The sequence below is a fragment of the Benincasa hispida genome, chromosome 10 (assembly GCF_027475165.1).
Source record: "Benincasa hispida cultivar pf3 chromosome 10, pf3_genome.v1.1, whole genome shotgun sequence".
Taxonomy (NCBI): Eukaryota; Viridiplantae; Streptophyta; class Magnoliopsida; order Cucurbitales; family Cucurbitaceae; genus Benincasa; species Benincasa hispida.
Window position 1 is genome coordinate 20622168 of NC_143487.1, and position 71245 is coordinate 20693412.

Sequence of the window (71245 nt, forward strand, 5' to 3'; positions counted from 1 at the left end):
ATATTTAAACTCAAAAACTCATGATAAAAGTATAACATTTAAATCTATGGAGCAAATAAAAACTAAACTAAAAACTTAAAGATAAAAAATATATATTTTTGGCTAGTTAAATTACGCTTTAGTTACAATTTGTCTAATTAAACCATATTTCATAAGATCGAGCTAACTTAAACCTATCTAGATAAAGTAAAATCATATATTTTGATCAAAATGTTATAAATTCGAGTGCTTGATTCACACATCTTGTTAAACTAAAAAAAAAATAGTCATCCTTTTAGGATAAAAAAATTTAATCACTTATTCTGCCTTCATTGATGTAATTAGAGTCTTTAAAATGGTTGAATTCAAACTTTGTCCAATAAATTTTTTTCTAATTTAGTTCATATAATTTACAATGAAATGTTAGGTAATCAAACTTTATTAAATTAAACATTTATGAAATATGGACAATAGACACAAATTAAACGGTCCCTAATACAATATAAAGAAATTAAGGACTTATTTTAATTTTTTTTAATGTACCATGACTAATTAAATATAATTTTAGAAATTAGCCAATTTTATTACTTAACTATTATTAGAATTCAAACAACATATGTTTTGGGTTCAAACTTAGAAATTATCAATGTTTGGAATATTAATTTTAATTGGTAATTTTTTAAATGCAATTAATAGTTTTTTAATATGGTAAAACCACATGATGTTACCTATGTACTAAAAATAAATAAATTACATTACGTAAACAAGCTTGTGAAAATTAATTAATTTTATAGTTATAAAAAGTAATAATTAATTATAAAGAGATTTTCAAAAATAGAAAAATAAATAAGATTATTTATACAAAATAATAAAATTTTAATCTTCTTTCTAGAATTTGATAGAAATTTATTTATATGATAATAGAAATAATAAAATTTTAACCTCCTTTATAGAATTTGATAGAAATTTATTTATATCATAACAGAAGTTTACTACTAATAGTCGCTAATAAAAATCTATCGACCATATCTTTTTGATATTTCACATTTTGAAAATTTTCATATTTTTTCAACTTCCCAAGTTTCATAGGGAATTTAAATATTAATTATGCAAAGTATTTTCAAGGTTTAAAAGTATTAGAAAAATTCTGCAACCACCTAGAAGGCTAGAAAGATCCAAGGAAATTTGAAATTACTTAACCACCCTTTGGTTGCTTTTGCACGCTAAGCCTATTTTCTTTTTCATTAATTTAATAAATAAGACAAAAACTTTTTTCTTTTTCGACCTTTTTTACAATATTATTGAAACCTTGATTCGAAAGACTCTTGCCTCAAAAGAAATAAATAAAAATAAAAAAGCAATTTCTTTTAATATAATAATAATAATAAATAATGGATAAGGAGAGATGCGCACCAAAATTTGAATTGAAATGATAGGTCCCACTGCCGCCAGAAAAACCAATCATCATGAAGGACCCACTGGTAAAGACAATAATGACGTGGCTTTAATGACCGGATCCACGTGGAAGTTAATTGATGACGTGTAATGTGTCGGGTTTTGTTAATATGCGACACATGTAGCGAATCTCGGTGCATGTGCGCCCATATTCGGCTGCTCTTTTATTAATTAAAAACAAATTAAATGTGTTTTTTTTGGTCTCCAATCATGCGGAATTGAATGTGTTTTATTCTCATAAGAAATAAATAATTAGTGTTTTAATGTTATTTAATACAAAATAACTTCGGAATTTGGATGTAATAATATTCGATTTCTTTTGGAAAATAAGACAAGACAGAAATATATGTCCCACAAAGTATAAAGCGAATTCACTGGAAAGCACTTCATTATTAAATGTTGTAAATGCAATTGAAGAGTTATTAAAAATTCCAAATCACTGACTTGTTATTTTGTTTATTCTATTCCTCTTTTTCATACGTCTAAATAATGGGAATCGAATTACATGCTCTATAAGTTATTTGATAAAGTATCTAAGCTATGAGATTAATTTAAAGGGCATCTATCGCTTTATATCATCCAATTTTATTTCGTGTCAATTAAAATACTAAATAACTAATTGTATCAATTTAAATTTACACCTTCCAAATTTCGTTTGACCGATATCGTAACATTCTTCGAACGACAATTTTCTAAAATAGACTATTAGAGTAAATGTATAGATAATTTCTAAAGAAAATTTTATCAAATGAGCTAAATTGATTCACTTTTTAGAACAAATTCAATTATAAATTTCACGTAAAGTTTTTCCAAATGAAACCTAATGAAATGTATAAATTAATACACCTACAAAAAGCTCAATATTAAAATTGATACAATCATTAATTCAGGATTTAAATCGATACAATTCTTAAAGGTTTAAAGGTATAAATTAATATTTTTTGTAATTTAAACCATAGATTAAAAGGATTGTTATAACAATTTAACAAATCTCGATTAAACCAATGTTGTTGAAATGATGCTTGTTTACAGTACTAACTATTAATACTAGTCGAGTGACTGGAATCAATCTAATCAGGCTTTTACATGTACATAAAATGATAATGTTTGAATCAACTAGAGAACTATTATATCAAAACTGCAACATCAAAGCCAATCAAAGTTAAGTGGATAAAGACACTAATTATCATCTCAAAGCACGATGGTACGACTACACCCAACAATCAAATGCCACTCTTTTTAATGGATGGGGGCCATGACAATCTTCGATGGCTTGAGCCATTGACCTGATTCGAGTCATAGTCATCTTGTTCACTGTGTTCATCCCCAGCTTGTGGCTGCCCATTTTCTTGCCTATGCACGGTTCTGATGGCCAAGTCATCAAAGCTTGATTCGGATCGCCATGGAGGCGGTGTGATGCAGTCGGATTCACCTGCTAGTCGAAGCGATGAATCGATAGGTGGGGTTGTAGGCAAAGATGGATTGGGATTACCTACTCTGAGATTTTGTAGGGTTGCAAACGATTCCCTCATAGCACTCATGGCTTCAAAGAATCTAGTGCAAGAAGCTAAAGCTACAGGGATGGGCCTAAGCATTTCCTACATCAATGAAACGGACTCAAGATTATTTCCAATTCTTTGCATCTAAATGAGCTGTTAAACACACAATGAACTTTGATGATTTGATTTCATCTACTTGAATTCATGGTTTTAGTATTTGTCCATATCAAATTAAACAAGAAAGAGATCGTTGAGGTTTACCCCCCAAACTGAAGGTGACTCCTTGAAGTTTTGACTCCATTGGAAATCTGCAACTGAAGCTGTCAAAGCTCCATAATCACTAGCAGCCTTCATCAATAACTCAGAAAATTGTTTCTGCAAAACATTGCCATCAAGCATTGTCGTCTGTCAGTCAGTCACATGATTGGCCAACTCTAGCAGAATCTAAATCTTATCAGAATCAGAAAATACAAAACAATGCCACGCAGTTTTCATACTTCTTCACTACTTGTTCACATGATCATGAATTCATGATGAAGAATTTTGTCCCAGAAACAGACAAAAGTTTATGGAATGCTGAGGTGTTCTAGTTTTGGCTGTTTAGATGATCAATCAAATCCTTTTTTGGGAAAGAAAGGAGTAGCATTAGACTTCGTTTTCTAACTGCATTTTATATGCCATTTTCTCATAATCCTAGGGAGTCGATGGATGTTACTAAAATCCAGTCCCCCTAAACATAGTTTTACAATATAAATTATCATGGAATAGTGAGCATTTCATTGATAGACAAACCTGAAATTCTGCTTCCACTGGAATGCAATCGAGTGAATATGGTTGCTGAAGACGAGCAATTATACGATCCTGCAATTTGGGAATGAGGAAATGAGGATATAAGAGATATAACGGCATTTGACTCATGTATGCTCAAAGCTCAAGGCATTGCTGTTAAACGCAAGTTGAAACATAGAAGAAACCTAATGTTCAGATTTTTTTATTTGTTAATTATAGACGTTAAGACATGGCCAAACAATGCTGGAAACTAATTGGGATATGTACGAAGCAGGAGACTTTATGAGCTAAAATTTGCTCGGTAGTATTCGAGGGAAATATTTGAGAACTTCTACAATAAAAGAATGTTGATTATTTTTTGGTTTTGATTTTTAACTTGATTAGCTTGATTTCCATTTCTTTTCTTTTTTTTTTTTTTTGTAAAAGAAACTTTATAAATATGAATAAGGGGAAGACCCCGAAGAATTACAATAGAGATTGCCAATTATTGACTAAGAAAGATAAACTGAAACGAGTGAAATGGTGCTGTAATTTACACCAAGAAAAAGCAGTAGATAAAACTAACTCAAAAAACCGAACAAAAGAAGAACATGTATCATGAAAAAGTCGTATGTTTCTTTTACCCCATAAGCACCAAAGGAAAGCTCGGATAAAAGCCAACCAAATGACCTTTTTGGTTCCACCAAAAGGATGTCCCATTAACACCGAGGCCAAAGCATCAGAAATATCATGAGGGCAAATGAAATGCCAACCAAAATGAGGCAAGAGAAGGTTCCAAATGGTAGTAGCAAAAGAACAGTGAAAAAATAGATGAACTGACGATTCAACATGTTCATGGCACATATGACACCAAGATGGAGAAAGAGACATGTAAGGCATATGACGCTGCAAACGATCAGTAGTATTAATGGCACCCCGGCTGATTTCCCAAAGAAAGATTTTAATTTTCTTAGGATATCTATCCTTCCAAATCACCGAATAAAGATCAGTCAAGTTTGAATCCAGATCACCCTCCAAATCAGCCATAAGAGGCTTCACAGTAAAGCCCAAAGATAGATCAAGAGGCCACAACCAAGTATCAAGGGCATCACGCAATCGGATTGGTGTCAAGTGAAGGGATAATGAGGCCCACTTAGCAATCTCTAACTCAGTAAGATTACGATGTAAGTCCAAATTTCATGCAGCCATAGATGAGTTCCAAACACTAGCAACTGTAACCTCAGGATGTTGTACAAGACGAAAAAGTCGCGGATAGGTGCTAGAAAGGACTCCACAACTAAGCCAAGAGTCATTCCAAAAGGAAGTAGATGAACCATCCCCAATGCGGCGACTAACCCGATTAGCAATCAACTCAGAAGACAGACAAATATACCTCCATGGTGATTTGGAAGAAGCTCCATTGACAGGGGAGGGCCAAACACAATCAGTAGAATAATACTTGGCAACAATAAGCTTCCTCCATAAAGCATCATGTTCAGTTAAAAACCGCCAAGTCCATTTTGCAAGAAAGCCAAATTCTGATGCTTAAAATTGCCAATGCCAAGACCTCCCAATAATTTGGACGCTAAGCAACCATCCAATTTACATTATGAACACCACCATCACCACGAGAGCCTTCCCAAAAGAAATCCCGAACTAATCTATCCAGGCAGTCAATAACAGAGGAAGGAGCCTTAAACAAAGACAGATAATATGTAGGGAGGCTAGAAAGAGTAGCTTGAATAAGCGTGTGACGATCCCTTTTCGAAATATAAGAATACTTCCAATTACGGAGTTTATGTTGAAACCTCTCAATCACAGGCTGCCAAAACAAACCAGATTTTGAACTACCACCCAAAGAAAGCCCTAAATAAGAAGTTGGCCAAAAGCCCCTTTGACAACCAAAAGAACGCAACAACCAGTCAAAATCAAAGTCAAGAGACATGAATCCCAAGAAGCTCACTCTTAGCAAGATTGATTTTTAAGGCCAGAAGCACACTAAAAAATATGGACAATTTCAAACAGGTTCCGTATGGCAGTTCTTTCAGCAATAGAGAACAACAAAGTGTCATTAGCAAACTATAAATGAGTCAGAGTAAAATCAGAATGGCCAATAGGATGTGCACTAATATGACCCAATGCAGAGCTATGATCAATAAGACGACTCAGACAATCAACCACTAAGATAAATAAGAAAAGGGAGAGAGGATCTCCCTATCTTATACCTCGTGAGGGAAGAATCTTGCCACGAGGGTGGTCATTAATAATGATCGAGGAATTCGCACTAGAAATGCATCCTCAAATCCAGTTACGCCAGCGGCAACCAAAACTTTTAACCTGGAGTATATAATCAAGGAAGTCCCAATCAATTGTGTCAAAAGCTTTCTCAAGATGGTTTTAAGACAACCCCTGGTTTTTTCCGAGAGGTCCAATCATCAATAAGCTCATTCGCCATCAGGGAAGCATCAAGAATCTGTCTATTAGCTACAAAAGCAAGCTGATTGGGTGAAATGGTAGAAGGAATAAGCTTTTTCAAGCGATTTGACAAAACACGAGCAATAATTTTATAAGCACAGGGAATGAGACTAGAGTCAACTTTCTTAGGTATCAGGCAGATATAAGTCTCATTCATTTTCACATTAATAATCCCAAAATTGTAAAAATCATTAATGACTAACATCATATCAGATTTTAGAGTAGGCCAAAAAATTTTAAAAAATTCAGCCGTAAAACCATCTGGACTAGGAGATTTACTAACACCAAGAGAGGAGACAGCAGCAAATACCTCATCATCAAGAAGCCATTTCAGCTTACAACGTTGCTGCCAATGGATATGATCTTGAATAGTCATATTTTCAATTTGTTCACAAAGAATACAATGTCTATGAATTTATTCCTCATTAAGGGCCAAATTGTCTTTCAGGGCATCTAAATTGGTTAATTGTGAGACAAGGGAATGAAGGTTAGTAACCTCACTGCGACGATTGGTATTCCAATCCCGGATAATAGCTTTCAAACCCTGAAGTTTCATCATAAAACCATGCCCATGCCAATTGGTTAGCGGGTGGCAATTCCACCTATTCTCCACCAAGGAACGGAAAGAAGGCACTTGAAGCCAGGAATTTTCAAATCTGAAAGGGAATGGACCCCAATCAATACTTCTGAAAGATAAAGCCAAAGGAAAATGATCCGATGTAATACGATCCAGGCGTTTAAGAATGATAGACCCAAACCTGCGAAGACAATTTTCTGTAAGCAAAAACCAATCAAGTAGAGATAAATATTGAGTAGGACCGGAACTCGACCAAGTAAAACAGCCGTTTGATAACGGAATATTCCATAAATGATAATCCATGATCCATTGATTGAAGGCACGCATACTAGAGGAAATTGTTCTATCATGTGACTTTTCCCAAGACCATCGAGTGACATTGAAGTCACCACCAATGACCCAATTTTCACCTCCCAAACCAGCTAAATCATCAAGCTCTTGCTAAAAGCCAGATTTGAAAATATCATCTGAAGGGCCATAAACTGCCGAAAGCCAGAAAGAAAAACCATCAGATAAGGAAACATGAATCGAAGTAGAAAAATGTCCCTCAACCACCTCAAGGATAGTAAAGTCGGGCTCACCTCAAGGTATCTAGTCTCTAAAGATCTTTCTTCATAGTCAATTCCATATAAAAGATTTGGGCATGTTAAAATACTTCTTAGGAATTGAAGTAATAAGAAGCAAGAAAGGAATTCTATTATCACAGAGAAAATGTGTACTTGACTTGTTGACTGAAACAGGAAATCTAGGGGCTAAGCCATGTAAGCAAGAAAGGAATTCTATTATCACAGAGAAAATATGTACTTGACTTGTTGACTGAAACAGGAAAGTTAGGGTCTAAGCCATGTAGTACCCCATTGATGCCAAACTTACAACTCACAAAAGATGGAGAATTGCTAAAAGATCCTGAAAGATATAGGAGGTTAGTGGGAAAACTTAATTACCTTACAGTGACTAGACCCGACATAGCCTATTCAGTAAGTATTGTGAGTCAGTACATGTCATGCCCCACAGTTGATTGTTGGGCTGCATTGGAACAGATTCTTTGTTATTTGAAGGCTGCTCCCGGGCGTGGTTTATTATATAAGGATTATAGTCATACTAATATTGAATGTTTCTCAGACGCTGATTGGGCAGGATCTAAAGAAGACAGAAGATCAACCTCAGGGTATTGTGTTTTTGTTGGTGGTAATTTGATTTCTTGGAAGAGTAAGAAGCAAAATGTGGTGTCACGTTCAAGTGCAAAATCAGAATATAGAGTAATGGCACAATCTGTGTGTGAATTGATTTGGATATATGAACTTCTTGTTGAGTTGGGATTTGAAATCACCACACCGACAAAGTTGTGGTCAAGCAGCACTTCATATTGCGTCTAATCCAGTATTTCATGAAAGGACTAAACATATTGAAGTTGATTGCCATTTTGTACGTGAGAAAATTCAACAAGGGTTGGCATCTACAGGATATGTGAAGACTGGAAAACAATTAGGAGATATCTTCACGAAAGCATTGGATGGAAGATGTATAGATTATCTATGTAACAAGTTGGGCATGATTAACATATATGCTCCAACTTGAGGGGGAGTGTTATAATTCTATAGTTAAGGTTTTCCATTCTTATAAATATTTTGTGATATTTTCCTTTTCTATGCTTTGTATACTTGTATATATTCATATCTTTAGGGAATGAATAGAGTATTCTAATTCTTTCTCAAACCTAAGAGTTTTACGATAGTTATACCAAGTACATACTTTGCAGGATTGAATGATTGCCAATTTTTAAATGAAAAGTAGGAGAACTGATGAATTGGAGCAAAAGCGTTCAAGAAATATCATGAAAAAATCTGACTCGATTAGAGTCTTCCAAGATTTTTTTCAGAACGGTATCATCATCCCAACTGTTAGCGAGACCTACAATTGCCTTATTCATCAGAAGATTGATGCAAAGAAAGTGGGGGATTGTATACCTATCAGCCTCATGACTTGCCTCTATAAGATTATTGCACTTGTGTTATCAAATCATCTTAAACAAGTTCTCCCATCAACCATCTTGCGCTTTCAGACGGCTTTTGTAGAAGGAAGGCAAACTTGGATGCATCTCTTATCGCCATAATCCTTGTTGATTGGCATTCCAAGAAAGTACAAGGGGTTGCCATTAAACTTGACATTAAGAAAGCTTTTGATTTTGACAAAGTTGATTGAGATTTTCTCGAGGAATTATTCAAAGTAAAAAGCTTTGACACAAAATGGAGACAATGGATTAGCGGTTGCATATCCTCAACCAACTTCTTCATCATTATTAATGGCAAGCCTAAAGGGAATTTCAAAGTTTCAAGAGACCCAAGACAAAGTGATCTGCTAGCCCTCTTCCTATTTATCATCATCATCATCATGGGTCTTAGTAGAATTCCCTCTTTGGCGGCAGATAGGGAATTCATTTGCGGTTACAAAGTGCCTCAATCATCCATCAACATTAATCATCTACTTTTTGCTGATGATACCCTACTGTTCTCTACCAACAATGAAGAGAAAATTGAAAACCTCATCAACTTGGTTAGTTTTCTTGAAGCAGCCTCCGGTCTCAACATAAATAGACAAAAATCAGAATCTTTGGGTATCAATTGTGAAGATTCTTGGGTGGAGAACATTGCTTTGAAGTTTGATTGTCAGAGAGAGATGGCCGACCACTTACTTGGGACTCCCGCTATATGGCAAACCTTCCTCATTGTCTTTTTGGCAACCTATTTTGGACAAGATAGACAAAAGACTACAGTCTTGGCAGCGCAACCATCACTCTAAAGGCGGTAGACAGACGCTCTTGAAAGCTACACTAACCAATCAGCCTATCTATTTTTTCTCTCTCTTTAAAGTACCATCTAAAGTAGTCAAAAGCATTGAAAAGTGTTTTAGATGCTTTTTGCGGGCTGGATACAGAGACAACAAGTTATATCACCTGATGAGATGGGATAATCTTAAGAAACCTATGGAAGGAAGGGGGCTTGGGAATCATTGAAATTAAACAGCAAAACATGGTCCTCCTTGCAAAATGGATTTGACGCTTTCATTATGAAAAAAGATGCACCATGGAGAATTCTGATTAAAGCTAAATATGGGTCCTGCCATTTTGATTTTATGGCTTCTGATTTGCATTGTTCCTCCTTGAGAAGTCCATGGAGTCACATATTGAAACAGAAAGATCTCACCTATGGTAATATACATTGCACCATTGACAATGGCGCTGCTACTGAATTTTGGCATGCTTTATGGACTGGTAATGATGCCCTTAAGCAGAAATATCCCAGACTTTTTCAACTTGCTAGTAAGGGGCATCCGTGCGTGGTTGAGGTTTGGGATTCTTATCTCTGTTCTTGGAACCTAACTTTCAGAAGACTTTTCAAGGAGGAAGAAATTATTGAGTGGGCTGATTTCACTCCTTGCATCCCCAACATTGAACTATCAGGCAGTGGCGTGGCGACTTCTGGACTTGGAAGCTAGAGAAAGTTGATTTCTCCACCAAATCCTTATACAAAAGCATTATTCCTTATGGGCAATCTAATGATAAGGACTTGTACAAGAAGCTTTGGAGGTGTCCTTGCCCAAACCATATTAATATCCTTTTGGGGGAAATAGCTAATTCATGCCTCAATACCATGGACTGTATTCAAAAGTGCTGCCCGGCTCCAAATTTCTCCTTCCTGCTGCTGCCTTTCTCAATCCAACAATGAGTCCATCTTACATTTGCAGGAAATTTTTACAGCTTTTGATTGGACTGTGGTTTTCCCAAATGACACACAAAGTTGGCTCTGATTAATGCTCATTGATCTGCCTTTCAAAACTTTTAAAGAACACTTATGGACTTGCAATGTTTCTGCAGTTTTGTGGAAGATATGGGACGAATGAAATGCTTGTATCTTCTGGGAGAAATACAGGAGAGTCAATTGATCAAGACTACCGCAAGAGCATATATAGTTCTTAATACAAAAGACATCTTAGACTCCACCATCTTTAATGTTTTTTTTTTTTTTTTTGTGTGTGTGTATGTGTGTGTGTAAAGAAAGATATATCAGCTTTAAAATACCATAGTTTTTATTTTCTTATTGCAGATTGGAAACAACTTTTGTATACCATACGATCGGTTCCTTGGTACCCTTGGATACCTTTGGATATTTCATTTAATCAATGAAATTATCTATTATCTTAAAAGAAAGAAAAATATATATATATATATATATCATGAGATTAAAACTGAAGGCATCTTACAACCAAAGAAATAACCCATACAGTTAGTGATGCCATTTAGTGGAAGTGCTACTCTCAATTTTTGAGGTCATTGTTTTGCAGGCCTTTGGTTGGTCCTTCACTTGCCCAAATAACATTTATGATATTCTGGCTTCTTTACTGGTGGGTCATCCTCTTGGTGGTTCTAAGAAAACAATTTGGTTGGCTCTGCTGCGTACTTTTTTTTTGGAGTTTGTGGGGTGAGAAATCGAAGGCTTTTCCAGGAAACTTCTTCCTCCTTTAATAGTTTTTTGGAGTTGGTTCTGTCTACTACTTTTTCCTGGTGCAAAATTAAGCACCCTTTCATTCATTATAGCTTATCTTTCTTAGTCCATAATTGGCGCTCTCTATTGTAATCACCTTTTGGTGCTTGGATTCTCCCTTGATTTCATTTATCATTGAAATGTTTTTTTTACAAAAAAAAAATTTGAGGTCATTTATATAAAAAAGAGGTTAAAAGCACAAGGTACCATGATACAAATCCAAGACAAGATGGCAAAATATACAAGGTTGAGCGTCATAGTCCAAGAAAGCACCTTATTCTGGATGACATCTTTCAATATGGTAGTAATCCTTGATAAAGTTTCAATCTTCTTTTCCATTTCACTCACATGTGTCAAATGAGCTACATTCTTGTCATCCTAAGGACAAATATTTCAATTCTGTCAGTAACAATAAACTCCAAACGGATATAGAAAACATATAAATTAACAAGAAGCAAGAATAATTTTACCTTATTTTGACATTGAAAACTTCGTACACATTAAAAGTTGAAACTGACAAAAGCAAAAACCAGGATACTCACCTTACGGCCTTGGAGTTCCACTTGAAGATCTGCTATTTTCCTTTGAACAGCAGTAAGTTCTCGTAAAACTCTGATTAGATCATCACCCTTCTCACCAGTAGCCGAAGATATGTTTTGTAGTTCTTCCTAAAGAAGACAAATTATCCCATTTGAAATTTCAAATTAAAGTTTCAAATTCTAAAAGTAATAATGTACTACTAAATCAGCGATCCCAAATAATGCACTACAACAAGCCATGAGTAAAGTTAAAAGAGAAAACTTTCCATGAGCAGAAACTTTCAGGGAGAAAGGGGAGGAGATGCAAAATAATTCACATGATCTCAAACAATCAGAAAATTTCCCGTGATCTCATATCTTGTATTGGTAATTATTAACATAGCCCTTAGAATTACTTGGATAAAGACAAGACACCTGTTCAAGATAAAAGGTACACAATAGATTACAAAAGAAGCTGTCGCGCCCAAGAAATTAAGTAAACAGAAGCAACCATAATACCTTGGTAATGGACACCAACAGATACAAAATAATTCACATGATCTCAAATAACTCCCTTGTCTCTCTTTTCTTCCCAAAAAATCTCCCTATTCCTGTCCTTAATCATCCACAAGATAGTTATGTAAGACCCTGACCAATTGATTGTATTTGTAGATTTTCCCTTAAACCATGAGCCACAGACCAACAACAGCAAAAACTCACCCGAGGGACAATCCAAGCAATATCAACTGTCATTCCAAATTATAATCTTTTTCCATAGTCAACGCTTGATATAAGGCTTGATTAAGCTACTGGTCTTGTGGTTAAATGGCCAAGAACAGAGGTTACTCCATTTCACTATTTTCATATCCAATCCTCCTTATTAGTTTACACAACCACTTGCAACCAAAAATTGAATGTGATGTGGATAAATACTGTAGCCCAATGGTCTAATTGATGCCTTCCTTCCACCCATCCCAAAGAACCGATGCATGATTTTCTTGATTATATTCAAATTTTGGGGGATATATAGTACAATTGGGATATCTGTAAGCTCATTATATGGTACAATTGGGATATCTGTAAGCTCATCCACAAAGAATTTTTCTTTCAAGAGAGATGGGCCTTTTTTTTAACAGCTTGCACATTTTACTAATATGCGTGGTTTTAGTAGCCAAGCAAAGGATAAGCGAACTATCTTTTAAATGTATTGCCTAAGTTCATCCCATGTGTACAGTAACAATTCACTCCCCGTCAGTCAAGAGGATAGTAAGCACTTGACCCCGTTTTGTGAATTTGATGAATGAATAAAATTTTCCTCCATTAAATCCTTGGTTAATTTTACTAAGTTCTGGGATTTGAATTCGAGTCCAAATGCGTGCCACGAATTCCAATTGAAAGCTCTATACCATTTCCAAAAACTAATTCACAACCCACATTAACCTATCAACTTCTTTAAGGATTTCCAAAAACTTTAAAAAGTAAGATCTATCTATGAAAAATAAAATTTAAAACTTACAGACAGACAGAGAGAGAATGGTCAGTGACCTGTGAAGGCGGAGGAGAGACAGAGAAACCGAGATCGGCAGCAATTGAGAGAGCATCGGACATTCCTCCGATTCGCCTCAGAGGTTTCTTTCCAACCCAAGTGGTATCGCTCCCCATCGACATGCGATCACCCAGACGCGATCTTCGACAGAGCCAAAGCAGAAAGCAACTAAGACTGCAGAATTTTTATAGCCTGCAGTCTTTAATTGCCGGAGAATAATTCTCTGTTTGGAACCCTGAATCTGGAAGGATTTCAAATTAGAATGGATATGAAATCATTTCCCGTGTTTGGTTAGAATAAAAAAATACATTAAAAAAAAGTAGGGCTTGAATCCCAATTGGTCCCATCAAAATTTCAGTCCAAAACAGGCCGGATTCGACAGGATTTAAGATGAATTTTGAACTCATTCCAGTTTTACCCTAATTTCGAATGGGTTAAGTTGAAGAAATCAAAATGCACATGAAAAAAGCAAAAAAGGAAAAAAAGAAAATTGAACCTTGCGAACTCAGCAATAGAGAGATGGTGGGTTGTGCGACCTTGGCGACGAGCAGAGGAATGCAGTGGGCCGTCGGCGAGGATCAGAAGAAGGTTGGGCAGTGGTGAGTGCCGGCGAGGTTGCAGCCGAGAGTGATAGTGAGAGGAGAAAGAAACGTTGCAGCAGCGTAGGCGATGGAGGTGTGTGACAGTGGCGGAGAGGGTGTGGCGGCGTAGGTTGTAGAAGAGAGTAGATGTGAAGAAGAAGGCAGGAAAATGGTGAAGATGCCTTGTGGCGGTGCCGTGGCCGCGGCCGGAGACAGGGTTTTTTCTCGGTTAAAAATCACTTTGTTCACTTTTGATCCGTTACACTCTCACCAACCACCACTTTAAAATGTTTTTTAAATTTAATTCCTAAGCAACTAGTTTTTATACTTCTAATTTTGTATTACTTTTCTCCTTAAAATTTTATTATACAATAATTTAGTTGTATAATTTGTAAAATTGCAACAACTATTTCGTTTGATGGCATATATTAAACTCTGATCAATCTCAAGTAATTCAAATTTTAGAAGCAATGTATTTTTCACTCTCGTTTTCTACTTGTAGATTTGAATGTCGCCCCTCTTATACATGGTGTAGCATTTTATCAAGTCGAGACTGTATAATCAGAGGAGATAGGTAGAAAATTAACGTTGATAAGTCGATTGATATTCATTTTGATCTGTAGATTCCACGAGAGACCACTTTCAAACTTATCTCTCCTCCTCAGCCTTTGAGTCATCCAAATGTTAGTTGTTTGATTGACAATGGCAATTGGAATTCAAGCATTGTTGTTGAATTTTCCATCCTTGATGACACCCAAATTATCAAACAAATATCTTTTCTAGCTCCTTTAGTCCTGATGAATTCTTTTGGCATTGTGACAAGAAAGGCTCGTACTCAGTAAAAAGTGGCTACAAATTGGCTCAAGCAATTTCTCTTTATTCTTCTTCCTCCTCATACACTCTTATGATAAAGATGTGGAAGACTTTGTGGTCATTGGTTATTTCTCCCAAATCGAAAATCTTTATATGGAGGGTTTGTCTTAACACTCTTTCCACATGTGAGATCTTTCTATGGAGAGCTTGTCTCGATCTTCTTCTCATAGTTTGCTTTTTTTTTTTTTTTTTCTAATTTATATTTTATGTGAATTTATTATTTTAATTAATTAAATTAATATAATTTGATTATATTGATTTATTTAATTTTTAGTAGTGCTAAAGTTTAGTCTACTTTACTATTTATTTAATTTATGCATGTGATGTATGATTGAACAATATATGTTCTATAATGTATATCATATAGTTTTAAAAATCCCATATTAGAATAAATATTTTCATACATCATATTTAATATAAGTAGTATATTATATAGTTGCATGGTGTTATATGACATGCATCTAATTAATATAAATGGTATATTATAAAATTGCATGTATTAATAAAGCATATCCATGCATCAAACTTTAATATAAATGGTATATTGTGTGATGGGTTTGTATGATTTTTATTAAAGATTAATATAAATGTTATATTATATGATGAAAATGGCGATGCATTGAGCATAACATTACCTAGTAAATATAATTGTTATATTTGGCTAATATTATTAGAATGCATGTTATGGTCTTAATAATTCATTAATTTATAAGAGTTATCAGTTTAATGAAATAAATTAAAACTGATATTCAAAGTTCAATTATAAATTTGACTCAATAAATTGGCGAATGTTGGGATCTAGTCTTTTGTGTTTTATAATTAGAGTTTAGTCCATATAGTTTAATAAAATCCTCCTAAATAGTGAAGATTATTTATGAATGATTTATCAAACCATAAAAACTATTTATAAGGCTTTATCAAACTTCAATGCTATATTTTGACTTTTAGAATCATAAGAACTAAATTATAACTCCTAAACAAAGAGACCAAAACTTTAAATGAACCAAAAAGTAAAATTCAAAGTTTTAAATTGAATTATATACAAATGTTATTATTGAATTTTTTAAATTTAAAATTAAAACAATATTTAAATTCAATTTTAAAATAATATATAAATACACACATTGAAAAGTTTAAAATTCACAACTAGAAAAGGATATATAAATCTACCTATTAGAAAATTTTAAATTCAAAATAAAAATAATATATAAATATAAAATAATAAGAAAATAAAATATTTATATATTGTCCAGACATGTGTCAAACTAAAATCAATGAGACTAAACCAAGCATATTAATATAAGGGCAATATTATGCACCCATCTCTATAACTAGACTCTCATCAAATACATAAAAAAAAAAAAAAAAAAAAAAAAAAAAAAAAAAAAAAAAAAAAAAAATTAAAATATTTTTAAAATAAAATAAGAATATATTTTATCATGTGACAGATCATAATTGGACAATTTTGTGAGATACACAAAATAGGTGCCGTTAATATGCACCTAAGCATTTTTCTTAATATTAAGAGAAAAAATAAATAAAATAAAGAGAAATTATTTTATGTAGTTTCTAAAATGTTGCCTAATTTTTAGAATCGTTTCTTAAACTTTAGAAACAAAAATGAGAATGGTTATCATAAATAAGTTAGTTTCTTAAAAAATTAGAAATAAAAATAAGAAATAGGAAACAAAAACATTATTAAACGAGTCATTAATTTCTTTATGGAAAGCTAATGTAAAGATTTATTGGAATTTATTGCCTAAGTAGCTAAATAAACTAAATAGGTACTCATATATGTTTAAGATCTATATGAAGATCATGTAATTTTAATGAATTTTGATAAGGGTTCACTGGTTACGGATGTGAAATCATATAAAATAAATTGTTACATACTAAATATGGGGATAAAATTATTAAAAAAATTGAATGTGTGACGACTAAATCGTTGTAGATCATATTTCATAGATTAAATTGTTATTTTTGTGCAAGTTTAAAAACCATTAGGGGGTGTTTGGAGTACTTGATTTATGAATTCGGGATTCGAGAGTTAAGATGTTAAAGTTAGTAAGTACTTGTTTGGAATGTAGAGTTATAATATGTAATTTCTCGGTGAAGGTGTAAAATAGAGAAAATAGAAAAATGAAATTTCTCACCAAATGTACAAACTTCAAGTAGAATTATTTAATACCAATTTATAAAGTTGGTGACCACACAACCCCAAAATATCAACTTATGAGAAAGGCGTTCCTCAATTATTCTTGTTCTTTTCTTTTTTTTAACTATATAGTATCACAAAGGTTAATTAGGGCACTTCATGGATTTAGGTTCAATTTTCATATATTGCACTTGACTTTTAGTTATTTAGAGATTAAATTATTATAAATTTAAGATAGAAAAAGAAACTAATTATAAACACACTCAAGTTCCAAAACTAATAATTTAGCTCCCTTCGATAACTATTTAGATCCCGTTTGATAATCATTTAGTTTTTTGTTTTTGTTTTTGAAAATTAAACATATATCATCCACATTTCTTACCATAATTTGTATCTTTTTTTAAGTAAAATAGTTGAATTTTTAGTCAAATTCCAAAAACAAAAATAACTTTTTAAAAGCTACTTTTATTAGTTCTCAAAATCTAGCTTGGTTTTTTAAATCATTGGTGAAAAATAAATAACAAAAAGAAATTTAGAGGTGTAAATAATGTCCATAGGCTTAATTTAAAAAAAAAAAAAATGGTTACCAAACGGGACTTTAATTTTTTTAAAATTAAGCCTATAGACACTGTTTTTACCTCCAAATTTCTTCTTTTGTTATCTACTTTTTACCAATGATTTAAAAAATTAAGCCAAATTCTGAAAACTACAAAAAAAAAAAACAACTTTTAAAAAAAATTGTTTTGTTTTTGAAATTTGGCTAAGAATTCAACGATTGTACTTAAAAAATACAAATAATTGTAAGAAGTGGGGAGGAAATATGCTTAATTTTCAAAAACCAAAAAGAAAAAATCGAAATGGTTATCAAACGTAGTCTTAAGTAACATAGTTCTTATACTATCAACCCTGTCGTGAGAGTTTTAATACCCCATCCTACTAAAAGAAAGTATATTTAAATAGCTTTTTTTTTTTTTGAAAATTTTTCACAGATAGAAAAAAAAAATCAAACAATTTACAGAAATAACACAAAAAACACTTATAGATACTCATAAACTTCTATTAACCTCTATTAACCTTTATTAAAGAAGATTAAAATTTTAGTATTTTGTATAAATATTTTTTCTTATTTTTTTATTTTTAAAAATATCCCATTTTTTCTCATATATGGGCGTCCAAAAGTTTTTTATTTTTGGGAAATTTGTACGGATGACCCAATTTTTTGGTCCAAAATGTCAAATGATCCATTTTTAAAAAATAATGTCAATTGATCATCTACTTACGTCAGCACGAGATGATATTACAAAAATTGCCCCTAATAATCGTCTCGCCCTTGCTTCGCTAATCTCGTTCTCGTTGTCTGCTCATCTTCCATCGTGATGTGATTGTTTGTCACTGTACGATTGATTTGACAATTTTCACGAAATCTATCTACAACTTAAAATCGTTAACACACAGCAAAATGGTGTATTCTTTAAAATCTAAACTTCATTTGAACCGTCATTTTGTTGAACGGAGATTTATTGAATGAGGTTTTCCAGAGCAGAGTTTTTCGAAACAAACGGAGTTTTTAGAACGGGTTTTTCAGAACGGAACAGACTTTTCTTGAACTTGGTCTCATTGGTGTTTGTAGAAACGTGGTCTCAAAACAGGTATGTAAATAGACATTGTAAAATAGCATAACGAAAGGGGTGTGAGAAAGAGGGACAAAGAAAAAGGTGGAGAGAGCGACATTGAGCGATAGCGAGAGAGTGAGATTGAGTGATAGCGAGAGGCACGAGAGCGAGAGAAATTGGGAGTGAGAGCCGCGAGAGCGAGAACACGTGGGAGTAACAGCAAGAAAGATCCATGTGTATTACTATCTGCTTAATAAAAAAAAATGTTCTCTTGCTTTGTAGGATGACACAAAAGTGTTACTAATTCGATATAGAGGTCATTGGGATGAGAACCAAAATTTGTATGTTGGAGGTGAGCTAACAGGAATCTTTGTGCCTATTACCTTGAAGCATGAAGAACTTAAAGCTCAAATTTACAGGATTGCAAATGTAAGTTGCTTAGAGTTTGATGTTGTTATGAGAGTTAAATATAAGCTTGACTTTGAAGCCCTTCCACAATTTATACGGAATGACGGTGATGTTTACTTCCTTCTTTGTCGGGACGATCTTTCTACAGTTCAGCTATATATAACACTAAAATCATACCACGACGAAAATGTGAATATGAGTGATGATGGTATAGGTGTAGACAAACAATACGAGGCATCATATGAGCTTAATCGAGAAAAGAGTGATATTCCATTGTTTATGAACACTCAACCATCAACATTATCAATAGATAATGACAGCATTCGTGCAATGGACTTGGAAAGATAAACTTAATGTAACAGACCTGTGTCTGGTAATGAGAGATCAGCAGACTTGAATTTTATGGATTGTGGTTCTTCAGAAGAGCGTGATCCTTTCGTGGTCGATAATGAGAGATCAATAGGATTAATTCTATGGACTGTGGTTCTTCAGAGGTGTATAGACCTGCAGTGGCTGTTATTAAGAGATCAACAGAATTGAATTCCATGTCTTCATGTCATAGAGGAAAATTGATTATGCCTGGCACCTCTTCATCCGAGACAGATGTTGAAGTTGATCAAATTTTTTTGAGTAAGAGTGATTTAAAAATGAGATTGTCTATTCTGTGCATAAACAATAATTTTGAATATAAGGTAAGAAAGTCAACTAAGTCTTTGTTTACTGTTAAATGTATAGAGGATAATTGTAAGTGGAGCCTTCGTGCAGTTAAAATTTCAGGGTGTGACATATTTAAGATCATGAAGTATATGCGGTCACACACATGTTTTATTGGAATTTTAAATCATGACCATAGACAAGCAACAATTGTGGTAGTTGGTGAACTAATCAAAGACAAGTTTACAGGCATAGGACGTGTTTATAAACCTCGTCACATCGTCGAGGATATGAAGAAAGAGTACGGCATAAACATAAGTTACGATAAGGTGTGGCGTGCAAGGGAAACCACTTATGCTCTCGCCAGGGGTACTCCAGAAGAGTCGTACGCTGTTTTACATGCATATGGTCAAACGTTAAAGATGGAGAATCCAGGTACAAGGTTTGAAATCGAACTTGAAAATGATGTCCATTTCAAGTACATGTTTATAGAATTAGAACCTTGTATTAAAGGTTTTTCAAGTTGTCGGCCTATGATAATTGTTGATGGATCGCATCTGAAAGAAAAATACAAAGGGACCATGTTGGTCGGCGTCTCCATGGATAACAACAACCAAGTTTACCCACTAGCATATGCCATAGTGGACAATGAAACTGATCGAGCTTGGAAGTGGTTTATGTCGAACTTGAAGTATACTATTGGAGAACCCCTTAACTTGGTGTTTGTGTCTGATCGATTAGTATCTATTGGCAATGCCATTCGTGCAATTTTTCTCACAACATTTCATGGATTGTGCACCTACCACCTAGAAAATAATATTCTTTTCAACTTTAAGGACAACACGATTGTTGGGATGTTCCGGGATGTAGCCAGGGCATTTCGTATGTTAGAGTTCCAAGCACACTATGACCAACTACGCACTTTTCGAAATGGTGCAGTATCGAAATATTTGGAGGATATTGGTCTTGAAAGGTGGACGCGTGTTTACCAAACAAAACGAAGATACGATGACATGACATCCAATGGTGCAGAGTGTTTCAATTCATTGACCAAAGAATATCGACAGCTGCCTATAATGTGCTTGTTGAATCACGTTTGAAGCCTCATCCAATCATGGTTTTATGAACAGAAAAATTATTTGGCATTTCGAACGACATCACACTCGGACTACTGTGAAAACCGATTAGCAACTGAGTGTGACAAAGGTAGACGACATTGAGTTGAGCCAATTAATTGTTATAGGATCTATGTGCAGGACAATCAATTGGATTGTATTGTGAACCTCCATACGAAGGAATGCACATGCAAGGAATTTGACTCACTCGGTATCTCATGTTCGCATGCGATTGTGGCTGCACGAGAATGAAACATCCCCATCCATGGTTTGTGCAGTCCATTCTATAGCATTGACTCCCTCATGGCTGCTTATGCAGAACCTGTAAATCCACTTGGTCATATATCTGAATGGAAGAGACCTCCGGGATATGTGGAAAAGCATATTGTACCTCCTGGAAGAGTGGTACAGGTCGGACGATGAAGAGTACAAAGAATACCATCAAGAGGAGAACAACACAGACAAATAAAATGTGTAGGTGTGGGAAGTACGGGCATAATCGGCAAAACTGCAATGAACCGCTGACGTCAGGGCGACCTATTGATTCTAATACAAATGATTCAAATGTCGATCGATTGTAATTGTCTATGTGCCAATTGTCTTTGTAATTGTCTATGTGCCACTTGTCTATGTAATTGTCTATGTGCCACTTGTCTATTCACGAATCCTCAAAATTGTAACATTCTATGTGCCACTTTAATTCTCAAAACTGTAATTTTCTATGTGCCACTTGTCTATTCACAAATCTCTTCAAATATTAATTAAATTGTTGGCTATTCGTGAACCATTCAGGAAACGTCTCGCTCTCGCTAGTCTCGCCATCGCTAATTTTGCTATCACTTATAATCCCTTTTAAAATGTCTCACTTATAAGTTTGATTACTAGAGTTTGTCTATTCATGAATCTCTTCAGATATCTCGCTTTCCCTTTTGTAAGTGTAATTAAATTGTTGGTTATTCGTGAACCATTCTAGAAACGTCTCACTCTCGCCCATCTCACTCTCGCTAATCTCGCTTTCGCTCATTTCGCTCTCCCTTTTATAAGTGTAATTAATGATTACCGTTTACTTCTCCTAAGCGATCGTGTAGCGGAGCCTTGTGATCGTGTAGTAGTTCGCAAGCGATCGTGTGGTAGTTGGTAAGCGATAGTGTAATAAATCATAAGCGATCATGTAGGGGTTTGTAAGCGACCGCAGAGTATTTTGTAAGCCCATCTCGCGTATCTCGCTCTCCCTTTTATAAGTGTAATTAATGATTATCGTTTACTTCTTCTAAGCGATCGTGTAGCGGAGCCCTGTGATCGTGTAGTAGTTAGTAAACGATTGTGTTGTAATCTGTAAGCGTAGAAAATTAACCAAACATGTTAACAATTGAACTTTTATACTTATATAAACGCTACAATTTATAAAATTATGTAAGTTTGAAGGTCTAATTTGACATAATTTCAACATTTATATAATTTTGAGGGTTCAATTTTATTGAAAGTTTAAGGGTATAATTGCAACTATCACCATACATAAGGGGTGGTTTTTACAATTTTCTTTAAAAAAAATAAGAATTTAAAATTTAAAATAAATATTTTTTAAAGTTAATTGACTTAAATTATAATTTTCATGTTTAAACTTTAGAGCCTAAAATATAATTTTTAAAAAGAAGTTTCCGAATCAAAATTGAGTGATTGTAAAAAAAATTAATAAAATAAAATTAGCATTTTTATTTGGATAAAAAAGCCCATCTCGCGTATCTCGCTCTCCCTTTTATAAGTGTAATTAATGATTATCATTTACTTCTTCTAAGCGATCGTGTAGCAGAGCCCTGTGATCGTGTAGTAGTTGATAAGCGATCGTGTTGTAATCTGTAAGCGATCGTGTAATAAATTATATGCAATCGTATAGGAGTTTGTAATCGATCGCGGAGTATTTTGTAAGCCCTTCTCGCGTATCTCACTCTCCTTTTATAAGTGTAATTAATGATTATTGTTTACTTCTTCTAAGCGATCGTGTAGCGGAGCCCTGTGATCGTGTAGTAGTTGGTAAGTGATCGTGTTGTAATCTATAAGCGATCGTGGAGTATTTTGTAAGCTAGCGTCTAGTATTTGTTAGCGATCGTGTAGAACTTATAAACGATCATTTAGCATTTGATAAACAATCGTGTAGTGTGCCGCTCATCGTCTACTTCTACTAAGCAATAGTGTAGTAGAGTTAAGCGATTGTATAAAATCTGGTAAGCGATCGTGTAATAGTTAGTAAGCGGTCGGAGTATCTTGTAAGCAATCGCGGAGTGTTTGTGGGTGATCGTCTAGTGTTACTAAGCAAACATGTAAAGACTATAAACGATCGTCTAGTTTGTCTATTCATGAATCCCTTTAGATGTCTCGCTTATCTCGCTCCCTCTTTTATAAGTTTAATTTAACTTGTTGGCTATTCATGAATGAATCTTCTATATTCATGGTAGTTCTACACTGACAATTTAAATAATATGTTAGTAAAATTACATCAATAATATACATAATATACATGTACGTTAATAATACAGAGTGTTCGTCCACAATTGACATGTCAATTGCATCTTATAGTTATTCATCTTATCCTGAGTTATTACAGATGGGGCACTACCAGTCACTAAATGTTCTAACAATTTTACAACAAATATTCCACAATCTAAAGACCCGTGCTGTGTATTCGTAGAGGTAGGTCGGGATATCTTCCAATGAGACGTTTCGATGTCCGGCTTCCAACATTTCAAGTCACAGTAGTGAAGAAGCGATAGCGATGGTAGGGTGTAAGTCAACGGTTTAAGGAAAGACTCCAGCTTCTTCTTCGATGTCATGGACGGTAGTGAATCAAATACGAACAATCGACCTCTATTTAGATCGAATGCTATCAACATCCAATGCTGATCAATGTTTGTTGTCGTGTATACGAAGTCCACATCTGACCGCTTGACATCAAATTTACCCATGATATAATTTGGTAACGTCTCATCCGTCCATGCTACGGCAGCATCCAATTGGTAGGATGGTGAAGCGAGCCATACACATGTCTGGTCGCATATATAATTTATCTTTCATGAACTTAAATAGGATATTCAGGGTCTGCATCCAGAACAAGATATATATTAGGAGAGGGTTTATAATTGTATGTACTTGGTAAAAAGGACAAGGATCGTAAACTTTCGTCACACTCAACCCATGAACTTGGTTCAGTCAACTCCTAGAAAAAGCTTTTGAATAATGGCCGAACTGCATTTTCTCAAACCTCATTGTCCGTATTCTTATCGGCAATCCAGTTCACCATTTCCTTCAATATAGCCACTGGAACCTCATGCCCCAAGGAGTATTGGATCGTCGCTTTAAACTGTATCGTGGGTACCCCAGGGAGAGGGTACTTAATATTTGGACGATCCAAAGGAAGTTGAACCTTAATTTCCTTCTCTTTTGTTATTTTCTTTTTTGGTTCAACGGGAGGTGTGTACTTGTCAACGACCTTCTTCTTACGTGTTGTTTTTCTACTCTCGACCATAACCTACAAAAATATATCAAAATGGTGAACATGTTGAATAACAAATATGAAAAAAGAAATTTTCGAATCACATAATGATCATACCTGTGAATCGAGATGTAGGGTGTTAGAGGAGGTCGTGATATCAATCTGTACAGATGAAGGTGGAGGTGGGATTGTTGACTTAGGCGAAGGTGGGGTAGGTGACTTAGGTGGAGGTGGGGTAGGTGACTTAGTTGGAGGTGGTGGAGGTGACTTAGGTGGAGGTGGTGTAGGTGAGTTAGGTGGAGGTGGGGTAGGTGACCTACGTACAGGTGGGGTAGGTAACCTACGTACAGTCGAGTGTGGGGACATAGTGGCATTATGGCCTATCTGTGGAGTGGGAGATCTTGTCGCCTCAAACACCGTGGAACCTTTCATAGACTATAATAGAGACAAAATAGTTGACAATTGTGCTTTCATGTCTCTCGTGTCCGTCTCTAGATTCGATACACGGGCATTCAAGCTCGATATTGAGCTCTCAATGCTCCGCAGGTATGCATATACACCAGGATCAATATTGCCTCCCTCCCTGTGGCCCGAAACCTCCGGGACAAAACATTCCTCCTCAGGCTCAAGACGTACGTCACCCACCAGTACATCATGAAACATATCCTCACTAGGGGTGTAAGTAGGCTAGTGGATGTTTTGATCCCCATCAGATTTGTCATCCCTCACCCCACCTTATGAATTACCCTACTGTTCACCTTCCTTACCTTTTGAACTACTGCCACTATTTGAACTACTAGAGCTCCCTGAACTCTCGGTGTCAGAGTGTGCTTATCTTACGGCCCGTCTATCAATTGGGGAGTCCCGAAACTCCTTCTCAACATCGGACATGACAAGACCCTCTTTGACTTTTGTCTGTATTAAGGAACCCAGTAATATGGTTAGCGTACATTTAACTACCGAATAAACATATTGTGGCTACATAGATTACACTTACATTTTGAGACTAAAAAATGTCTCTCTCGAGTGCTTTGAATGACAGCGAGTGGGAGCATGACCACCGTAATATACGAGGAATGGTTACCTTGCTCTTTCGAGTGGCAACGTTCCTTGCTATTGGATCTCGTACGTCCACACCTAAATCCAAACAACTCAAATTTATAACTATGTTAATGTTAAACCAAAGATGAAGTTAAGTTAAGGAACATATACCTGGAATGCTTAGGGAAATCCACGGAGCGAGTACTTCACAATATAATTTTTATTTCCCTTCACCCTCTCCTTGTATAAACCAACCTTGTCATTAAGTGCGGTCTTCAGGGCGTCGAGTGTCCTCTGCTAAATAATTGTACCCCAATCAAGATTGTTGTAGCAGTCTATGTCTTAAACATCGTCAAATAGAGTACGATCTACAATATTCTTTTGCTTGTTTTTACCCATCATTGAAACCTCTGTATAATATACTATGATAATTTTCACAGCATCATTGTCATTTTCAAATACCAATTTTTTGTATTCTTCTTCAAGTAAATTCAAGTGGAATGCGTCTGAGGTCGACCAACTACCAAAGTACCTCGTAAAAAGTTCTTGTGAGGACTCTTCACTCCGTCCAATCCGCGTAGGAGACCGCTACAAACCAGTGATCAATAAAAAGTCGTCCTTCGAAAATGTGACGACTTTTCCTCTGACAAAGAAACTAATTGAGTCCATTTCTGACTTCTTCACTTCCCTAAATAACATATGGTGGATTAGTGGGCTATTGAATACAAGTTCAATGTCTAGAAAGCGACCAAAAATTATTTTCTTGAACATCTCTAACTGCCCTCCGGTAAGCTTTTGCTTTACAATCTTGTTGGCATTGACAACGTGGGCAGGCAAGTTACTTGCCTGGGAAACCTATCAACTTCACGAATTTTCAAAGATTTTGACTTCTTAAATTACTGCTGCATTGTATGAACATTAAATTTATCAGTTAACAGGTTCGTACTAAAAAATCACTAACAAAACATATTGTTAAAATCTCGCTAATCTCACTAATCTCGCTAATATCGCTCTTACTAATCTCGCTCTTGCCAATCTCGCTTTCGCTCATCTCGCTCTCGCCCATCTCACTTTCGCTCGAATCGCTCTATCCCATCTCGCTCTCGCAAAACTCATCCACTACCTTGTCTGACTCTAATTATATCTTCTTCGTCCTCAACCAATACAAAACATATCGAAAACCAAAATAAAAAACAGTCGAGGCCGATTAAACCCCGAAACCAGTTATGAACGTGACGACCGATCAAACGAATCCAACCTAAACAAACGCAACACAACGTGGAAGACAAAAATTAAATTCACTAACCCAGTAGAGAACTTCGATTACGGCATTAGATGGACGATGATTTTGCAGAGCGAGGTTGAACAATACTTGCACGATAATTTTGAGCGGAGTGGGACGACCGTTGAGTTTGAGCGCACTCGTATAGACTAGAGGGGCATTTTTGTAATCTCATCCCGTGATGACATAAGCAGAGGATCAATTGACATTATTTTTTAAAAAGAGGTCATTTGACATTTTGGACTAAAAAATTGGGTCATCCGTACAAATTTCCCTATGTTTTTTTTAACAAAAAGAGATTCAGACATAAAATTTGTAAAATGTATAATAACAGAAAATATTACGGGACGGAAGACGGGGCTCTTGATAATGGGCCTGGCTGAAAGTGAGGCCCAAATGGCCATAGAAAAGCCCAAAAAGAGAAGCGTTCCGGATTAGGGTTTATGTTTGACGTCTATATGTACTGATTCTCATCTGCCGCATTTCCCTTCTTCTCTAATTCAAATCTGCTTTCTATGTTTCAGATTCCCAAGTAGATTCATGGCGTTTTGTTATTATTATTATTTGCTTTGAATTTATCCCAATGAAGAAATCCTTGAAATTGCAAGTGCCGTATGACGCTTTGTGAATGATTTGACATGGATCTCTGAGGGATTCTTCCTCTTATTCTTCTCTTTTTAAATGAAAGAAGATTTACCGGCGACGCCATTACCGGAAATAGTACGTAGCCAGTCTCGCCATTGCTTCGTTTCCTCTTGCATTTATTTGAGAATTTTCCCTTCGAAACCTTTTCTCCTCTTATTAGATTTCAATTTCTTCATATGTAGGTTTTCAACTAACAATTTCTCGTTACTTTTCACAAAGAAGGCTTTGATCCTTCGGCTTTCTGGATGGAATATATCCGCCATGTTGAGCAAACTCCATAGTATTTCTTCAATTTAATATTGGATGCTTTTAGGGTTCCAAATTATTAACCAGGAGGAAATTACTCGTGTTCTTCTCGTTTTTGAAGTTAGAATCTACTTTTGAACGATGCGAAAGTGCTTAAAGGCTTGAACAGTGGATTTGTAGCTTTACCATTATTATTTTTTTCTTTTTTTCTCTTTTTCAAACAATCTGTAGAAATAAATAAATAAAAAAAGAGATAAAGTCGAAGGTAGTGGAAGAACTTGTTTATTTTTTGGGGTTAAATTACATTTTTATGTGATAAGTCTGGTGTCTAATTATAAGGTTTGTCAAACTTTTATAATTTTAATTTTGTATCCAATTAATATTACTAACATATTTGATATTTGTTAGAATTTAAAATTAATAATTCAACTTACATCAAATTAGGATTGTATTGAATCTACGCCTTGGCCATCTTTTTTTATCAATAAGCCATGGTTTATTGATTATATTTAGAAAGTCAACCCAATTAGTTTGATATAAAATTTATGTTTTGGAAGCAACTTGAAAGAATATGAATATTTTTTAAACAAATGACCTAATATATAAATGTATCATGTATTTGAATTAGTTCATCGTATAATTCTTTTTGTAATTTAACCATAATTTTTTTTTCAGAAAAGTCAAAATAAAATATAATTTTGACTACGAATGAGAAAAAAAACCTAATCAAAATTAAAATATCAATATCTCAACTTTTAATTTGATAGAATATTTATTTGGTTGCTAATTTTGATAAGACATAATAAAATGGCAGTTACAACTTATTAATCTCGTCTCTACCATCGTTGACCTAAATATTAAAACTTAAATTGATTAAAAAATATCAACAGTTGAATATCAATATAAATTTATAAATATTTAAATAAATATAAGTTCAACTCCCATAACCTCAATTGTTTTACTAAAAAGAAAACCTAAGCCCTCCAAATCATCCAAAAAAAAAAAAAAAAGAATTGAAGAACCCTAACTTCCCACATATTTTATTGCATCTACAAGAGCATGGATCAAATTCTCTAGAATTATCCAGGACCCATTTTACAAATGGTCCACAAAAAAATGTAGAGACAAAAAGGATTGAAGATTGGCTCAAGGGTTTTGTTAAACTGAGTTGGGTAAGTAAAAAAAAAAAAGCTAAACTGAAATTCAAATTCTAATTCTAAATCTAAGTTGGCGGGAAAAAACGGTTGAGATTGAATGGCAAAGTATAAAACTCTTCATTTCTGTTGTCTCCTCTGAAGGTTCTGAACTTCACCCACCATGGCATTCCTCTATCTTTCTTTGATTTCTCTACTTCCAATGTGTTGTCAAGAAACACTGCCACTACCAATGCCACTGTCACCGGCGATGAGAATATCGTGTTCAGAAACGCATTGAACTGCAATTCCGAATCAAACCCGACGTTAGAACATAAACAAACAAATAAACGAACATACGTCTTTTTTTTTGCTCAGCAGACGTTTTGGTAGAGGAAAGAATTTACCCATTCGGCATTCGTATGGACAAGCCCACGACGGGCTGGGTTCCAGTACTCGTTGAAAAACTGGGGAATGGATAATCCTAGAAACAGTGAAAGTCCTGTGATGATGAGGTTTCTCATTGAATTCATGTTTGTGAACTGGAGAAATGACAATCCAACGGAAGCTGAGAAATGCCATAAGCAGGTTTTGTTAGGTGGAGTGTAATTATGTGAATGAATGAAAGTTGGTTTGAGTTTTGATTGCGTACCGACAAGGCCGAATAGAACACAGTAAATTGCAGCAAAGATGGGGATGGGTATAGATGCAAATACAGCTCCAAATTTACCTGAAAAAGAGAACCATCGAGTTGTAAAATTGCTATCGTTGAAAGCTAGCTCGGGTTTCAAGATGGAGTTATTACGTACCCAAGGTAGAGAAAAATATCATGAAACCAGCAGAAATTTGGACAACCCTTCGACTTCCGACGCGGGTAAGCCCGAGAAGTCCCACATTTTCCCTGCAGTACACAATGGCAACAATGATTAAGTTCATTCTTGTCCGAAAAAGGGAAGAAGACAACAAATAGAACATTCATCAACTATAAAAGTCCATCTTACACAGCAACAGTTGCACCAGTGCTTGTTCCAAACAGACCATTAAGCAAGACACCAATTCCCTAGCAAGACAGTAAACCAAATTCTCATTTCGATCATGTTCGTGCAAGAAACAACAGTAGACGACCAGGTTAAACCAACCAGCTTACCTGCCAACCAATGCCTCGGCTAAGTACATAAGCAGGAGGAGGAGTGGCAATTGCCAAGCGAGATGCTGCCTTGTATGCACCAGTCGACTGTGACGACAAACATGTCAGAGTCGAGAACTTTCCGGAGCACCGAGTTTTACTCATAAATTCATTGTCAGAATGAGAAGGAGAAATACCTCAACCATTGAAACAAGGACAGCAGCCATCATAGCAAATGAATGACCAGCTGAAAATGTAGGAGGGCCCCATTGCAAAGGGTATGGAAACTTGAACCTGAAACACCAACATATTCATATGTTTTTTCACTACCAGCAACTTTAGAAATCCAACATCAAGAAAATGAATTTCAGCTCACCATGGGGCAGTAGTAATAAGATTTGCTCTGTCAGTTCGACAGCTTATTTGGGTTTTTATCGGCTTGTTCCGATAAGCCCCACTTGCAGTTAAGATAACAGAATAGATCCAAACAATTGTGACACAGATCAACACTGGAAATCTCTCAAAAATTGGAAGATCTCTGAAGGGTCTCACATGCTTTAGATACTGCAATATTACGATACTCATCAGATTAAGAAAGTGATAAATATACCAAGAGGACCGCTACAAGAGACAAACGTAGCTTACTTGTGATAATCCGATGACAAGTATCAGCATGGGCAAACCAATTTCCACACACTCCCCCAGCTGAAAAAGAAAAAATTCTCATTAAATCTATAGGGACATGATGATGGAGAAGGTCTAGAAACCCGGGAAGAACTTTCTTGACTTGGTTACAAATGAGCAAACATAAAATGCTTGGTCTTACATGCTCTACATGTTCAAGTTTAAGGAATTTTCAGAATAACTTCCAACTGAAGTTAGATAGTAAGATCCACATCCAACATTCTAATGAAAGCAAAATCTAGAAATTAAACCAAAGCTTACAGCAAATTCCTCTCATAGGACATACCACTGGAAATCCTCGTTGAAACAACCCAAGGCCAACCAATCCAACAACAGGTGCCATGCCCAATGGACTGAAGAAACTACACACATAAAGCAATGACATGATTAACAACATTGATAAGCGACAGAAAATTCCCATAATTGTCCCATTTAAACAATGTACCGTGAGAGTAAACCCCAAACTTGGCTGTAACCGAGGATGATTTGTATGCTTGAAGCTACAATTAGGGCTCCTTGGATGGCACGCATCGTATGTAAAAATCTCTGCAAACGAATCACATGGGAAGATCTCTTTCAATACCCTATCAAGTGAAGAAAAATATCAAGAAAAATGTTTGAAAACAAGGAAAATTTGCAGTTGCAGTTTTGTTTCTGCAACATTGGCTGCTATTAACACATTGACTGTGACACAAATAGCTATTACACTCATAACCATCTAATGTTAGGCACAATGGTTAGACTTGTCACATCATGACCCTTATCACTGACACAATTTTCTTTGTTCAGTAGAAATAAATGAGAATGACATCTCTTGCACTACTTTGATTGAATATTAATGTATGCACCATAAATTGCTTGACTATATTATTATTATTTGTATTCAGGGGATTTCCTCTAAGTCCCTACGAATTAAGATAGATGAAAATGAGAAACTTACTTCATGAGAATCACTAATCCGTTGCAATGAAGAGTCTCCAACAATGTAAGCTATAGGAATGACATAGGCAAAGGAGCCTCCAACTACTGCTGGTAATCTAGTTCCAAAAAGTGCTTGGAGAAGTGTATTTAAGCCAGCTACAAAAAGAAGAGTTTGTATAACTCGCGCTTTGTCTCCCTGAACAAATGGAGAAAGAAAAAGATAAAATGAGATTAATGGAGTGCAAATGAAGGCAGATGATGACTTCAAATTCTATGCACATTTTTGCTAATGTGAGATTAAAAAGAATAGATATAAAATTTGAACTCACATTGTCTCCACCCATTGCTGGGACAATTAAGGATGGAATCATCACATTGGTGCCTAGCATCAGAATGTAATTCTGAAAAGCTAGTAGGATGGTTTCAGCTGCAAAACAACACCATTTTATAAACTCAAAAAGAAAGGAAAATCAGGCATTTATTTAATCCATCAGAAAGCATGTAAAATCTGATAATTCAATTACAGGCATAGCCATTCACTTGTGGCTTGCTAAAATATCACCACAAAACAATCCTTTGTTTTACAGGTGCTAAGGGAGAAAGCTGGAAGAACAAAAGTCTTAGCCCTCCAAACATTTCAATATCATAATATTGACACAAACAAACTAGTAACCATCATTGAGATCATTCGAGACAGGAAAAAAATGCAGAGTTTTGGCAAAGATTTATCAGGGTATATCAGAAATCATCAAATGGGTTAACAATTCTTATGAATCAAATGGAAATTTGAAAGCTGGATTACAATTTAGAATCCAAAGAAGGAACCTTTAGAAACTTGAAATGCCAAGATATTCCTCATCCCCTACCCTACTGTCAGATTCCCATTCCATTTCTTTTAAATAATCTCAGCAACAACAAAACGACGAAAAAACAATTGTTTTTCAAAACAAGAATGTACGAAAATTTGAAGTCCACATTCCCACAAAAAAAAAAAAAAAAAAAAAAAAAAAATCCCAAACAACCTAAACAGAAGAAACTTGCACCATACGTTCACTTCTCCAATAAGAACACAAGCAAAAGCAGAGACCAATACAAAAATGAAGAGAAACCTCATAACAATAGAGCAGAATCCAGCATTCCCAAATTCAATTTACTTCAAAGAAAAACAACAACAACCCATTATTTCCATCATCACTATAAAAACCAACCAACGATTAGTGGTTTTCAAGAACGATGCTGAGTTGAAACAGAGAGAAGGAAATGGAAAACTGTAAAAAAAGAAGAAAAATTATAAGGAAAAATGAAAAGAGGAAGAAGGGTTATACCCCAAGGAGGGTTAGAGTCTATGCAGTACTCAAGGTCTTGGAGTTGTTCCATGGGAGGGTGAGTAATGTCAGCCATTGTTGTGGGGTTTTTTCTTTTTCTGTTTTCTCAGTCAGAGCTGTTTTTGGTGGAGGAAGAGATCAGAAGGAAGAAGAAGAAGAAGAAGAAGGTAAAGTGTATAGATATAAAGTGAACAGCAAAAGCAAGAAGGAAAAATTGAAAAAGAACAATATGCAAAGCAAAACCCTCCAACGCCAAGCCTCTCTTTGCTGTAGTTGAGAAGCCTGTTTTTTTCCTTTCTTTCCTTTCTCTCTGTGAATTGTAATTGGAGTATCATGACAGGAAATAACCCTGATTTATTGTCATAATTACGAAATAGCCATCAAAATACCATACACAAATTGGATAATACAAGCAATAAATGTGGGTACCCTAAAAAGGCTTGTCCTTTAAACCCTCAGCAGCAAACACAAAATGTAGAACAACTCAAAAAATTCCAGATTGAACATAAAATGCTAGTGCTACCCCCAAAAAAAAAGAAAAGAAAAAACCCATTATAGTATTGTGGATTTTAGTCTTTAAATTTTAATTTGAACTTCAATTTAAATATTACTGTAAAAAATCTCATCACGATTGACTATAATTTTTTATAATAAAAATACCTTTTTTAATTACGTTGGTATGTAAAAATTGTAACTTTTAAGATTTACTTTTGAAAGAATCTAATGCTTCTTCTAACAAACTCTTCAAATTTTCTATTTTATTTTGCTTTTCCATGTTTTTTTTTTATTTACCAAACAAATTTCTGATTTTTTTTTTATTCTTGAAGTTCATTTGACATCAATTATTTTAAAACGTACGAAAATTCAAAACTAAATCTGATCATGTCTATATATATATAAAAAAATCATTTAAAACTTAATATCTTTTACAAATAGGAATTTTTAATACAACAAATGGAGATGGAGAAATTTGAATCCACGAGAAACTAATACATGTCAATTAATCATTACCACTAATTGATCTTGAGTTACAAAATAGAAACTAAATCATCACAAATTTCGAGATAGAGGAATAAGATCGTTACATACAAATCTATAGACCGAAACCATTAGCGATTAAAGTTCACTTTGGCTATATCAAAATTGTATTTATTGGAAAGTGAGGTTTAGATATAGAGATGGGAGCTGACAAACAAATGAAAGTAGGAAAAAATGGAAACAGAGTTGATGGAAGCATTCAATGCAAGCAAGAAAGCATTAAAGTTGGCTTAAGGTTAATTTAATGTCAAAGTCCAATTCTTGGGAGGGGTAAAATGGTCAAATTGCATAAATTTGTAATGTCAAATATTGAATTGCAAGAGATGGAGAAGAAGAAGAAGAGCGCTTTCGGCTGAAACGGCCTCAAAACACTTCCAAAATAAATAATTTTTTTTTTTTAAAAAAAGTAATTGTATTATAAATGAAGAACAAATATTCGACCCCACTACCAGCATGGCATCTCCACAATATCCGATTCCCACGGAAAACTAAAATACAAGAAAAGTGGAATTTAACCTTTTTTTTTAAAAAAAAAAAAAAAATCTTTAAATAAATAAATAAATAAAGCTTCCAAATTAAAATCTATTGCTAAACTAAGTCTACTATATAACTCCTATCTTTCTACCTTTCATTTTCATTCCTCACAAGATAAGAATCTCCCTTGTTTCGTTTGAGGGTTATTAGGACCAAATGCAGCATAGGAGTTTTTCTTTTAGTGTGCGAGAGAATTCGAGCATCTGACTTTTCGGTTAAAGATATATGCTTTAATTAAATGATCTATATCAATGATGAACATTAATAGTTTAGAGTAGAGGGATGTAAACTTCGATATTTTTAAGCTAAAAACGTATGTTTTAGATTTAGTTTGGAATTTATGTATCTTTTAAAATAGTTGTAGCAATTGTATTATTAGAAAAGTCAGTTGTGAAAGAAAGAAAAATAATACTAGATAAATTTTAATTTTAAATTGGAAAAAACTAGTAAAATCTAGTTATGGTATTTGGCAAATTGATAATAAACTAGTGTAATTCAATTATGTAAACTAAAATATACATTTATTTCAATTATTTTTATATTGATATTTAATTAATAATTTATTATAATATAATTATTTAAATATATATACGGTTTGAATTGCAACTAGTTTTTTTATAATCTAAATTATTTTATAAGGGTTTATAAAAGGGAAAATTAAAAGGATATTGTCCTTTTATAAACTATTTAGGAAAATATTGTTGTTTTTAAACTATTTGTAAAAATATTGTTGTTGTTATTTTTTTTTTAAATAAGTCGAGGGTTGAAAATTCGACCTAGCATTTGCAGTCGAACTTTGAACCCTCGACCTTGCCCTAACATTATTATTGAGTCTGTTTAATTATCATTCCAGAGACCTTCCTCATAATTATTTGATGTGGAAAGAACGAAAGATCTTCCTCATTCCGGAGACCTTCCTCATAACACTCATAATTATTTGATGTGTTAAAAATAATTTTGTATTAGGAGAGAACGAAAGAGGGAAGAGTAAGAAAGAGAGCGAGATTTGAGAGAGCGAGATTTTGAGAGCGAGAGCGAGATATCCGTACAAATTTCACTTTTTTTTTTCCTTTTTTTAATTATTACACATTCCACCTTCTTTTTTCTTTCTTCCTTTTTTTTTAATTTTCCATTTTATAAAAACAATTTCTAAAAATATTTTATTATTATTTATAATTAAAAGAACAAAAAAAAGAAAAAAAAACTCCATCAAAATCTTAGTAACAAATGTACAAAAGGAATCCAAGATCATTATTGTAAAATCTTTTAAACTATTGACCTCACTACTGTGATTAAAATTTATGTTCTTTATATCAATAATACATTCTTATTTATAGACTTGCATGTAAAGGTTTTGAGTGTTGATTTGATTTATTATGTCCCCAAATTGTTATCTAAAATATGTAATGAATATTGAAGTTTTTTTACCTAATTTTTTAGATTTAGACTATCTGATGTTATTATTTATGTTAGTGACATTTAAAAGCTTCTATATCAAAATAATTACTATTCATAATATATAAAAAGAATAAATTAAAAAAAATAATATCTCATAAAAATAAAAAAAAATGTAAATTAAATATCTCATTTATATAAAAATAATTACAAAAATCAATGTCCCACAAGGCAGACGTCGTCGATTTCGAGCTGGTTGTCGTCATCGACTTCAAACTTGAGGTTGCTCGGGTTCTTCTTGATGTTGCTCCGGTACCTCTGCAGACGCTTCATAATATAAATATTCATCATGCTCTCCGCGACCCCGATCATGTCCATGCACGTATGAAGACGAAGGACCAGCCTCTAAGTCATAATGTCCTGAACCAAATGCTGACATCATCATTATCAGACTAACATAATCAGTTTGACTCCGCGTCTGCATCATAGGGGACAACTCTTCCACATTATGTCAACTTCATCAAACTCATCCTCTTCCCGAACAGTTCCTCTACGTCTAGGAGCTGGTGGAGGAACAATAGGTATATCGTACATATAATGAATTTCCTTCATATAGCTTTGGTTGTCACTACATATAGCAATAACCTGGTTCGGATCATTCGTAACCTCACGGAGTCTATGGTTGTTCGATCTCTGTGAATTATAAAACAATTAGACAATATTTAAAATAAATTTAAATTAAAAATAATTAGATAATATTCATTTACCAGATGACCCACAGCTGCTTCCGGACGAGTGACGTAGTGCCTTGTGATATTATTATACCAATGAATATATTATGGAGTGACATTTGTGTCAAACTGTTCAAGAGAAACCTCCACTGCAATAAACCTTGCACGATAGTGCCACTGCACTACCAAATGTGCAACTTTTTCGGACCAATCTCCAGTCCTTAGGTCAATATCATGCAGTACGGGTTTAGTATTACAAGGCGATGGGACATTCTGCTGAAAACCGAATTGTTTCATGACCCTGTCAGGAAGATGCCACTCACCAATGTGAAAACATATGAGAGAACTCATCGTCCGCCATATGTTTTGACCATTCGTACAAAAATTAGGCAAAGTATGCATAATAATTTTGTACGACTCTCAAATAACCTGAAACACAAAATATTATATTAGAGAATATTAAAGACAAATACAACAAAAATGTGTATAAAATAATCAATTAGGTTTAGTGTAATGTATCTGTTCAGGTTGAAGTAGATCAAACATGTATCTATATTGGCTGACTACATGTGTGGCTCTCCTAGTCACACAAAATTTGTCTCTCCACCTAAAATTTTTAAATTGATAATTTAGAATTTAAATTAACTAGATGAGTGATATAAAAATTAAATTGAATTAAAACAGCATACCGAGAATCGTAGGCATGTCCAACTAACTGAGCGTCATTAACATGTTGTAGCTGTGAAGCCATTGTTGCAAAAGTATGAGAGGCCCAGCTATCTCTCGAACCTCAAGTCTTGTTGTTTTGTATAGTTGTCTATACAATCATGCCAAGCATGCTCCACCTCACGAATACCGCCCTGCATCATGGAGGTTAGCTAACAGTGGCAGGAACATCAAGTGAACAAAATGACTTGATTTATCTGAAAACAGACTTTCACTTATCATTTGTAGTATATATGCTCGCGCATATCTTATGACGGTTTCCTCATCTGCATCATCTGTGAGCTCACGAAATTGTGTTCCTAACCATATTAAACTTAACCTCGATCCTTTAATCTTGTCAGCAGGTGAGTTCGCACCGAAGTACAGTTGACAAACTTCTAACCAGTCATCGTATATCACTCGGTGACCGGCTCACCATCAACAGGTAACCCCAACAATACTTCTATGTCTTGTAGAGTGATAGTGCACTTTCCAACAGACATATGGAATGTATGCGTCTCGGGCCTCCATCTCTCGACCAAGGCTGTAATCAGATGCCAGTCCAACTGAATAAATCCTAATCTGGCAACCCCATAGAATCCAGATGTGCGCAGTAGCGGTAGTATTTGAGGGTAGATCGGGATAGTGTGTTGGAGAACTGCCTCTCGACACCTGCAACATATTTCTCTAGTAGTACGATCTCGCCATACAACAGATGATTGATGAATGGACTGGTCGTACAAAACATTGGGATCAACAGGTCCTGGGTTTAAAGCCATGATCTGAAAAAAAATATTTATTTCTCAATTAAAAAATATTTGTTTCTCAATTAGAAGAATAATGTATAACTTAATTAGAAGAATAATGTACAACTTAATTAGAAGAATAATGTACAACTTAATTAGAAGAATAATGTACAACTTAATTAAAAGAATAATGTACAACTTTATAATAATAAAAAATTGAATATACAATAAATTTATTTACTTTCCATAGAAATATGTATATATATATATATACACACACATGATCAATGAGAAAAAAAGCTAGTAATCATTAATGAAAAAATAACAACAATAACAGAATTTTGAATTGTAAGAGAGAGCGAGATTGTAAAAGAGAGCGAGATGTTCAAAGAGAGCGAGATTGTAGGAGAGAGCGAGATTGTGAGAGAGAGCGAGATTGAGAGCGAGAGCGAGACGCATACATTCCATAGACGTTGGAGATTGTCCCATCCTACAATCTCGCTCTCTCTTATAATCTCGCTCTCTCCTACAATCTCGCTCTTAATCTCGCTCTCTCTTACAATCTGCTTCACTCACTTATCTTCCTTGTCGAGGGTTGAAGTTTTGACTTATGTATGTCAAAACTAGCGAGATTTTCTTTTCCTTGTCGAGGGTTGAAGTTTCGACTTATGTATGTCGAGAATTTAACCCTCGACAACCCTAATTTACGTATTGTTTTCAAGTTTTTCTTTGTTTGTCGAGTTCTCAATGTTCGACCTCTACATTAGTCGAATCCTTAACCCTCGACTTCTAGCCTCGAACTCCCAAAACAACAACATTTCTCTAATAAGTTTTGAAAACAACAATATTAATATTAAAGGTCCGTTCATAAAAACTGAATCAGTTAAAATTTGAGAATAGATGTAACAAACAAAATATATTAATATGGAATGATAAATTTGAGATCGATACTATCAACATGTTTTTAGAAAAGTTAAATTTAAAGATTGGTGTCTATCAACTTTTGCACATAGAATAAATAAAAAAAAGTGATTATGATTGATTAAAAAATAATTTAATTTACCAAACAAAATCTTAGTCATTTGAGTTATGGTTTAGTCATGAGAGGGTGTTTAACCTTAATGTGGAGGCTCCATGACCCTGACCCACTTGGTAGAGTCTCTTTGTTTTGGTCCTTCTATGATAAAAGGGCAATTTTGAGTTTAGGGTGAGAAATTTGAACAATCCTTTTATGTATATATATTGAGTTAATTTTATCGTGTAAGGTGGTTTAACCTTAATTTGGAGGATTTAGACGAGAGTAATTTTGGATATAGAATTTAAAATGGAGGGATTCGAGGGTTTAGACTGGAGTAATTTTGGGTATAGAGTTTAAAGCGGAGGGATTTGAGGGTTTAGACTATAGTAATTTTCAATATAGGGTTTAAAGAGGAGGGATTCAAGGGTCTAGACCGGAGTAATTTTGGATATAGAGTTTAAAGTAGAGGGATTCGAACCTCTATTTTCTTTTAAGCAAAAATAATATCTTAACCAATCGAGTTAAAATTTAACCGTGGTTTAACCTTAATTTGGAGAGTCCATGATATGGGCCCACTTGGTGGGGTCTCTTTGTCTTGATCCTTTAGGTAATAGACCTACCAGAGTAATTTTGGGATGGGGATTTTTTTTGGCAAATTTAGGAAGCAAAGAGGAGCAAGTTTCATCACTCACTTTTTGACAGATAAAAAAACTCGAAACAGCAATCATATTCTTCATGGGTTATACCAATTCCAATGGCTGTATTTCAGTTTCTTCTTCTTTCTCACCTTGAACTAAGAGCCCGTCGCCTTCTGATTCCAAAACCGTCGCTCTTTAATTTTGTATTGCCTTACGTTTTAACCTTACCTGTGATTTCTGTTTTCAAAACCCACCAAAAATTTTGAAACTTTCAACCCATCTGTATCAGATCAGTCTTGAAATGCCATCCATATCCAGGTTTGGAGTAACCCTATTCTGGTTTTATTGTTTCAATCCCAAGAATTTCACAAACCTGTGTCCAAACAGCTGCTTTCAGTTTCTGATATGCCTTCCCAAACAAGCCATTTCTAAAAGGCTCCCACTTCCAACTGTGTTCATCTTGCTTGCATTCCACAAATCCTGTGATTCACAAAGAAAGAGAGAGAGAATCTCAATTCTTTTAGCTGAGCTTTACTCTTGTGTCCAAATTACCGAACTGCCCTTCAATGGTTTCATTGAACTCTATTAATAAGAGCCTGTAAATGCAATTAGATGAAATTAACAGCCATGTGGAATTATGGATAAGGACATTACTAAGTACTACTTTCACTGTAACAAAATATTTGAGAAAATGTGTTAACTTTAGGAGTAAATTTCTTTTAAAGGGAATATTGGTACAGGCAGGGGGGTACATTGGCATTAATTATCTTTTGGAATAAAGTCAGGGTTGACAGATGAAGAATAAGGAGGATTCCTCTATCCTTATGTATTGCCTTTCTCTCTTTCTAATTTCTTTACTTTATGGCTATCTTTCTTCAGTATATGGCCCTCAAGGACACCACAACAGTAACAGCTTTCTCTTGTCCAAGGAAAGAGAAAATGAGAAACAAAACCCATTAATTTGAATCCCAAAAATAAAGTCAGTCCACACACTTGAAGGTTTTCAAATTTGAATTTGTATGTAAAAGTACCCCATTGTACGTAATGTATTATCCATACATAATTCTACATAGAGATATAGAAACCAAGAGAAATGAAAAGTTTAACTACCCGACATTCTTTTTGGGAGGAAATTGGAACCTCTGACTTTTTGATCGACAGCATATGCCTAAATCAGTTGAGATATGCTCAAGTCGGCGACAACAAAGCATTCGTGCAAATTTTTTATTTCGTACTGATAAAATGGTGCAGCAATTAACCAGTAAAGTGATTAGGTCAATCTCTGCATTACTTGTCACTGCCATGGAAGTTGGGATTTAGTGCCATCTCGATCTCCTCCAAAGACCTCCCCTTTGTTTCCACTAAAAAGTACTTGGAAAATATGGCAGCCACAAAGGAACATGCACCAAAGCTGGCATAAACTGGAGCAACTCCAAATGTTTGGACCAAGTCGAGAAAGAATAGACCCACTGAGAAATTGCATACCTGGGGATGGTGTATAAGTTAGAGAAATAACATGACAACATAGCAGCATCAGCATGAAAGAACTCACGAAAGTTTATATCAGAGAGACTACTAATTATGGAACGAGGCAAGAACATTTTGTGTTTCAAAACTTCATGAAAGGTGTACTGATTTTGCTAATAATGGGTTGTTCTACTTGCTTACCCAGTGAACTGCAAGGCTGAATCCCATGATCTTCCCACGTGCTCGGGTGCTGCTAAGCTCGGGTATAATAATACCAGTCACTGGACCGGCTCCGATTGCGAAAGAGAAGATATAACTACGGCAATGAGCAAACAAAAGAAGCACCAATTATACAGAGTACACTCATACAACTACAACGCATGCTAGAGATGGTAAACAATCAGGAAATGCTTCATCTTCAACCTTGACATCATCAAAGGTTATTAATTCTGCAGTCCATATAGCTTAACCTTAAAAGGCAAGCAAGAAATCCTCTGAAACCAGTACATTTTCAACACATCCACCAAGACGAAAGAAGACCTCTTCAAAATACAACTACGCTACTGTCATTCCAACATCCAGTAAGAGCTTAAAACATTTTAGTCTTATAACTCAAGTAGAATCAAATGTTAGGAAAATAATATATACTCTGAAGCAGCAAGTAATGGTGCATTTTATTACAACAATATGTTAATGTGATTAAGGGGAAAATTCGAAGGAAAAAAAAAAAAATTTATTTGTGCACCAACGTGAATATCTATGAGAAACAAGATATTTCAATGAGAAACAAGCGAAATTCGTCTATGCAAGAGACAGAAACCATAAATTCCCGGTCCATATAATCTCCACCAAAAGTATAATGATACTCGTACTAACAATAATTAAAAAAAAAATAAAAAAATTTCCTCGTATTCTCAATCTCTCTCTTCCAAAACTTCTTGGAAAGAAACAAAAAACAAATACATAAGTCTGACTTCATTATTATTCTTTTTTTTTTATGATAGTTTATGTTTCTAACTGTTCTGCATGTCTCACCAAGCTATTCGATCGTTTTCAAAAAAAGGAAGGCATTCTAATAACTTATAAAAATATAAATCATTGTTCTCTCAAAGTTGAAATAATTAGAATTTTTTGTGATATAAGCGCACCCATTGTGAAGAAAAACGCATGAAATTCCATACATGTGATAAACGCGTATAAAAGTATCATTTTTAGTAAAAAGTTGCTTCACTAACGCATTTCAACGCAGGAATCAAAGAAATTTACTAAGTGTTGCAGTTAAGGCTAACACATGGGGTATGCGTCTGAGAATGTTCGACGCATGAAAGATACACTTGGCTCGTGCAGTTCATGTCAAATCACCATTTGCAAGCATGGACATCTGACTGGCGGCATCTGAGCATTTCAGAAGTGGTAGACGGTTGTCCTAAGGTATGAAAATTAATACAATCAAATCATCAAGTTGATGAGACTTGCCTATAAAAGGAAAAGCCACCTGAAGAACCAGAGTTAGACACTTTTGATCCTAGACAGTTAGAAATTCTCTTAAGAACCAGTAGTTAGAATCCTCTACCGATGCAAGCAAGAAGTAGGAGGAAAGACACCATTTCCATGCTGGAGAGAAGCTTGAGAAAGATATATTCTTCAACTTCTTCACCAAGTTGGTTGTAGCAAGTATTAAAAACAAGCCAAAGGGGACAAGAGATTGAACTCTGCTGCTTGACTTCTTCATTTTTATCTTTCATTGCCATTCATCATTTCATTTCATTAAGTTGAGATTGTTTGTATAAACACTTGTTATCTTTAATTCAATCTTATCTTTAGCCATTTATCACTTCTCCATCTGTTTACTTCGAAATTATGTGTGTTTGTGAATTTTCTGACTTAATGAGAGCATGAAATCTATAGCTTAAACCATCCTGATAAGTTGATTAAACTGATTAAGTAGTTAAGTCACTCGAGAGAGCAATTTAACTATTGAACACATTAAGTTAGTGTGTGAAGTAAGTCTATAGATAGAGTTGCTCACGTCTTTTGTCTGTTCTTTATGACCAATGCATGCACCCTAGAGATAGGATTACATGTGGCTTTCGCATCAAGAGATGCTGAACTTAGCATGAACTAAAGAATAGAATTCCCAACGCATAACATATACATTTAGATTATAAACAAGCATCTAAACCATCTTCATTTCATCTCTATTGTACTCATCTAGGCTTGCTATTCTTGCTAAGAAATCAATGCGTACCACTTATACTTTAAACCATTCATCCATAAACCCCTTTCTCTCTCTGAACTTCTAATTTTTCTTGCATGCGTGCCATAGATTAATGTAAATAACCAATACTTTTCAGTTAATTAGGAAACATCTGCATTAGATCCGAAACAAAGTATGTGTTAGAACATTCTAGAGTCCCTACGTTCGACCTTGAACTTACTAGAAAACTTAGGTTAGATTTATACTTGGGTCTGACTCGAGAGAACTTGTATGCATTCACAAGATGTGTACGCATCCACTACCAACGCATCGCCTGATTTTCTTACCAAGAGAGAAATCAATCCATCATTCATCTCTATTCATCATAGTCATTCATCGCCACTCCCTCATCATTTTAAGCACTTTTAGAATCAAATTACAAGACAAACACATTCAATCAATATCAAACAGAAGAAACAAAATGAAACTAAGAATGTTTCTGCAGTTAATAGTGCAGAGTTCTGCTCGTATCTTGAATAAAGAGTAAGCAAATACTTACGCAATAGTTCCTACTATCGATAGATTGTGACTCAGTTCTTCATCGAGCTGGAAACTAATGGTAGAGACGACAAGCAACATTGAAACTGCCTGCACAGAGGTGAAAAGTTAGGAGAATTGTGGGGACGTGTAACAAAAGGAGAACAGAATAGTATGTTATCTTTAAATTGGTGCCATCTATGGTAATATTGTGACACTAAAACCAGGACATAATTTGCATGGGTGGATAGGTGTTGTATAAAACAGTTGCCATTGCATTTCTACTCATAAGACTTTTAAATCTGGTCACTTGTGATGTGTTTTAGAATGCCCTTCCTGCAACCTTTCCCTCATACGTGGACAGTCATGTCTTGAAATATCTCTTTCATTAAACTCACCATGCCCAAATAGCTTCCAATTAAAAGCCTCTGTCTCCCTTGTTTATCCATCAAGTACAACGCACAGAGAGCACCTGTTGGCTTCCTGATTAACAGAATGAGTACATTTTCCAAGGAAAGATAATTTGCATACAGACAAGTTCGTCAAAAAAAAAAAAAAAAATGGATACCAGCAAAATTGGTAATTCCAATAACTAAACTGGCTAAAGCAACATTTGTGATTCCAACGTCTTGAAAGGTCAAAGATGAAAAATAAAGAACTCCATTTATGCCAGCAAATTGTTGAAGGAAGAAAAGGGAACCTCCAATGAACGCCACTGAAATTAAGCAAAGAAACTTGAAGATTATAAAAAGTACACTTGCATTGTTAAACCGAATAATCCAGCCAAGTTAAGCTCCCATAAAGAAGGCTATCATTCATAAAAGGCTAATCATATGCTTTATCACCTGATATATTAAACCTACCAAAAAGGATAATTCTGATACCTTTAAAGTTTTGTTCCTCGAGAAGCTCTGACCATCCACTGTTCAAATCACTTCCATCATTCCTTATTACGGACTGGAACTCTTCGACTGCTCTTTCAACTTCAGATTCTCCCCATAGGTCGCGGATAACAACTCTGGTTTCATCCAATCGCCCAGCCTAGAACAACATATGGAACCTCTAAAGGAGCTACTGATAAAATTCCGTCCTCTTTCAAAAACGTAAAGTTCTACCTTGCTTAGCCAGCGTGGACTTTCAACTGCAAACAGCATGCCAAATGCAATAAAGAATCCAGGAAGACTTGCAATATAGAGCATTGTCCTCCACCTGAAAGCAAGACGTTAAATTTTATCTGAAGCCCAATCGAGTAAGAAGTTCTAGCTCTCCTACTTGAAATTTCTTTACATACATATGTACACTGATAAAGTTCCTCTGGACAACTTAATATCCAAGGAAGCAACCTTGCCTCTAAAGTCTAAGGTAAAGGGCTAAAAGGTATTGTTAAGAAAAATGTGGACAAGATATCTTTTGAACAGACAATTTAGTCGCACAAGCAATCACAAATGGCAAACATTTAAAGGTATTAGTTCGTCTCAAAAGGGAGGGAGCGTTTGATAAGTTTACCCCGTCCCAATAACTTTAGTACCCAAATGGAAGAAGTTGCGTAACAGGAAGTTGTCAAATGACGGAGTTACTCAAGATGTTTATGTCAGTACCATTTCAAAAGAAAACCAAAAAGGGAGGAGCACACACACCAATGTGGATCATTCTCTGATGGAATTCCCAGAAACAGTGAGGCAATAATTCCAAGACATGTTCCAATCTGGCACAGGCCTCCGAGTGTTCCTCTATACTTAGTTGGAGCAACCTACACCATAAAAAATTATAAATGGGAGAACAGAAACAGAGAAAGAAAACCTTTTTTTTACAATACTTCTCAAAAGAAGAAGTGTTGAATCTTTTCCATTTATTTCACTTGATAAAGAAAACAATGATGCACCAAGTAAATTAGGATAAAAGAAACGGGCAATGAAATGAAGATAATGAAAGCATAAAACCAAAGGGAATAAGGTCGTATCCAGGAAACCAGGTAAATCAGGCTAAAAAACAAGAAATAATTAGACCCTACAACCTTGACAGTCACGTTAAAAAAATTTGTAACTCCGACCATTGTTTGAGTCTATTTCTCATTCAATTATAGCAGTAGGAACAAATCCTGAAAACCCATCTGAATTTTGCAAAAGTTTAAGCCCATGCTTTCCTAAAGCATTTTCTTCAAAATATCTAGCATTTGCAATAGTGCTAACAGAAATTTAAATGAAAAGGAAAAGAGAGAGAGAGAGAGCTTAGAAGAAATGCACTACCTCGGAGATATAAATTGGAACAAGCACTGTATTAACTCCAATGCCAAGGCCAACAAGAAATCTTCCCCAAAGTATTTCATCCAAGGTATGGGCTTGAGCACTGACACAAATACGGCAGGTCAAACAGTGATAATCTGCTAAAGAAAACACACTGTCAGTATTCATTTACAAAGGACCAAATACCTCAACAGCGCACCAAGAATCAAGGGTATTGTGGCAATTTGAAAAGTACGCCTAAATCCTAGTTTATCAAGCAGCGAACCAGAGCTTATACTTCCAAGAAATGCACCAACAATAAAAATGCTCACAACAAGACCCTCAAGGATCGAGTTCCCCTCAAAACCAAGTTCTCGAGCAATAGAAATAATAGGACCATTCATTACTCTGCAAAATATTCATCACAGGGGTAAATAGCTCAAAACAAACAAATGTGATCATGAATTTGAGTTTCCCTCAATCAACAAATGCCTGAAGGCAAGGTTTGGGTAATGGTAAACACTCAATTTTGAGCCACATGATTCTATCTAGACATTAACAAACAGCAGAACCATTCTCATTTCCATCTACAGAACACAAACCAAACATCCCTAATAGAGACTTACCCTATGTGGTAACCGAACAGAAAATTAGACATGGAAGCAACCAGAACATGAGGAAAAGCAGGCAACCATCCTAAATCAATTCTATTGCCATCCTCCGCTCGCAACGAAATACCTTCTTCACTCTCTGCAAAAATTCAACGTGCTGAAAATTCATTAGCAATTTACCAAATAGCTTAATGGAAACTTCACGAAACAAATATAGAACCTGATTTTTCGTTCTTCAGCTCCGGCAACTGTTTATTCGCAGCTAATAGCTCAAACTTCCTAACAGAACGAAACAAAAAACGCAAACCGGAACGTAACGGAAATGACCCATGTCTGCAAAGAGCGTAGGAAGGAGGTATCGACTGCCGACGAGTGGTGCTGATCGCCGGTGCCGGTGGAACCGGAAGATGAAGAAGGGGAATGACCCTCATGAAACGAGAAAAAGCCAAGAAAGCGAGGGAGCTGTGGTTTAGAAGTACATAAACACCCACATCACGGATTTAAGCAAAATGGTGGGTTCATCCATTTTCATGATATTTGTTGGAGAAGAAGCCATCCAGAAAAGGACCCACTCACAGACGACTCCATCGGTATGCACGTGCTTGATAGGGATCATGATGGAAACAGTGACCAATGGAGGATGATTTTTTACTCCGATTCGGCCACCGACCGAATGACACACGACGGCAAAGTAGCGGACTTTTTATTTGTACGGATGAACATAAATTTTGTGGAAAATTGAATAGATTTTCCCCCCTCTAGTTCTACCCCCACCTCGTTGTTCCAGGAACTAATTATAGTTCTAGCTCAAATTTTAGCTTGGGCTCTATGCTTTGTTTGTCGATTACTTTGTCACTCTAGTTTTAGTTCTAACTCACTTTTGTATTTCTTTTGTACACTTTCTCACTCGTTTTACATTTGGTTTGTTTAAGATTTGAAAAAGTTTCGTTTGTTGTCAATGATGATCACGTGTCGCTACTTAGAGGAAACATAAATAACTTTATGTTGTCATCGTTGGAGGTGAAGTATAAGAAATATTAAAAAAGAGTTAGAAAAAGTCACTTTGATCACGTTTTCTTCTCTTAGGATAGAAAAACTTAATGGATAAAAAGGACTCTAAAATGCTCTTAGCAAGTATTGCCGCCATGTCGTTCGGCAATGTACCACGACCGTCATATATTTCTGTGTTGAAGGAGAGTTGTTTTTAACTAGGTAAAAAGGGTCTACCATCAATTTTCCTATAGCTTGAATTTTGAGAGGAAGTTAAGCCTTGGCTTTGAACAAACATATGGAAGAAGGAGGTACTTATAATGCAGAGATCAAGCTGTGCTTGCTGTCAATCCACTTGGCGAGTAAGAGACTCTGTGCAAGAGTAGAAGGTCTATTCGTTCTGCCTTTGGCTGCCTTCTTTTAAAAAATGTGGTTAAGTAACAAGTAGTAAGAATTTTTTATAACCATTTCATTTTAATTTTCTGGATTTTAAAATTCACATTTTTTTGTTCATGGCGTCAAAATGTGTTTGAAAACTAGCTTTTTGGATTTAATTTTGTTGCTTATATGCTATTATTCAAGAAAATTATACCCCATTGCATATGCAGAATCAAATCCTAAGAGACTTTCCAGTACCAACTCCTCACATGTGAACATGAAATTATTAGAAAAATAAGTCATCTTAAAAGAAATTTGAGTGTTAACTTTTAAATTGCATTTTAATCAGTTTTTATAAAAAAATATTTAAATAGAAATGAGTTTTTTGAACACTTTTTTTCGAGTCAATCCAAACGGACCCTAAATAGCATATCTTTAATTGGTCTTCTTTCGATGCAGATACTTAATCGTGTTGTTTATAATACAGAAAATAACTCAAACTATCATCAAAACCAAAATATAAAGACAAAATGTACTTTCATCCTTCATTTATACCACAAACAAATGACCACAGCTGTGATCCACACATTCACACGAGCTTGCACCACCAACTCAAGCCTACATTAGTAGATAATACACCAATTAAGATCTCAAAAGTCGATGGTTCAGTCTCAGTCTCAGCTTTTCAAAGGACTAATGAAGAATCAGGAGTCTATCACTAATTTTGGTTTTCGATGTCACCAATTACCCTTCCCTAGTAAGCAAAAATAGACTCTTACAAGAGAAGGGAGGTGGGAAGGCAATGTTAAAAGAACAAGTTTATCCCCCAAACATTTGAACTACCAATCAAAATAAAATTTGATTAACACTGTGTGTAGAAAGTGCCAAGTCGCAGCATCCTGATCAACATCAACAAGTTGAGAGCAGACAGGCCATAGCGGCTTCTCTAGGAAAGACAGATCATACATGCAACAAGAATAATATTACGTCATAAACTTTTAGAATAACCGTAATCTGCCGATAAAATAAAAATGGACTACCTTTCCAGTTTGAATCTGCACAAACAGAAATACAAAACTTAAAAAGAACACCATTGAAGCAAGCTAGTCATGATTCAAAGTTAACTATACACAGTGAATCCTGGGGTTTGCATCATTCATTTGAAATGGGTTCTGAAGTTGCTGGAACTTTCCTATTCGCCAATGATTCCCTCAGAGTTTTCACTTCATTTCCAAAATCTAGCAGCCTACTATCCAATGAACTAACCTGCTGCAGATGAGCATGAAATACGTCAACAAATTTGTCTTCCAAGGCTTTGAACTTCTTCTCAATAACTATGCGGTTTAGTCTATCTTCCTCTGCCTGCTTCAATCGTATCCTTTCCAGTTCCATGGTGCTTAGAACAAGACCACCAGAACCAGCAACATCTTTGTAGAGTGGTTCGTCAGCTTGTGGGCACCGGGTTCTATAGTCTGCAAATGCTTTGTGCGTTTCCCTCAATGCCCTTCTGTAGCCATCTAATAAATTTCCCATCACATAGAGCTCACGCTCAAGCCGGTAAATATCAGACTGCATCTTCTGTTGCTCCTCAAACTTTGTCTTTCTCAAATGTTCAATAAAGGCCTCTCTCTGCTGCAGCTCGTGAAGCAAGTATTGCTGATTCATGGTGGCCTGCTGATGAACCTGATCTTTCTCTGCGTACATCATCCTTGCTTTATCAAGCCACTGTTGTACGTTATCCATACACTTATCATAGTCAAGTGGACCTTCGCTCCTTAACCTTTTGTTCCCACCATTAAGAGACTGAGCTGGGTTGTCAATATCAGAGTCGATCACTCTCTTGTTGCTATTAACAAAAGGTATGCATCCACCAGAACTCATTCTGCTATCATCTCTGGTTGGAAGAAATTCAGCAGATGAATGACCATGTAATTCAAACTCTGAGTTAAAGTTAATGGGCTCTGTCTCCATTTCTTGAATAAGTTGGCTTGAAGGAAATCCATCAATAGAATTATTCCTTGGCAACAGGCGGAACTCACCTTCCTGATCTTCCTCCTCCTCTTCTTCTTCCTCCTCTTCTTCTTCTTCTTCTTCCTCCTCCTCCTCCTCCTCCTCTTCTTTTCCTTGACCATCCCCTTCTTCTAATTCTGTTTTCTTTTCATCCCCAAAATCAAATTCCTTGAATTCATTTGTATTACACCTCCTGAACAGAAGCTCCGGGGCTCTACCTTTTCCATCCAAAAGCCACTGACCTTGTTCTTCTTGTTCTTGCTCTTGTTCTTCTTCTGCTTTGCTTTCCATTAAATCCATCGTATCCCCAAGACTATCCTTCTCCTTATGAACATCAACTTTCTCAACATTGTCTTGTCCGAGGCTCAATTCAATAGTGTGTTCCTCCAATTTTTTAACCATAGAGTCATCATTCCCTATTATCTTTGGACTCTCATTACAAACCCCATCTTCATCATCCTGTTCTCTGTCCTGTTCCTGTTCTTGCTCTTGCTCCTGCTCTTGCTCCTCTCCCTGCCCAGGTACCTGCTCGACCTCCTCCTTGTGTTCAACCTCTTCGACCTTAGGCGCTTCTTCCTTCAATAAATCTTCCCGTTGTGACTGGATCAGACACTGCAAATGTGAAGCATAGTAACAATTCACCAATTGCGGAGATTGCACCAACTCCTTTTCCACCATAAACCAAATCAAACCAGCCCAATCAACCCGCTCAAAGTTCCCATCCTTGATCACCTTTGTCCAATTCATTATCTCATTGGGCATCATCCAAGTATCTTCGTGTAAAAGCAACCAGTTGGACACAAAATCCTCAATAAAAGCAATCGATTCCTCAGATGCAATAGGATCTTCCTCACCATTCTCCACTACCGTCGCTTTCTTCACCGGCAACCCCAAGGCACGAGCCAAATCAGCCCGATTCACCCTGATTCTATTCCCATTAACATAACTACACCTCTGGTTGTTGTTAAAATTCGCAACCAATTGCATGAGAAGATCTTGTCGCAAAGGCCTATCAAACTTAATATGAACAAAATCCCACAACCCCAATCGCTTCAAAAGCCTCTCATGACTAGAGAAATCAAGATTTTTAGCAGGAACAAAGGGAATGGGTTTGAAAGTATCAACCAGAATCTCAAGCTTCTTCTGAGATTTCTCCTGGAGAAATCTCCGTTTCATCCAAAACTTCTTCCGCTTCGGAACCCGTCGAGAAACACAGGCGGAAGAAACCAACGCGTTAACATCGGCGATTCGAGGAGAAAGAGCAGGAGACTCACCTTGGTCACTGGGATCATGATCGTTATTGAAATTTTCATTGAGTTGGAGTTCTGAATCTTGCGGGTCCGCTTGTGGGGAGTTTTGTTGGGGATCGGGTGGTTCTAGGGTTAGGGTTTCAGAAGTTTGAGGCGGATCGGACTGGTTCTGTTCTTCTTCTACTGCTGCTTCCACCACTCCTTCTCCCGGTTGTTGCTGGTCCATGGAATTGGGGTTTTGAACAGGAGACATTGGATCTTCTTCTTCTTGGTCTTCAGAGTGAGGGTGCGAAGGAGAAAGAGCGGGAATCGCCATGGGAATTGATCTATAAAAAAGGCAAATTGGGATGAACACAAGAATCGAGGTCAATACACCCTGACACAAGGGAACTGATTAATCCATTAAATTAAACGGGAGTAATATTAATAGACTCCACAACGGAAGTCTTTCCTTTCACGTTCACCTCTTAATTTTTAAAATTATAAATTTAATGATATTTCCAAAAATAGAAAAATAAGAGAACTATTGACATCTTTTCTATAAAAATTTCCCTAAATTTAACTTATTATTAACTCTTAGTTATGAGACTTACTTAACTTTAAAAACTAAACTAAGTCATTGGATCTTTTATATAGCAGTTATCAATGATAGCTATATAGGTAAATGATTAGAAGCCCACACGCAACCCACCCTTTCGCGCTTCTTCTTTCAGTTTTCTCAAGTTGAAAGCTATCACTGATAGCATCTATCAGTGGTTGCAACTGATAACAACTATCAGTGATAGTTACAGATAATCACTGAGAGCTACTACTAGCTACTTTCATTGATGGTTGCTATTAGTGATAGCTTTTGATTTGAGAAATATTAATACAACTTTGAAATAGTAATACTCCTTTCAATTTGCTATCAGTTATCAATGGCATACACATTGATCAATTGGAATCAAACTTAAAATATTAACATCTAAGACTATCAGTGGATATCAATGATAGATTTTTATAAGTAGTTATCAACTTTTGAAAGGAAACTATCATCTTTCAAAAATTAACATTTAAAGTTGTAAGTGATAGAAGTCTATCAGTGAGAGGTCTATAAGTGACCATCTCTGGTATTTACCTAAGTCATATCACCAATATCATTAATATAATTCATAATTGATATATACCTAAATCACCGATATACGAATACACTGATAGTTGTGGCTATCATTGATAGCTTCTATTAGTGGTCATCACAGGTAGCTTTTAGCAGTGGCTATCAATGATAGACTTTCACTAAATGGAATTGACTTTTATATCATTATTTTAATCGGTATAGGGATTGTTGGATTTGATACTCTAAATCTCGTAGGGTCCTATAGTTTGTAAATGTTATGTACAAACTCATTGTTTATTTAGTAAAATATATGATATTTTATTTCATGATTATCTCATAACTTAAACATGTATGTAGAGACATACATATGAATCATGTTTTAAGTGATAACCTAAATAGTCTGTAGTAGATGGATAAGTTGGAACATCGTTCAAAGGTATGCCTATTTGTAGATTATCCTAAAAAGACAAAAGGTAGTTTCTTTTATGATCCTCAGGAAGATAAAGTATTTGTATCGACAAATGCAACTTTTCTAGAGGAAGACGACATCAAGAATCACCAACCTTGCAGTAGACTAGTAATAAATGAAATGACTAGAGAAATGACAAATCATCAACAAGAGTTGTAGATCGCGTAGGTCCATCAACAAGAGTTGTTGATAAACTAGTACTCCACGTCCTTATCAAGAGTTGAGAGTGCCTCAACGTAGTGGGAGGGTTGTGTAATAACCTGATCGGTATATAGGTTTAACTGAAACTCAAGTCATCATATCTGATGATGGCTTAGAGGATTCATTAACTTTCAAACAAGCAATGGAAGATAGTGGATAAAGAATAGTGGGTTGAAGCCATGGATCTTGAAATGGAGTGATTGTACTTCAATTCAGTCAGGGATCTTGTAGATCAACCAGAAGGGGTAAAACCGATCGATTGTAAGTGGATCTACAAGAGAAAACGAGACCAAGCTAGAAAGGTACAGACCTACAAAGCTAAGCTTGTGGCAAAAGAGTTTACCCAAAGAGAGGGGGTGGACTATGGAGAAACCTTCTCTCCGGTTACCATGATAAAGTCTATTAGAATACTCTTGTCCATAGCTGCATTTTATGATACAGAAATCTGGCAAATAGATGTCAAGACAACCTTCCTAAATGGCTATCTTAAGGAGAGTATCTATATGTCTCAACCAAAACGATTTATTGAACGGAGTCAAGAGAAAAAAGTTTGTAAGCTTAACTGATCCATTTATGGATTGAAACAAGCGTATGGATCCTGGAATATAAGATTTGACACTGCGATCAAATCTTATGACTTTGACTAAAATGTTGACGAACCTTATGTTTACAAGAAATCATTACAAAATTGTTTCTTTTCTGGTTCTATATGTTGATGATATTCTACTCATAGGAAATGAAGTAAAATTTCTAGCTTACATCAAGAGATGGTTTTCTACGCAATTCCAAATGAAAGATTTGGGTGAAGCGCAGTATGTTCTTGGGATCCAAATAGATCTGAACTGAAAGAACAAAATTTTAGCATTATCTTAGACATCTTATATAAACAAGATGTTGTTTAGATATAAAATGCAAAATTCTAAGAAATGAATGTTGTCTTTTAGACATGGAATTCATCTGTCTAAAGAACAAAGTCCTAAGACACCTCAAGATGTTGAGGTTATGAAACAAATTCCATATGCATTAGGAGTAGGAAGCGTAACATATGTCATATTGTGTACTCGTCCTGACATATGATATGCAATCGGAATAGTCAGCAGATTTCAGTCCAATCTAGGATATGATCATTGGACTTTCGTTAAGAACATTCTCAAGTATCTTTGAAGAACGAGGAATTATATGCTCGTGTATGGTGCTAAAGATCTGATCTTTACTGGATATACTGATTCTAACTTCTAAACCAATATTGATTCAAGGAAATCGACTTCGGGGTCAGTATTCACTTTGAATGGAGGAGCAGTAGTGTGGAGGAGTATCAAAAAAAGTTGTATTCCTGACTCCACAATGGAAGCTGAGTATGTAGCTGCAAGTGAAGCAGTAAAAGAAGTAGCAAAAGAAGCAGTATGGCTCAGAAAGTTCCTAGCTGACTTGGAAGTGGTTCCAAATATGCACCTGTCGGTCACTTTATACTGTGATAACAGTAGAGTAGTTGCAAACTCAAAGGAACCTTGAAGCCATAAACGTGGAAAGCACATCAAACGAAAGTACCATCTTATCAGGGAGATTGTACACAAAGGAGACGTGATTGTCACATAGATAGCCTCACAAGATAACTCAACTGATCTATTTACAAAGACCCTCCCGGCTAAAGTGTTCGAGGGTCACCTAGTGGGACTAAGACTACGAGATACTTTTTACTAGGGCAAGTGGGAGAAACAATGGGTATTTGTTCCTTTTGTTTTCTCTCATTGAACTCAACATTGTATATATTTATCCATTGGAGTTTTAGTCTAAGTGGGAGTTTGTTGGGTTGTATGTCCTAAAACTTGCAGTTTGTAGAGTTAAACATTTTCTATCTTCAATAAAAATGTTATTCAACATTTCTTCAATAAAGTTGTTATTAAATCTGTAAATTGCACTTGTAAAGACGAAATCCAATAAACTAAGATCCATGGATATTATATGAATACTTGAACTTTATGTGGAGATATAAAAATGGATCAGGTTCGAGTAAATAGTCAAAATGATCTATAGTAGACAAATAAGGTTGGGTGCCTTAATCTGGTAATACTATCAGATGCGGCTAACTCTATAGTTGTTACAATTTGTTGTAAGGTGCTACAAACGAAGTGATCCTGATTCGTTCATGTATTAATATGAGGAGTGGGGGCGTTCTATGCAATGAGTTTGCGTAAGATCGAACCAAGAAATAAGTCACTCTTACTTTATAACGCCGTTTACTGTTTAAGATTGACTATTTTGCTTAGATGACATAAGTAACTCGATCTTAATCCTGAGCTAACTATGAACTCCTGTTTATTCGGGATTATTCTTAGATTTGCATAGATGAGGCAGTGCCAGCTCAATAAGCCTCCCATTTTAGGGGTAAGACCGGGTAGATAGTTGGGGACATAGGGTGCAAGACGGAATTCATGCCTACCCAATTGAGGGATAGGAGAAAGGTTGTTTTTAAGTACTAAACCCAGGTATTGAACAAGGGGCCTCATCTTCTCATTGGCCCGAGAGGGATCGGGTTTAGTGATTAGATCAAAAACCAATTGTTCATTAGAGGATTGGTGGAACTTAAGGAGCAAGATATAATATTGGGGGTAAAACAACATATTGACTCAACCGTTATTATGAACAACCTGTAAATGATCGACTTACTGATTATGGTTAAAAAAAAGTGGATTCAGATATATCTACATTGAGGAGAGTGCAATTATCGAGCTATAGTGGTGTGACTTGATAGTTAGCAAATACTGGTTAATTTGGTCTAAAGAATTTTAACCAATTAATCTTAAATTGTAGGAGCTCGTCCATAAAGTCTCTCTACTAGCTCGTAATGAACACCTTGAATTAATAAACTGAGTAAATTTGGAATGATATCAATTTGAATTGTACAAATTGAATTTTCAAATTGAAGTTAGGGTTTGAATTTGAATAAGTTCAAATTAAAAAATTAGGGTTTGCATAATTATATTCGATATAATTATTTAACGTTTAATTTAGCAAAATTAAACGAAATTGGAGAGTTAATAATATTTAATATTGATATAAATATTAATTATATGAATATGATTCATGTTTAAAATTAGGTGTGTGATTAATTTAATATTTGATATTAAATTATTATTTAATTAATTAAAAATAAATTAATTTTCAATTTCAATTCTATTTTAGAAATTGGTTTTTGAAAATTTTGGATTTAATTAATTGTGAATTAATTAAATTAAGTTTTAATTAATTTTAGAATTAATTAAAGTTAATTGAAATGGAAATTCAATTCTAGTGGGATCTTCCCACATTTAGAGAAGTAGCAGGTGTTCCTCCTTTAAACACACACATTTTCCACTTAAATCATGCAATTGAAGCTGGCATAATCTTTGTTCAGTGGTGTTTGCATGAAAAAAGTTCATAGAACTCTTCAATTTTCAAAGTTTGGGGAGAGATTTTGACAGAAAAATTGTTTTCTTTTGAAGAACATTATCTTCCCTAAAAACCCTCTGATATCCTTCACCAGATTCACTTCAATTTGGAAGTCCACCACTTAAATTCAAGGCTGAGAATAGTAGAGAAGATCTTTTGGTGGTTCACTAAAGATTTGAAGCTGAGATAATGTTAGCAGCTTGGATTGAAGAGGAATTCTTCAAAGGTATGCGTAGCACGAGCACGAAAAATTGAGCGTTTCTTCAACGAGATGATATCTTAGAAGGTGCTAAATCAATCGGTGCTTTTCTAATTAAACAGATGGGACTCGCTGGCAGGCATACTAGGGACAGACAGACAAGTTGGCAGGCTGGGAAATACACTCTTTGCTCTTCTGAGTAAGAAGAGCTTATTTAACTCAAACAGGCCTTGGAGGACCGAACCCACGTATATGGCAAAATACGGGGATGACTTGTGGCTAGGGGAAAGAAGATTCGAAATTTTGTGAACAATGCAGAGTCGAATAGTTGCGCGATAAGCGGGAAAGCATACCAGGCGAAATGACCTAGCCCAATAGGGAAATCCCAATTCATTGGGCCTTCGAGACCGTTCTGTAAGTCACGCCCTCTGGTTTCTTGAAACCATCTTATTACCCTTTGAACATACTTACTTTAATGTCAAAATTAAGGAATTAGAATGCTTAATGATCCTGTTTTTCTTCCGCTGCTTGTTTCTGTATTCCATCAATTGGTATCAGAGCATCATTTAAGCATTCAATTCAATTTAATTTTGGCTTGGTGGGTGTTTTATATAAGATGTATGAAAATGATGAACTGATATGGTTTTTCTGAGTTTTGGCATTATTTTCTCTTCAATTATGTTGTAATTCTTGTAATTGGCTCTTGTTTGATGGGCCTTAATATGTGATCAAGTGTCTGTAATTTGATTGGAGTCATTAGAGTTGCAATTAGGATGCAATTGAAGAAAGAAGTGAAGAAGGTTGAGTAGCAGGAACTGGATTTTCAGCCACTGCCCAATACTCAATGCATGATGCCATACTCAATAGTACTCGATGTTCATACTCGATGGTATTTTGTGAAATACTCGATCCATGATGCCATACTCGATGGTACTTGATGCTTATACTCGATGGTATTTTGTGAAATACTCGATGCATGATGCCATACTCGATGGTATTTTATGAAATACGCGATGCATGATGCCATACTCGATGATATTTTGTGAAATACTCGGTACAAGTTGGCATACTCGATGTTGGAGGGCATAATCGATGCTTGATGACATACTCGATGTTTGATGGTACTCTGTAGTTTTTGCCCAGTTCAGCCCAATTTTGAGCATTGGAGGTCCAGTTCGAGAGGTTCGGGTTCGGTTCAAGGTGGTTTGAGTAATCCAAAAGTGTTTTGGAGCCGATTTTTGCTGAATTTGGTAATAATTAGGCCATTGTTTGCTTGAAATGCCAAAACTAAAACCATACCAGTTTGTGTTTAATTATTTATGCATGTGATGTATGTTATAATTAAATAAATTTTGTATGTGTATAAAGCATGCCATGTAGATTGACCCACCATTTGAAACCCTATACATGCATATTATATATTATAACACTTGATAACATACTTTTAATGTATGTAACATGCTTCCTATGGTAAGATTTTAAATCTACATAGCATGCTTTATGCACATACAAGATTTATTTAATTATAACATACATCACATGCATAAATAATTAAACACAAATGGATATGGCTTTAGTTTTGGCATTTTCAAGCAAGTAAAGGCCTAATTATTACAAAATTCAGCAAAACCCGGCTCCAAAACACTTATGGATTGCTTGAACCACCTTGAACTGGACCCGAACCTCTCGAATCAAATCTCCAATGCTCAAAATTGGGCTGAAATGGGCAAAAACCATCGAGTACCATCAAGCATTGAGTATGCCATTGAGAATCAAGTATGCCCTCTAGCATCGAGTATGCCAACTTGCATCGTGTATTTCATAAAATACCATCAAGTACCATCAAGTATGGCATCATGCATCGAGTATTTCATAAAATACCATCGAGTACCATCGAGTATGGCATCATGCATCGAGTATTTCATAAAATACCATTGAGTATGAGCATCGAGTACATCGAGTATGGCATCATGGATCGAGTATTTCACAAAATACCATTGAGTATGAGCATCAAGTACCATCGATTATGGCATCGTGCATCGAGTATTTCGTAAAATACCATTGAGTTGCTCATTAATTATGGCATCGTGCATCAAGTATTGGGCAGTGATTGAAAATCCAGTTCCTGCTGCTTGACCTTCTTCACTTCTTTCTTCAATTACATCCTAATTGTAACTCTAATGTCTCCAATCGAAATACAGACACCTAATCACACATTAAGGCCCATCAAACAAGAGCCAATTACAAGAATTACAACATAATTGAAGAGAAAACAATGCCAAAACTCAGAAAAACCATATCAGTTCATCATTTTCATACAACTTATGAAAAACACCCACCAAGCCAAAATTAAACCGAATTGAATGCTTCAACGATGCTCTAATACCAATTGATGGAATACAGAAACAAGTAGCGGAAGAAAAATAGGATCATTAAGCATTCTAATTCCTTAATTTTGACATTAAAGTAAGCATGTTCAAAGGGTAATAAGATGGTTTCAAGAAACACATACCTTTGAAGAATTCCTCTCCGATCCAAGCTGCTCCTCATGTATTCTCAGCTGCAAATCTTTAGTGAACCACCAAGAGATCTTCTCTACTATTCTCAGGCTTGAATTTGAGTGGTGGAACTCCAAATTGAAGTGAATCTGGTGAAGGATATCAGAGGGTTTTTGGGGAAGATAATGTTCTTTAGCAGAAAATAATTTTTCTGTCAAAATCTCTCCCCAAACTCTGAAAATTGAAGATTTTTTATGAATTTTTTTCAATTGCATGATTTAAGTGGAAATGTGTGTGTATAGAAGAGGAACACCTACTACTTCTCTAAATGTGGGAAGATTCCTATGTCGCACTTGCTTGTCGTCTTTAAGTCGGCCTTGCTAATCATTTAACGATTGCTATCCCCTCGGAGGGTTGTAACATAGGATTCAGAACAACTCAAACTCTAGAAATGGATAGGATTTCTTAGGTCGTTTTTCAGCATTGACTTTCCAATTTGGTAGCATCGTTGGGGCCGATCTCTAGGTTTGAAAATGGAGGGTTACACTTACAAAATTACTAAAGTATTAGTAAGTTCTAACAAAAAACGGTAGCTAAATGACTATCGAAATATGAGTTATTCTGGAGATAGTATTTAGTCAAGAATGTCTTCCTTTAGTGAAGGAGTATTTGACTGCCCCTTGGTAGCACTTATTCTGACTCACTATAGTATCGTTGTGAAGGACATCTAACACAGAGATCTCCATGAGCAGTAGAAGGAATCGTTCCAAATTCCATTCAGATTGAACATAAACAATTACAGTCTAAAACGGAAACTAAAAGGTCAGCATAAATAGAAATTACAACATGCTAAAAGAGAATTAAGGGATAGAGTATGCGTACCTTTGAAGAACCATTCTTCAAGTATCCCTCGTTTAGTCTATAATGCATCCACAACAACGATCTAACACAACAAACAGATTATGAATAGCATGAACAACCAACAGCTCCTCGAACCCAATCAGTCCCACTTAATTCACAAACTGATTTAGAACACTACCACAAGTGTTACCTTGGTATTCTCGATATGAGAATCCAGGAGTTGTAGGCTCTGTATGATCTTGGCTTGAGGAAGAGAGGAGGTATGCGATCGAGTAGACGATCAAGTAAGTGGGAGATATGAAGCTGTCTATCGCATAGACAATGTACTCGATCGTTTAGAAAACACAAGCCTATCGCATAGACTTTGCTACTTGATTGTGTAGCAACGATCAAAGGTCAACGATTGTATTGTCAACTCTTAAATGATCGTTTAGTCTCTCAACGGCTATCACTTAGTAAAAACAATTTTCACTTGATAGCCTTTTTCCGTGAGTACTTTCTGAATGAAGTAACTACTAATTTTGAAAAACCATTTTCCTTTTTTTTTCACGGTTACCATAAAACTTCGAATAACTTCTCACCCAATCAGTTATTAGAGAAAAAGAATTAATTATCATATAATTAATATATTATAAATAAATATGATAACCATCTTATCATATTATATTTATAACCTATAGTTTTAATATTTCATCATATGAAACATATAAACCATAGTTCTTTTTCTATTTTATGGTACTTAGTATAAATCATATTTATATTAATTCCTCCAATTAATGTATCTCATACATCCAATTATATCACATATAATTGAATTTCCTCTTGTTAATTTGAACACTTCAAATTAACCCAAAATCTGATTCTCAACTTGAATCCATTGAGCTACCAAGGGGGACCTTGTGAACCTGTGGCTTGAAGCTCCAATGGTACGTGAATAACTGACTAAACTCTTTAGTCACGAGATCCACCATCCGTTAACTACCAAGCACTTCACTAAGGACCGACATCTGCACTTTTCTCACTACAGATGTATTTCTGTGTCCATATAACGAATCAACAGTGCGATAACCTTTCACAAATCGCTCGTAAGTACTGCTGGGCCAATTTATTGTTTTGTCCTTGTAGTTACATCTAACTCCTTAAGTACCACTAATTCCTCTAATGAACAATAAGTCATAGTCCTACTATAACTGAGTCCTCTCTTCCAAAGAGAGGGTGTGGCCATTATGTTTCAAGATCCGAAATAAGCCCTTAAGGGAGCAATTTATCTACTTACCCTTGCTTTGGGGGAAGGAGTGAATTTCATCTTATGTAACTGAGTTCCCAGCTCCCTAATCAGACGAATCCCCAAAAAGGATCATCTCATAGTCATGAGTTGGCAATCTGGCCACTCTTACCCATACTAATCAAATGACCGCCCTCATAGGCATGAGTTTCCAAAACACTCAGGATTAAGGTCATGTCACCTATGGTCATGTTAGTGAGATATAAGTCTCAATTATCAACGGCTAATATAAAGAGACTAATCATCTCGTGGTATGGTCTTATACAAAATTTTTGTATAGGACACCCCCGCTCGCATGTCTCCACATAAATGGTCAGGATCAGACCATTTGTAGTAGTTTACAACACTTGTAAATATCTTCAAAGCAGGCTGTATCCGTAGTGTCACCAGGATAAGGTATCACTCCTTTATCCTTATATTACAGACCATTTAGGTTATTTACTTAAGGCATGATCTACTTGTATGTCTCACATACATGCTTAAGTTTACTTGAAATAACCACGGATCTTAGTTTATTGGATATGAGTAAATGCAAATAAAATAATACTTATTTGATTTATAACAATGTGTACAAACAGTTTACAAACTATGAGACTCTGGGAGAATTAGGACACCAATCCCAACAATCTCCCACTTGTCCTAATGCCTCGGGAGACTAATGTACAATACATGAAAAAAAGTACAATATACAATAAACTAGGGCATACTCTATACCCTAGGATCATCTCCCATTTGCCCTAGACAAGATGTTGCATGTCCCATAGACCTAGAATCTCCAAATGGCCCTTGAACACTTTAGTCGTGAGAGCTTTTGTAAGCTGATCAGCAACGTTGTCTCCGACGTGATCTTCGTGACTATCACATCACCGCGATGCACAATCTCCCAGATCAAATGATAATTTCGTTCAATATGCTTACCTCTACGATGACTCTGAGGTTTCTTTGAATTTGCCACAACCCCGCTGTTATCACAATAGAGTGTGATCGACAAAGACATATTTGGAACAACTTCCAATTCTTTAAGGAACTTCCTAAGCCAAACAGCCTCTTTAGTAGCTTCACAAGTGGCTACGTATTCGGTTTCCATAGTGGAGTCCGCGATGAATCCTTCTTGATGCTTTGTCAAACTACAACCCTTCCATTTAGAGTGAACTGACCCTGATGTCGATTTTCGAGAATCTTTATCAGTCTGAAAGTAAGAGTCTATGTATCCTGTAAAGATAATATCCTTATCTCTATACACGAGCATATAGTCTCTTGTTCTCTGAAGATACTCGAGAATCGTTTTGACCGCCGTCGAGTGATCTAATCATGGATTGGACTGATATCAACTGACAATTCCTACTGCATAGCATAGTCACTGATTACACTATCACCCGATATACGATACCTCGCGCTTGCTCAGCGATTGTTTGGATGATTATGCTTCATTGCATCGTTGTCATTTAGTCGATCGCTTAAGGCTTGTCTTGCACGATAGCGAGCCTTCATGCTTCATAACATAGTCAAAGGTACACGATCGTTGCTAAACGACCATTTAAGCTTAGGAAGCATTGGTAAACGATTGAGTAAAGAGTTTACTCTTTCGTGTAGGCGATCACACGGAATTTGGTGCACGATCAAGGAGATGCGTTTCTTCGCCAAGACGATTCAAGATCTGGTTCGCCTATTTGAACCGAAGACTCATTGTTCTTTGTAATAGTTAGCTTAGTTTTTTGAGGATTTGAGGTTAATTATCTCGGTTCATCAACCTTTACTTAATGTACTTGTGATGTATGTTGGTTAATCAATTATTCATGCATCATATATTATAAGTGTTATAATATAGTTATTGGCATGATGAAATTACAAGAAAGCATGCACATGCATCATGAAATATAAGAGTTATATTTATGCATGCAGTATGCATATTCATGGATCATCTTTATTTTATAAGAGTTATAGTATAAGGGTGAATGGAAGCATATGCGCTTGGTTTATTGCTTGGTTATATAAGTGTGTTATATAAAATGTAGCAATGAATGAACAATGCATGGAGCATGACACTTAGGCCAATTTATAAAAGTTATGAATGCCTTGTATGTGTAGCTTCACATTGTGTTGGTTTTAGTTGTTTTTTGTTATAAGCATTATAATTAAAATTAGAACTAAAATTTATAAGAAAGAGTTGCATGCGAACTTAGGTGAACTCATGTTTTAAAATTAGATTGAGATAGACCTAAGTTCAAGGTTCTAATGAGATTAGAAACCTAAGTTTAATCTTTTGAATCGGTTTAATAAGATTAAATTGATTGACATAAAAGATTAAATTTGTATTAAATCTATCTATAAGGGACCTTTTGTCTAAGGCGGGTTCTGTCTATACTGGGGTATTTAAGTTGACGGAAACGGAACACCCTTACCTGGGAACCTACCTGGAAAGGTGAATTAGATAGATTTACTACAAGCATGCGACAGTTGATCAAAGACTTCGTTAAAGAGTTTAATGAATGATGATCAAAAGTTGTTCAACTTTCCAAGGTAAGAGTTACTCTTGGGCAAACCTAAAAAGTCAATAGTTAAAATTCTTAGCCGTGTTTTTTCTAAGTAAACTAAACCCTAGGTTATAAAATACTCAGTGGGAGGAAGTGATATGTTAATGATTCCACTCACGTTTCTCCCTGAGTGTTCACACCATGAGATTCATGCTTGGCCTCGTGGTGCCCTGGGAGCATCCCCCTTCGGATGGTATTTGCATGAGTCAATATCGAGGTAGATGGAGAGAGTTTTTATAGTAAGTGGGTGAAGGGTGTGTGTCAACACGTCCTGTGGTCTCCTTCATTGGTTCGCACAGTGAGATCTTCTTGCACTCCCTCGTGGCGTTCTAGGAGCATCCCCCTTTGGATGGGTTTTGTGCAGTTGGTCAATATCAAGGTGAACTCTAGAAATAGATAGGGTCACTTTAGTTTTTGCCCAAATCATATTTTCCCCTTAAAATTGGCTGCTTGGGGCGGAACTCTAGGGCCTAAAATGAAGGGTCACACTTACGGAAAGTTGTTAAGCAAGTTAATGATTTCTTGACCAAATCAATGATGGCTAGTCGTTATAGGAGCAAGAGTTGTTCTAGTATTAATGGCTGGTTGAGAATGTCTCAATTCAGAGGAGGGATAAATTGACCACCCTTCGGCGACTTTTATCCTAAACCTTTGAATCGTCATTGTGAAACTAGATGTCACACGGGGTTCATTTCAGTTTTACTAAACCATATTGGATGTTGTTTGTTGTTCAACGAGTATTTGCTAAAACCTAATGTAGGTTAATGTGTTTCTTTTTCAACAACATGAATGTTTTTCCGTTAAATGCCTCTAGTTTGACCGATTTCATATAGTGGAAAGAGTCTAATAAAACATATTTCGTGGTAACCAACCTAGAGTTTGTCAAGGTTGAGAAGTGTCCTCAAGTCTCAATCCTTGATGCACCGTGAAGTGTTCGTAATGCATATGAGGTGTGGATGAAGGCTAACTCATTGGCCCGACTTCACATTTTGGCTAGCATACCTGATGCTTTGGCCAAAAGGGTTAAGAACATGGTCATTGTACGTGAGATCATGGACTCATTGCAAGAATTGTTTGAATGTCGGTTCTTCCTTTTTGAGCATAAAGGGATGGATGACAAAGAAACTAGCAGTGTTAGTTCCCAAGATAACCTCAAGTTAGAGAAAGCAAGTGTTGCGACTCTGGTGAAGTTCATTGATGAGAAGTGTTCTCTGACATGGAACTTGGAGCTTATTTAAGTTCTGATACTGATCCCACTAATCTCCAAAAGAGGAAGAAGTCTAAAGATAGTAAATGTGATTTATTGGTCTTGGAGACGTGTTTGGTAGAGAATGATGATTCTGCCTGGATACTTGATTCAAGTGCTACTAAACACGTCAGTTCTTCCTACTAAGGACTTAGTTCCTGGAAAACGTTGCCACAGAGAGAGTTGAATCTTCGAGTCGGTACTGGTGAGGTTGTTTCAACTGTTGCTGTAGGCAGGCTGAAGTTATTTTTGGACAAGAAGCGTTATTTGTTACTGGATAATGTTTTTGTAGTTCCTCATATCAAGAAGAACTTAATCTCAGTTTCTTGTCTTATTGAACAAGATTATACCGTCTCCTTTTCTGAGAGTGAAGTGTTTATTTTCAAGAATGGTATGGAGATTGGTTATGGTTCAATGGAAAATAACTTATATGTACTAAGGCCGTTAGTCAGAAAAGCCTTGCTTAATACTGAAATGTTCAGTACGGTGACAACAGCTAAAAGATCAAAGGTTTCTCCTAAGGAAAACGACCATATTTGGCATCTAGGGTTAGGTCACATCAACCTCAATAAGATTGAGCAGTTGATGAAATGTGGACTTCTAAAGAGTTTAGAAGAAAACTCATTTCCGGTATGTGAATCATGCCTTGAAGGCAAGATGACCAAACGACCTTTTACTGGAAAAGGTTATATAGCCAAGGAAACCTTGGAGCTTATACATTCAGATCTCTATGGTTTGATGAGTGTCAGAGCTCAAGGTGGGTATGAATATTTCATCTATTTCATAGATGATTATTCAAGGTACGGGTATCTCTACCTAATGCAACATAACTCTGAAGCCCTTGAAAAGTTCAAGAATTATAAGGCTGAAGTTGAAAACTTGTTAGGTAAGAAGATAAAAACACTATGATCTGATCGTGGTGGAGAGTGTATGGACCTCGAATTCCAGAACTATATGATAGAACATGGAATTATGTCCCAACTCTCGACCCCAGGTACACAACAGCAAAATGGTGTATCAGAAAGGAGAAACAAAACCTTGTTGGACATGGTTCGGTCTATGATGAGTTATGCTCATCTTCCAAACTCGTTTTGGGGTTTTGTAGTGGAGACTGCATGTTACATTTTGAACAACGTTCCTTCGAAAAGTGTTTCTGAAACACCTTTTGAGCTGTGAAGAGTCCGTAAAGGTAGTTTATGCCACTTTAGGATTTGGGGATGTCCGGCCCACGTGCTTGTGGCTGACCCGAAGAAGTTGGAACCATGTACGAAATTTTTCCTCTTTGTAGGCTACCCTAGGGAAACGAAGGGTGGATACTTCTATGATCCGACTAAGAACAAAGTGTTTGTGTCGACAAATGCTATCTTCTTGGAAGAAGACTACATCAGGGACCATAAACCATGGAGTAAGCTTGTTTTACATGAGATTTCTAGTGAGACTACTAAGGGTTCAACAAGAGTTGTTGAACTGACTGACATATCAACAAAAGTTGTTGATTTTGGTTCATTTAGTCAACCATCTCAAGAGTTGAGATTGCTTCGACGTAGTGGGAGGGTTATGAACCCACCAGAACGCTACATGGGTTTGACTGAAGCCCAAAACATCATATTTAATGATGGGGTCGAGGATCCATTGTCTTATAAATAAGCAATGGAGGATGTTGACAAAGATGAGTGGATTAAAGTTATGAACCAGGAAATGGAGTCTATTATGAACCCACCAAAACGCTACATGGGTTTGACTGAAGCCCAAAACATCATATTTGATGATGGGGTCGAGGATCCATTGTCTTATAAATAAGCAATGGTGGATGTTTACAAAGATGAGTGGATTAAAGCTATGAACCAGGAAATGGAGTCTATGTACTTCAATAATGTCTAGGAACTTGTGGATCAGCCTGATGGGGTAAAACCTATAGGGTGTAAATGGATCTACAAGCGAAAACAAGGTGTACATGGAAAGATGCAGACCTTTAAGGCTAGACTCGTGGCAAAGGGTTATACCCAGGTCGAGGGAGTGGACTATGAGGAAACTTTCTCACTTGTTGTCATGTTGAAGTCTATCAGGATACTCCTGTCCATAGCCACATTTTATGATTATGAGATATGGCAAATGGGCGTCAAGACTACCTTTCTTATTGGTAATCTTGAGAAGAACATCTACATGGCTCAACCAGAGGGGTTCATTGTTCCAGATCAAGAGCAAAGAGTTTGCAAGCTTAATAGGTCCATTTATGGGCTGAAACAAACGTCTAGATCGTGGAACATTAGATTTGACAGTGCGATCAAATTGTTTGGCTTTGATTAGAATGTTGATGAGAATTGTGTTTACAAGAAGATCATTAATAACTCAGTAGCTTTCCTGGTACTGTATGTGGATGATATCCTACTCATTGAGAATGATGTAGGTTTTCTGACTGACATTAAGAAGTGTCTAACCACCCAATTCCAAATGAAATATTTGGGAGAGGCGCAGTATGTTCTAGGGATCCAGATCATTCGGGATCGTAAGAACAAGAGGTTGGCCTTGTTTCAGACATCGTACATTGATCAAATGTTGATCAGGTATATGATGCAATATTCCAAGAGGGGTTTATTACCCTTCAGGCATGGAATTATTTTGTCTAAGGATCAATGTCCTAATACACCTCAAGTGGTTAAAGAGATGAGATGGATTCCCTATTCTTCAGCTATTGGAAGCTTATTATATGCAATGTTATGTACTAGACCTGACATTTGCTATGCAGTAGGGATTGTCAGTCGTTATCAGTCCAATCCAGGATTAGATCACTAGATGGTGGTCAAAATGATCCTCAAGTATCTTCGGAGAACGAGGGACTACATGCTCGTGTAAGGAGATAAGGATTTGATTCTTACAGGGTAAACAGATTCTGACTTTCAGACTAATAGAGATTCTCGGAAATCGACATCAGGGTCAGTGTTCACTCTAAATGAAGGGGCTGTAGTTTGGTGAAGCAACAAGCAAGGATGCATTGCGACTCCATTATGGAAGTCAAATACGTAGCCGCTTGTGAAACTGCTAAAGAAACTGTTTGGCTTAGGAAGTTCCTTACAAATTTGGAAGTTGTTCCAAATATGTATTTACTGATGACACTCTATTGTGATAATAGCAAGGCTGTGGAAAATTCAAAGGAACCTCAAAGTCATCGTAGAGGCAAGCATATTGGACGGAAGTATCATTTGATCAGGGAGATTGTGCATCACGATGATGTGATAGTCCCGAAGATCGCATTGGAGCGTTTACAATGGCCCTCACGGCTAAAATGTTCGAGGGTCATTTGGAGAGTCTGGGTCTATGGGACATGCGGCATCTTGTCTCGGGCAAGTGGGAGATGATACTAGGGTATAGAGTATGCCCTAGTTTATATTATAATGTATTTGTTGTTTCATGTATTGTACATTAGTCTCTTAAGGCATTAGAACAAGTGGGAGATTGTTGGGATTGATGTCCTAATTCTCCCGGAGTCTCGTAGTTTGTAAACTTTGTACACATTGTTATGAATAAAGTAAGAGTAAATTTATTTGCATTTACTCATATCCAAAATTTATTTGCATTTACTCATATCCAATAAACAAAAATCCATGGTTATTGTATGTAAACTTAAGCATGTATATGAGATATACAAGTGGATCATGCCTTAAGTAATAACCTAAAAGGTCTATAGTATAAGGATATAGGAGGGATACCTTATCATGATAACACTACGGATTTCACCTGCTTTGTAGAGGTTTACAAGTGTTGTGAACTACTATAGATGGTCTGATCTTGACCATTCATGTGAAGACATGCGAGCAGGGGTGTCCTATACAAAGAGTTTGTATAAGATCGAACCACGAGATGATTCGTCTCTATATATAATGCCGTTGATAATTGAGAATTACATCTCACTTAAACGACCATAGGTGACATGACCTTAATCCTGAATGTTTTGGGAACTCCTGCCTTTGAGGGCGGTCCTTTGATTAGTATGGGTGAGAGTGGCCAGCTTGCCAACTCAACAAGCCTACCTTTTGGGGATTTGTCTGATTGGGGAGTTGGGAACTCAGTTACACAAGATGAAATTCACTCTTTCCCCAAAGCAGGGGTAAGTAGATAGATGACTCCCTTAAGGGCTGATTCTGGGACTTGAACATAGTGGTCACATCCTCTCTTTGGAAGAGAGGACCAGACATAGTAGGACTATGACTTATTGTTCATTAGAGGAATCAGTGGTATTTAAGGAGTTAGATGTAACTATAGGGGCAAAATGGTAAATTGGCCCAACTATACTTACGAGCGATCTGTGAAGGGTTATTGCACTGTTGATTGGTTGATATGGACACAAAAATATATCTATAGTGAGAAGAGTGCAACTGTTGGTCTTTAGTGGAGTGCTCGATAGTTAACGGATAGTGGATCTCGTGACTAAAGAGTTTAGTCAGTTATTCACGTACCGTTGGAGCTTCAAGCTACAGGTCCATAAGGTCCCCTTGGTAGCTCAATGGATTCAAGTTGAGAATAAGTTGTTGGAATTAGTTTGAAGTGTTCAAATTAACAAGAGGAAATTCGATTATATATGATATAATCGGTGTGATGTATGAGATACATCAAGTGGAGGATTAATGTAAATATGATTTACATTAAGTACCATAAAATAGAAAAAGAACTATGGTTTGTATGTTTCATGAGATGAAATATTAAAACTATAGGTTATAAATATAATATGATAAGTTGGTTATTATATTTATTTATAATAAATTAATTATATGATAATTAAATCTTTTTCTTTAATAACCGATTGAGTGGGAGGTTATTGGTGGTTTTATGGTAACTGTGAGATAAAAAGGAAAAATGTTTTCCTAAATTTAGAGAGTTGTTTCATTCGGAAAGAACTCACGGATAAGCTATTAAGTGAAAGAGTTTCACTAAGCAATAGCTGGCAGAGACTAAACGATCGTGCAACTTTGACTATACGATAGTTGTTCAGTTGATCGTAGCTAAACGAACGAGTGACATAGTCTATGCAATAGGCTGCCATTTACTACACGATCGAGCACATCATCTATACGATAGACAACATCTTATCTCTCACTTGCTCGATTGTCTACACGATCGTTGTCCTCTAGTCTCTTCCTCAAGCCAAGATCATATAGAGCCCACAACTCCTGGATTCTCATTCACTTCGTGAATCGAATAGGACTCGATTACTTTCGTGGAGGCTGTGTTCATTATGTTCGTGTTGTTCCAGTTGTTGCGTTCGAGGGCTGTGTTGGACGCATTAGAAGATTGATCGAGGGATTCGTGAAGAATGTTTCTTCAACAAGAAATCGAGATTAAGTTCCTCTTAATATGAGGAACCACAAAAACATTATCAGTAACAGATAACGTTTCTTTTCCAAAAATAACTTTAGCCTGCCTACAGCAACAACTGAAACAATCTCACCAGTTATGACTCGAAGAGTCAACTTTCCTGCTTCCAACGTTTTCCTGGAACTAAATCCTTGGTAGGAAGAACTACGTGATTAGTAGCGTCTGAATCAAGTATCAAGGCAGAATCATCATTCTTTACCAAACACGTCTTCAAGACATATAAATCACATTTACTGCCTTTAGACTTCTTCCTCTTTTGGAGAGTAATGGGATCAGTATCAGAACCTAAATAAGCTCTAAGTTCCATTTCAGAGAACAATTCTCGTCGATGAACTTTTCCAGAGTCAGCAATAATTGCTTTCTCTTTTAGTCCTTTGACATTGAAGAAAGACTGAAGGTTTTCTTGAGAACTAACACTATTGGTTCCTTTGTCATCCATCCCTTTTTGCTCAAAAAGTAAGAACTGACATTCAAACAATTCTTGCAATGAGTCCATGATCACACGTGCAATGACCATGTTCTCAACCCTTTGGGCCAATACATAAGGTATGTTAGCCAAAATATGAAGTCGGGCCAACGAGTTAGCCTTCATCCATACCTCATATGTATTATGAACATTTCGCAGTGCATCAAGGGTTGGGACTTGAGGACACACCTCAACCATGATTCTCAAAGTTGTTTACCATGAAATATCTTTTAAGAGACTCTTTCCAATGTATGTAATCGGTCAAAGTAAAAGAGGCAACTAAAGGAAAATCATACATGTTGCTGAAAAATAAACACATTAATCTACATTAGATTTTGGAATATTCTTTAGAAACAACATCCAATATAGTTTAGCAAAACTTAAATGAACCCCGTGTAACATCTAGTTTTGCAATGATGCTTCAGTGGTTTAGGACAAAAGCCATCGAAGGGTAGTCAATTTATCCCTCCTCTAAAT

The 71245-nt window shown here is 35.7% G+C and overlaps 5 protein-coding genes and 2 long non-coding RNA genes across 11 annotated transcripts; 2 read left to right on the forward strand and 5 right to left on the reverse strand.

The window, feature by feature from the left end:
* Nucleotides 1–2403: 2403 nt before the first annotated feature.
* Nucleotides 2404–14294, reverse strand: AUG2 (HAUS augmin-like complex subunit). 2 transcript variants are annotated; one of them, XM_039045805.2, is made up of 7 exons: nt 13855–14294; nt 13358–13593; nt 11837–11962; nt 11568–11672; nt 3726–3794; nt 3195–3308; nt 2404–3032 (listed from the first exon to the last, which is right to left on the reverse strand). In XM_039045805.2, the coding sequence occupies exons 2-7, from the start codon at nt 13478–13480 to the stop codon at nt 2658–2660; spliced, it is 912 nt and encodes a 303-aa protein (XP_038901733.1). In that variant the 5' UTR covers nt 13481–13593; nt 13855–14294; the 3' UTR covers nt 2404–2657. The 2 variants fall into 2 exon arrangements, with proteins under 2 accessions (XP_038901733.1, XP_038901732.1); XM_039045804.2 differs by having other exon boundaries at nt 13358–13599; nt 13855–14243.
* A 5167-nt stretch (nt 14295–19461) lies between these two features.
* On the forward strand, nt 19462–21180 carry LOC120088970 (uncharacterized). Its single transcript, XM_090306305.1, has 4 exons — nt 19462–19618; nt 19724–20736; nt 20899–20968; nt 21077–21180. The coding sequence occupies exons 1-4, from the start codon at nt 19462–19464 to the stop codon at nt 21178–21180; spliced, it is 1344 nt and encodes a 447-aa protein (XP_090162431.1).
* Nucleotides 21181–27064: 5884 nt separating this feature from the next.
* LOC120088859 (uncharacterized) lies at nt 27065–27849 on the forward strand. Its single transcript, XR_005485050.2, has 2 exons — nt 27065–27287; nt 27395–27849. It is a non-coding gene; the product is annotated as an uncharacterized LOC120088859 (long non-coding RNA).
* Nucleotides 27850–28348: 499 nt separating this feature from the next.
* On the reverse strand, nt 28349–33135 carry LOC120087686 (Xanthine/uracil permease family protein). The gene is made up of 14 exons (XM_039044545.2): nt 32648–33135; nt 31652–31749; nt 31342–31518; nt 30847–30947; nt 30688–30763; nt 30363–30422; nt 30094–30281; nt 29915–30011; nt 29739–29825; nt 29593–29651; nt 29401–29492; nt 29244–29321; nt 28999–29159; nt 28349–28893 (listed from the first exon to the last, which is right to left on the reverse strand). The coding sequence occupies exons 1-14, from the start codon at nt 32721–32723 to the stop codon at nt 28681–28683; spliced, it is 1563 nt and encodes a 520-aa protein (XP_038900473.1). The 5' UTR covers nt 32724–33135; the 3' UTR covers nt 28349–28680.
* Nucleotides 33136–35737: 2602 nt separating this feature from the next.
* On the reverse strand, nt 35738–36522 carry LOC150033177 (uncharacterized). The gene is made up of 2 exons (XR_016523861.1): nt 36382–36522; nt 35738–36307 (listed from the first exon to the last, which is right to left on the reverse strand). It is a non-coding gene; the product is annotated as an uncharacterized LOC150033177 (long non-coding RNA).
* Nucleotides 36523–39506: 2984 nt separating this feature from the next.
* Nucleotides 39507–47252, reverse strand: LOC120087954 (Major facilitator superfamily protein). 4 transcript variants are annotated; one of them, XR_005484737.2, is made up of 13 exons: nt 46707–47105; nt 46502–46625; nt 46083–46283; nt 45900–45999; nt 45252–45403; nt 44769–44862; nt 44538–44694; nt 44222–44368; nt 44052–44125; nt 43676–43764; nt 41121–41235; nt 40563–40937; nt 39507–40048 (listed from the first exon to the last, which is right to left on the reverse strand). XR_005484737.2 is itself a non-coding variant. In XM_039044977.2 (12 exons), the coding sequence occupies exons 1-12, from the start codon at nt 46915–46917 to the stop codon at nt 40740–40742; spliced, it is 1623 nt and encodes a 540-aa protein (XP_038900905.2). In that variant the 5' UTR covers nt 46918–47252; the 3' UTR covers nt 40453–40739. The 4 variants fall into 4 exon arrangements, 3 of the variants coding, with proteins under 3 accessions (XP_038900905.2, XP_038900904.2, XP_038900906.2); XM_039044977.2 differs by lacking the exon at nt 39507–40048 and having other exon boundaries at nt 40453–40937; nt 45291–45403; nt 46707–47252; XM_039044976.2 differs by lacking the exon at nt 39507–40048 and having other exon boundaries at nt 40453–40937.
* A 1420-nt stretch (nt 47253–48672) lies between these two features.
* On the reverse strand, nt 48673–51565 carry LOC120088193 (uncharacterized). Its single transcript, XM_039045311.2, has one exon. The coding sequence runs from the start codon at nt 51428–51430 to the stop codon at nt 49007–49009; it is 2424 nt and encodes an 807-aa protein (XP_038901239.2). The 5' UTR covers nt 51431–51565; the 3' UTR covers nt 48673–49006.
* Between the last annotated feature and the right edge of the window lie 19680 nt (nt 51566–71245).

What these genes read in the sequence shown, in the direction of transcription:
- AUG2 (XM_039045805.2), bottom strand. Translation starts at nt 13,480, where the DNA reads ATGTCGATGGGGAGCGATACCACTTGGGTTGGAAAGAAACCTCTGAGG. An exon ending in TCTCTCCTCCGCCTTCACAG is followed by an intron (nt 11,963 to 13,357) that starts GTCACTGACCAT and finishes TGTCTTCTTTAG; the next exon opens with GAAGAACTACAAAACATATC. An exon ending in CAGTGGAAGCAGAATTTCAG is followed by an intron (nt 3,309 to 3,725) that starts GTTTGTCTATCA and finishes AATGTTTTGCAG; the next exon opens with AAACAATTTTCTGAGTTATT.
- LOC120088970 (XM_090306305.1), top strand. Translation starts at nt 19,462, where the DNA reads ATGGACTGTGGTTCTTCAGAGGTGTATAGACCTGCAGTGGCTGTTATT. An exon ending in AGTTGATCAAATTTTTTTGA is followed by an intron (nt 19,619 to 19,723) that starts GTAAGAGTGATT and finishes TTAAATGTATAG; the next exon opens with AGGATAATTGTAAGTGGAGC. An exon ending in CAAGGAATTTGACTCACTCG is followed by an intron (nt 20,969 to 21,076) that starts GTATCTCATGTT and finishes CTGCTTATGCAG; the next exon opens with AACCTGTAAATCCACTTGGT.
- LOC120087686 (XM_039044545.2), bottom strand. Translation starts at nt 32,723, where the DNA reads ATGGCTGACATTACTCACCCTCCCATGGAACAACTCCAAGACCTTGAG. An exon ending in TTCAACGAGGATTTCCAGTG is followed by an intron (nt 30,423 to 30,687) that starts GTATGTCCTATG and finishes TTTCTTTTTCAG; the next exon opens with CTGGGGGAGTGTGTGGAAAT. An exon ending in TCCTTGTTTCAATGGTTGAG is followed by an intron (nt 29,826 to 29,914) that starts GTATTTCTCCTT and finishes TTGTCGTCACAG; the next exon opens with TCGACTGGTGCATACAAGGC.
- LOC120087954 (XM_039044976.2), bottom strand. Translation starts at nt 46,917, where the DNA reads ATGAGGGTCATTCCCCTTCTTCATCTTCCGGTTCCACCGGCACCGGCG. An exon ending in GTCCACGCTGGCTAAGCAAG is followed by an intron (nt 44,695 to 44,768) that starts GTAGAACTTTAC and finishes ATGTTGTTCTAG; the next exon opens with GCTGGGCGATTGGATGAAAC. An exon ending in TCAGCCTTGCAGTTCACTGG is followed by an intron (nt 40,938 to 41,120) that starts GTAAGCAAGTAG and finishes CACCATCCCCAG; the next exon opens with GTATGCAATTTCTCAGTGGG.
- LOC120088193 (XM_039045311.2), bottom strand. Translation starts at nt 51,430, where the DNA reads ATGGCGATTCCCGCTCTTTCTCCTTCGCACCCTCACTCTGAAGACCAA.